The 68,610-nt window shown below is 55.7% G+C and overlaps 3 protein-coding genes across 5 annotated transcripts; 1 reads left to right on the top strand and 2 right to left on the bottom strand.

The window, feature by feature from the left end:
• Positions 1-7,445: 7,445 nt before the first annotated feature.
• Positions 7,446-9,815, bottom strand: LOC124527865 (collagen alpha-2(I) chain-like). The gene is made up of 3 exons (XM_047101129.1): positions 9,524-9,815; positions 8,433-8,629; positions 7,446-7,602 (listed from the first exon to the last, which is right to left on the bottom strand). Exons 1-3 carry the CDS (start codon positions 9,813-9,815, stop codon positions 7,498-7,500), a joined length of 594 nt encoding a protein of 197 aa, XP_046957085.1. The 3' UTR covers positions 7,446-7,497.
• Positions 9,816-24,999: 15,184 nt separating this feature from the next.
• Positions 25,000-38,623, top strand: DNAJA4 (DnaJ heat shock protein family (Hsp40) member A4). 3 transcript variants are annotated; one of them, XM_047101109.1, is made up of 8 exons: positions 25,000-25,161; positions 25,785-25,923; positions 31,047-31,227; positions 32,789-32,893; positions 34,278-34,505; positions 35,375-35,605; positions 38,019-38,119; positions 38,225-38,623. In XM_047101109.1, exons 1-8 carry the CDS (start codon positions 25,082-25,084, stop codon positions 38,438-38,440), a joined length of 1,281 nt encoding a protein of 426 aa, XP_046957065.1. In that variant the 5' UTR covers positions 25,000-25,081; the 3' UTR covers positions 38,441-38,623. The 3 variants fall into 3 exon arrangements, with proteins under 3 accessions (XP_046957065.1, XP_046957067.1, XP_046957066.1); XM_047101110.1 differs by lacking the exons at positions 25,000-25,161; positions 25,785-25,923 and adding an exon at positions 26,436-26,609; XM_047101111.1 differs by lacking the exons at positions 25,000-25,161; positions 31,047-31,227 and having other exon boundaries at positions 25,835-25,923.
• A 2,159-nt stretch (positions 38,624-40,782) lies between these two features.
• SKIC8 (SKI8 subunit of superkiller complex) lies at positions 40,783-60,368 on the bottom strand. Its single transcript, XM_047101112.1, has 11 exons — positions 60,326-60,368; positions 57,535-57,585; positions 56,791-56,818; positions 55,181-55,286; positions 54,634-54,806; positions 47,544-47,692; positions 47,264-47,357; positions 46,085-46,178; positions 43,489-43,581; positions 42,718-42,796; positions 40,783-41,023 (listed from the first exon to the last, which is right to left on the bottom strand). The coding sequence occupies exons 2-11, from the start codon at positions 57,544-57,546 to the stop codon at positions 40,934-40,936; spliced, it is 918 nt and encodes a 305-aa protein (XP_046957068.1). The 5' UTR covers positions 57,547-57,585; positions 60,326-60,368; the 3' UTR covers positions 40,783-40,933.
• Positions 60,369-68,610: the final 8,242 nt, after the last annotated feature.

Genomic DNA, 68,610 nt, shown 5'->3' with positions numbered 1-68,610 from the left:
AGGTACTCAGAACATTCAGCCTCCCGGCTGGGGGAGCCCTGCGGTGAACGGTCCTGTTGGGGTCCTGACTGAGGGTCCTGGGCAAAGCGTCCTCCCCTCGGGTGAGGCTTCCGACTATTCCTGCCAGGTCAACATACGCACCGCCTGTGTGTGATCTGTGGTTAGTCACGGAGTTCGTCTAAGTGCAGACCCCAGCCAGCTGGTTTTCTGTTTCTTTGTCTCTCTTATCGCATCGCAATCTTAGCGGCCTGGAATCTGTGTACTCCTCCTGGAATCTGTGTACTCCGATCCATGCCAGGGGCGCATCCCCGTCCAGCTCAAGGAGGAACTCAGGCACATTAATCCCTCTTGATGTCAGGAACAGAAGGGCCCGTTCTGACCCTGAGGTCAGATACAGAGCACAAGCCAACTAAGCCCCCCGTGGGTGTGCACGTGCAGTTCTGGGCAGGAATGCACAAGCCACACCGAGATTTTACACGGAACCGGTGGCTAGCTGCCCTTGATGGCCTGGCTCGTGCGTGTCCCACCCCCATCTCTGCTGTGCCCACGTCCCTCCTTGTCTCCTTTTACAAGGGTAGCAGTCATTAGGCCAGGGGCCACCTAATCCCAGATGGTGTCATCTTAATTAACCACATCGGCAGAGACCCTACCTCCAAGTAAGGTCACGTTCCGAGGCTCCGGTGGGCGTGAGTTCTGGGGACTGATTCAACCCAGCGGTAACTATATACAGGAGGTGTTGGTGGAGGTTCCTGTGAGGTGTCCCCGGAGGGGTCAGAGGGTTCAGCTGGGCCGCCGGGAATGCCGTCTGCACTGGTGGTGGCAGGTGGCTGAGTGCAGCTGAGAAGGAGTCTGGCTGTCTCCAGGGACATTCGGGCCTCAGCCTCAGGCCTTGGGGGGCTGCCTCCAGTGCTGCTGAAGGTATGCAGGACAGGAGGCCTGAATCTTCCCCCACGCCCGCTCCCCTGTGACCTTGGGTGAAGGCCTGAGACCGGCCGCCTGGACACGGAAGGTGACGGGGGCCTGCGTTCCTGGGTGGGGGTGCCAGCAAGACTGTGCCTGGCGTGACCTGGGAGCCCCCAGCCAAGGGGCAACGGGGTCAGAGAAGAAAGCTGTCGAATCCTTGGCTAAGACGAAGGCCTGGAAGGGTTTGGAAGGCCGTGTGAGCAGGCCTGGCAGGTGCGTCCCCCTCCTCCTCCCTCAGGTCCTTAGGGGTCCTAGGAAGGGGTGCGGGGAGGGGCCTGGGCAGCCCTCTCCTCAGAGCAGGCAGTGGACCGGGGGCCCGACTGGGGAGGGGGCAGAGTTGGGGGCTGGCAAGAGACGCTGCTGGTGCCCCACGGGGTGTCAGGACCACAGGCACATGCCATGCAGGGGATCGGTGCCGGGCTCGGCGCTGAAGGGAGGGGTGGGGAGCAGCCCAGGCTGGTTTAGCTGAATGGACAGTCAGCCTGTGCCACTGGGAAGGGCAGCGGTGATGGTATGCTGGTTATTCTGCTCTGCCCCTCAGAGTCCCTGAGCTGTGTTGTGTGCGTGTCACTGGGGTTGAGTTAGGCCGACCCCGGGGGACACAGGGTGGAGGGAGTGGCTGGGGGCTGGCTCCTGTACGTGGCCCCCAGCAGCCCAGGGTAGGGCTGCCCTGCCCTGATCCGTGGCCACAGGCCAAGTCTGGCTCTCTGCTGCCCCCTGTCCCCTGGGGTCCCATCACCTGCCCTCACCTCTCTGACCCACCCCTCACGAAAGTCTCCAGGTGCCCTTTGAGCGGCTGTATCTTACTTGCCTGATGTAGTGGGACACGTAAAACATACGAAGGGGGCAGATTGTCGAGTGGGGACAGGGTTTCCTTTAGGGGCGGTGTGGAATGTTCTGGAAGTAGATAGAGGCAGTGGTTGCACAACATTGTGAATGCACTAAACGCCGCTGGATTGTGCAGTTCAAAATGGCTCACTTTATGGGACCCTCACCTCGATGAAAGGTGCAGAGGGCTCGCGGTGAACAGTACCCCCCTCCCCCGCCCCTCCCCCCTTCCCCTCTGTCTCTTGCCTCAGGGTGCAGGTGTTCTGGACGCGGACAAGGTGGAGCACACGGCGTGCACACCGGCACCTTGCTTCCTGCACTTGACAATACTCTCTGGAGGGCTCTTTTCGGACGAATGGCGTCTGCACTGAGCCCCAGGACAAGTTCCCGCAAGCAGAGCTGCTGGGGTTTGACTTGCAGTTAAACACAACAGTTTTCGTGACACAGACCCATTGGACATTCTGCCACTAGGAGGAACTGGGGCAAAGGTTTTAAAACATTTTCACCAAGTTACAGAGAGAGAAATGTGAGTTTGTGGCCAGGGAAGCTGTGCATTCGGCACCAGCTGGAGGGCCCGCCTCGCAACGGGCACCTGGGGCGCAGGGTGGGGTGGGGAGGGCTTGCAGGACGGGGTCTCCAGGATGCTGCGGGCCCAGTGCGGGAAGACGGGGCTGCGGATGGGGTGGGTATTCTCGGTTGGAGTGTGGGAGGGAAGTCCCTGAGGTCACAGGCCACGTGTGTGTGTCCGCATTTGTCTGCAGCTTTCTAGGGAGAGGACTCCCAGCCCTTAGTAGACCCCGAGACTACCGGACAGTGAGCCCCAAGCTTTACACAGATCCGGCTTCAGCTTGTGATCTTCGGTTCAGGGGCTGGGCAACCTTGGGAAGGGACCGCACCCCCCAGCCCTGCCGCGGTGGGTGGGCTCGCAATCGCGACTCCACTCTGTGAGAGTCGTGGGTGAGGAGAGAACCACAAGTTTGGGAAGGGGCCCAGCACGGAGCCCGTTGTGCCAATAGCCTGGTCTCTGCGTCCTTAGTTCCCCGAGGAGGACGATGTCCCCGCCCCGCCCCCGCCCCAGTGGCAAAGGTTCCCAGATGCTGCTGACCTGGAACAGGAGGTGAGAAGGGGCACACAGAGCCCCTCCTCCTCCCCAGAGATTAGAGGCAGCCGGGCTTGGGGAAGGGGAGGGGAGGGGAGGGGGCGGGGCCAAGGGGATGGGGGTGTCAGTGCTGCTGGGGTGGGGGTTTTCGGGAATGGAAGTGGGGCTTCGGGAATGCGGGGCGGGGGCAGGGTTGCGGGGGGGGGGGGGAAGGGAGGAAGGGGCGGGGTTGGGGTGGGTCAGGGTTGTGAGAGGGAGGAGTCCTGGAAGGGACCCTGGGGCACGCACTGCGTGGGGAGGGGGGGGGGGTGGAGACCCTCCCTCAGCAGAGGTGGACGAGTGCACCTGAGTGAGCCTTCCTGAGCACAGAGGGGTCTCCGCCCCGCGCAGGCCCCGTTATGGCTGAAGTCTGAGGGCGCGTTGCTCCTCTGCCAGACCCACCGCAACACCTCCCTTGTCAGAATAAAATCACGGTCTTTTCCCTGGGCCAGCAGGCCCGCTGTGATCTGGCCCCCACCATCTGCCATCACCTCCTACAAGCGCTTTGCCCCACCAGCCACACGGGCCTCCTGGCTGTTCCCGCTGCCCTAGGGCCTGTGCACGGCGTTCCCGTGGCCGGGAACACACCGTCCCATACACCAGGGGGCTGTTTCACCTCCCTCAGCCTTGCTCTGGGGTCACCTTCCCAGGAGGCCTTCCCCAACCACTCCAGCTGGAAAGGCAGGCCCACCCAGCGCTCCCCACCCCCTTTCTGTGCTCCTACCATCACCTAATTCTGGGATACTGTGGTTTTTATCATTTACCTGTCCACTAGGATGCACATTCCCAGAAGGCAGAGATTTCTTTTTTCCCTCTCTACCATGGTACTCACAAACGGTGCCTGGCGGACAACAGGTGCTCAGTAAATATTTGGCAAAGGAGTGACCTGTGCCCCGTGAGTGTAAATGTGGATAGCTGTGGCCCCTGGCCACGGGGCATAATAAAGAGCTCCTTTTGGAGATAGCTCCTGGGTGTCTCCCCCTAGAAAGGGGCAGAGCCATGACTCAGCCTGAAGGCGGCTGTTTGATGATTACAGGAAACAAAACAAAAGGTGATTTGGAACACCAAGAAACAACTTGCAGAGGTAAACCTGGGGCAAGCATGAATTGGCAACATTGTAGAGAACAGCTAGTCCCTGATCCTCCCCGGGGGCTCCAGGGGTGCAGCCCGTCTGTGGGGGCTCCAGGGGTGCAGCCCGTGTGTGGGGTAAGCTGTCCCGGCGATGAAGGCCAGTTTCCCAGGCCATCCCAGAGCACTGTCACAGCGTGCACACCTCTGGCATCTGGCAGCCTTAAATACTCTCGCTTACCCCGACCCGCTTTCAAAATTTAGAAATTGCCTCTGGTTTCATCGTAAGCCAGTGAAGATCTGTGAAGTCAGAAAGCCAAGGACTCACCTTGACACACACGTTTCCCAGGGCATGTTAAAATTAATATAAGACTTGCAAAACATGTTTGTAGCCACCTGTGATATCTGCTCATGGGACACTTTTGGGATCTGCTACGGAAAAGGCTGGGGAAATTGGTTCCATCTTCAGTGAGGATTGTAATTGTTTTTCATTTTAACAACGCCAACATCAAGGAATGCCTGCCGGGAAGATTCCAGTGGGTAAGTGGGAGTGGGGTGCTTGGGACCCCCGTGTTACACTGGGGCCTTTCGGGTTCCGTGCACGTGGCTGGACTGCAAGGTGGAGGCATAATAAGCGTGTTTTTAAAGGCGCGGAAGCAGATGATCGAGCCAAAACTCAGAACACAGTGACCGAGCATTGCCAGGAGGCTGGAGGGAGCTAAGTGTTATGAGCTAAGTCACCGTGTGTAGTTTACTGCTGGAAAACCAAGACCTCGGGAGATAAACCTGTGGAACTTTATCAAGAAAGAGGTGTTGCGAGCAGAAATGGTTAAAAATAGATGAATGAAACCCACGCAGGCCTCCAGGGCTCGGTCAGCATCCGCTCCCCGCTCCCCTGGGCTACTTTTCTGTTACCAGGCGTGTGTATTACTAGGGCATGGTTTTTGTTTTCTGTTTTTCATTTCCAAATGCTGATCCCTGGGTGGAAGGCTCTGGGCCCAAGTCCAAGCAAAGCGTCAGCAAGTCAGGAGAACTAGAGTGGGGGGTCCAGCGGCTCCCACCGCCCATTTTCCAAGAACACGTCCACCCCGGCAGGATGTTCCGTCAGCCTCCCTGCTGTGCCCTGGACAGCCCAGCGTCCCGAAGCCCAGCGTCAGGGCCCTGTGCACCTAAGGGCTCTGTGGCCAGGGCTGCGTCAGTGTCCCAGGGGTCCCTCTCCGCACTGGACAGGTGGGGTCCGGGGCTCAGAGCGGGCTTTCCTCCAGCTCTGGACAGAGCCCAGGGCTCCCGAGGTTCCGACTCCTCTCCCAGGGCCTCGGCTCTCAGGACTCACCCCCAGGGCAGAGCTTTCCTGAAGCAGGGAGGCAAGAGCGAGGTGTGTTGGGGTTCCGACCAGGGGCACAGGGCTGCCAAGAGGAAGCCCTTTGAGGAAGGAAGTTGGGACGGATGGGAAGGAAGTGGGTGAAGCCAGAGGCCCGCACGGCCTCTGTGCAGGAGGAGACACCTCCTTCCCTCACCGGCAAGGCCCAGACGGAGGGCCGCACAGCCTGTGTCCTCCAGGGCCGGGCGGCCCAGGGCAGAGGCCGGACACCGGTGTGGGATTGGCTACGCGATCCGGGACGAGCCAGCCCCACCCGAGTCTGTTTCTTCATCTATAAAAGGGGGACTCTTGGTTGCCGGGGGCAGAAGCCCCAACTGAAGCCAGCCGGCGATAAAAGGACAACAAAATGTTGCACTCCAGGGCAGGGCTGACAGGGCACGAGGCAGGCTGAGGGGGGCAGCCTGGGCCTCACGCCTCCCAGCCGGTTGTCTGTCCCTGACGCCTCGTCTCTGGCTCTGCACCGGCTCCCTCGTGTGGACACATAGGGCCCCGGAAGGAGCCGGCGGTGTGCTCCCGCCCGGGGCCTCTCAGCAGAAAGGTTCCAAGTGCGAGCACGGGGCCTGTCTGGATGTCACACGGGGTGTGACAAAGAGCTGTTTTCTTGTGCAACGGTGGGCGGCTCACTGCCTTGTATTCGCTTTCGTGCCTCATTCCCCACCCCACCCCCGAGCTGTGCCCTAGGAATACAGAACTAACAAAGTCTTACAGCAGAAGCTTTGCCTTGGGGTCTGTTTCCTGGAGAACCTGGGAGGATGAGATAGCTGCTCATAAGCTGTGTGACCTTGGATACTTGCTTAATCTGTCTGCGCTTCAATTCTCTCATCTGAAAAATGGAGTCATGGGTTACACTGACTTACGGAGTCATAGGAACTCCTATCTCATGGGTTACACTGAGTTAAACATGCAGAAGGCACCGGGAGCTGGGGAAGCTTTCTTTTTTTATTTCTATGTTTTTAAGTTTGTTTTTATTTATTTTGAGAGAGAACAAGAGTGAGCAGGGGCGGGGCAGAGAGAGAGAGAGAGAGAGAGAGAGAGAGAAGGAGAGAGAGAGAATCCCAAGTAGGCTCCACACTGACAGCACAGAGCCCAATGTGGGGCTTGAACTCACAATCCTTCAGATCATGACCTGAGCGGAAGTCAAGAGTCTGACGCTTAACCGACTGAGCCATCCAAGTGCCCATGCCTCTAATTTTACAATTGAGGAAACTCAGGCCCAGAGAAAGGAAGTAACCTGGCCAACTCGAGGCAACGGGCAGAGACAAGGAGTATATTGGGGGAGGAGGCACACAGGTCCCATCCCCAGCCTAGCACAGAGCCCTCTGGAACAGACCCCCCCCCCCCAACATCAGGGAGCCAGGGGGCCGGGCCTGGGGACCCTGTGGCTTTTGCCTGGGTCGGTTGTGTCTGTGGCCTCTCCAGGGGATGGCCGGGAACAGGGAGCATGGGCACCCCCGCCAAGGCCTCAGAGTCCTGGTGAGTGGCCCAGACAGCCAGGAGCCAGGGCTGAGGCAGCGGTAGGCCAGCACCGGTCACCATGGGGGCTGAGCATCTAGGCGTGGAGTTTGCTCTCTGCCCAAACCCTGTGTCCTACTTAATGGCAAACCTCTAAGACCAGGCAGTGGGGTGAAACAGAGGAGTGTCTTTAGCAGAGTCAGGCTGGGGTCCCCTCAGGTTCTAGCTGACCCTTTCCTATGCCAGGCCTGCTCCTTGATGTCCGGGTGGCACTAGCTGGGACCAAATGACATGCCCAGGTAAGCTCACACTCAGATGTGAGTGCCAGCAGCCTGGCCTCCTAAAACAGGAGAGGGGAGCAGGGTTACACTGGGGCCCCTCGTGCCCAGAACATCCATATCCAAGGCTGATGTGTGTCAGGACGGCCCCATCATCGTACGGATGGGGACACTTTGGGAGGATGCGACATGCCAGCGTCACAGCCGGCCAAACAGACCCGGGTGTCCAACCCAGGCCGGGGTATGCAGAGCGGATGTGACCGAACTCAAGGGCTTTATCCCCCAGCAATACACAACCCGAGGGTGTGTTGCAAGCAAAGAACTTTGTATTGCTTGTTCCAAGTGAGGAGACAGGGAGATCGCTCTCAAAGCACCGGCTCCCCGTGGGGTCAGCGCAGGAAGCTCTCACCGGGGGGCTGGGGGCAGGAGCAGGGAGCTTGAGTAAGCAGGTCGACTGTGGACACACGTCGGTGTGCATGCACACGGTGGGTACCCTGTAGGTCCGAAAAATGGTAGAAAACTCCACCCACAGCAGGGACACTTCAGGTTGTAATGAGCTAAAGGTTACGTCCACCCGGGGGGCTGTTGTGCCGGCCCTTAGCTCGTGCTCACGCTGGGGGCCTGGCCCCGGCCTGGAGCTGTTGTTCTGCAAAACCAAACCCACTCCTCCCTTGCCTCTGTCACTTCCCTTCCCCGCTTCGCCTGCTGGCTTTCAGCCCTCTGGTTCCAGTGACTTCCAGACGCGCCTCAGCTGGCACCCAGGGCTCCGCGAACGGTGGGTGGGGGCTCAGAGGAGGCCCGCGGACCCAGGGGATGGGTCTTCCCTTCTCGAGCTCCAGGCGCCTGTGGAGCTCAGCACAGGGCACAGTCGCAGTGGAATGAATGCTGCCCAGGCGTCTAAAAACCTTTTTTTTCTTTTTCCAACTGAGAATCTGATTGCCTCAATAGACTGGTCGGACTTCAAGAACTTCACTCTTTACAGAGGCCGTCCTGGGGGGGCAGGACTGAGACAGACCTTGAACCCCCAGCCCTCAACACGGCGGAGTGGAGCCCCAGGGGGAGACAGCCCCCATCCTAGCCTACTGGGGCCTCTGGAGCCACCTTCAGTCAGCCCTTTCTGAGGACCTGCATTACCGAGGAGGCCCATCACCCCTGGGACCGTCTCAGCATTCGGAATCGAGTCCTCTCGGGCTTTGCCACGGTTTGGAAAGAGCATTCGCTCCACAGGGCCGTGGGGGCCTGAAGAGTTGAGGTAAAGTTGCAGAAAGTGGGGAGAGCCCAGGTAGAGAGCCTGTCTCCCTCACTCCAGGCTTCCCACACTCACCTCCTCTGGGAAGCCTTCCCGGATGCCCCTGTATTCTCCCAACTTTCCTGGCATCTTCCATGGAGACTTCCTCCCTGCCCCCTCTGCTCGTCTGGGGCCCGCTCTTCCTGGTGGCCCTGAGGCCTGACCACACACAGTGCAGGGATGAGGAACACTGGTCTGCTTCTGTGGGGTTCCGGCCCCGCTGGGAAGGGAGCCTTGGACGTCAGGAACAGCGGACAAAGGACCAATGTGTAAATCAAGCTGCTGTTTTCCAGGCTCTACGCTAAAGCATGTTACGCACATTCTCCAATTTAACCCTCGTGTAACCTTCTAAAACTGCCATGATTATCATTATGTTATAGATGAGGACACTAAGACACACAGACGTTAAGCTGCTGAGGTCACACGGGCAGCACATGCCAGAGCCCTACTTTGAGCCCCAAAGGGTCACCTGTCAGAGCCATCATCCACGTGTGTGGCTCAGGGGTGGAGGCAGGTGAGGGGTGGCTTCCTGGAGAAGGGGGGGGCATGCGGGCGGGGACAGGAGGGTGGGTGTGGACTGACCCCTAGTTCCCGCGTTTGAGGGTGTGATTGCAGGCTAAGGGTTTGGGGTAGAATTATGGCCCCCCAAATGTCCATGTCCTGACCCAACCTGTGAATACGTTAACTCCCACGTCAAAAGGGACTTGGCCAATTTGGTCAAGTTAAGGATCTCAAGATCATCCCGGATTATCCGGGTGGTCCCATGTGGTCCCAAGGGTCCTTATAGGAGGGAGGCAGGAGGGTCCGAGTGAGGGGAGATGTGACAAGAGACAAAAGTCAGAGAGAGAGAGCGGAAGCCGTCACACCACCGATGGAGGAGAGGCCACGCGCCGAGGAACCCAAGTGGCTTCCAGGGAAGCTGGGAAAGGCAAGGAAAGGGGTTTCCTCTGGAGCCTCCAGGCGGAACGCAGCCCGGCCAACGCCTTGACTTTCGCCCCACAGGGCCCGCTCTGGACTGCTGGCCTCCAGCGCTGGGAGAGAACACGTGTGTGTTCCAACGGCAGCGGCTGGAGCAGACACGGGGCTTGGGACAGCACCGCCCTTCAGAAAGCCAGATTCAGTCCTACCTTCCGTCTTCCGGGCCCTGTGATGGGTCTCGGGGACACAGTGGCCAGGGGGACACCGCCCCGGGCCCGCTGAGCTAGGGGCCCCTCGAGCCGAGCAGGTTATCAGTAAGTGGCAGCCGACAGAGCCCGCTCCCAGGCTGCACGCAGGGCCTCTGTTTATCGGAAAGAGGCTTATCTGGACGGTGGGGCCGGGCTCTGCAGGGGCGAGGCGGTGCCCACTGCTGCCCACACGCCCCGCGGGGGGGTCCTCACCGCGCCGAGCGGGGGTCTCCACGGGCCTGTGGGGAGGCATGAGGGGTCAGCACCGGCGCCGACACCCAAGTGCCCGAACACTGCCCAGCACGTCCGCGGCTACACTGGCCCCGAACTGGAAACGACCCGCAGGCCATCTGCAGGGCGGTTCGGGGGCCGCCTTCTCGCTCGGTGGGGCACTAGAATGGCCCCGAAAACATCTGCTAGTTCTCATCAGGCTCACACGGAGCCAGAGAGCACCTCTTGCACGACCCCGCTCATGCAGTGTTCACAAGGAGGAAACACCAATCTGCGTGTTGGACGTCAGGTGGGGCTGCCCGGCCGGGCATGACTGGGGGCGCTGGGCTTCGGGAGAACTGGTGACAGTCCGCTGAGTGGTGTACTCACGGACAGTGTCTTTTCTGAGTGCGCGTTATATTGCGGTAAGAAGTTCATTTTTATTTTATTTTATTTTTTGTTTAATTTTGTTTTTTAAATATGGTCATTTTTAAAAAACATTTATTTATTTTTGAGAGAGAGAGAGAGAGAGAAGGAGACAGAGGATCTGAAGCAGGCTCTGTGCTATGAGCACAGAGCCTGATGTGGGGCTCGAACTCACAAACTGTGAGATCATGACCTGAGTTGACATCAAGTGTTGGCCGCTTAACTGACTGAGCCACCCAGGTGCCCCAGAAGTTCATTTTTATTTTTATTTTTTGAATTTTAATTTTATTTTTTATTTTATTTTTTTAATTTACATCCAAATTAGCATATAGTGCAACAATGATTACAGGAGTAGATTCCTTAACGCCCCTTCCCCATTTAGCCCATCCCCCCTCCCACACCCTCTCCAGGAACCCTCAAGTTTGTTCTCCATATTTAATGAGTCTCTTATGTTTTGTCCCCTTCCCTGTTTTTATATTATTTTTGTTTCCCTTCCCTTATGTTCATCTGTTTTGTCTCATAAAGTCCTCATATGAGTGAAGTCATATGATGTTTGTCTTTCTCTGACTAATTTCACTTGGCATAATACCCTCCAGTTCCATCCGTGTAGTTGCAAATGGCAAGATTTCATTCTTTTTGATTGCCAAGTAATACTCCATGGTGTGTATATATATATATATATATATATATATATATATATACACACCACATCTTCTTTATCCATTCATCCCTAGATGGACATCTGGGCTCTTTCCATACTTTGGCTATTGTCAATAGTGCTGCTATAAACATGGGGGTGCATGTGTCCCTTCGAAACAGCACACCTGTATCCCATGGATAAATGCCTAGTAGTGCGACTGCTGGGTCATAGGGTAGTTCTATTTTTAGTTTTTGGAGGAACCTCCATACTGTTTTCCAGAGTGGCTGCACCAACTTGCATTCCCACCAACAATGCAAAAGGAATCCTTTTTCTCCGCACCCTCGCCAACATCTGTTGTTGCCTGAGTTGTTCATGTGAGCCATTCTGACAAGTGTGAGGTGGTATCTCAGTGTGGTTTTGATTTGTATTTCCCTGACGATGAGTGATGTGGAGCATTTTTTCATGAGTCAGTTGGCCATCTGGATGTCTTCTTTGGCGAAGTGTCTGTTCATGTATTTTGCCCATTTCTTCACTGGATTATTTGTTTTTTGGGTGTTGGGTTTGATAAGTTCTTTGTAAATTTTGGATACTAACCCTTTATCTGATATGTCATTTGCAAATATCTTCTCCCATTCTGTCGGTTGCCTTTTAGTTTTGCTGATTGTTTCCTTCGCTGTGCAGAAGCTTTTTATTTTGATGAGGTCCCAGGAGCTCCTTTTTGCTTTTGTTTCCCTTGCCTCTGGAGACATGTTGAGTAAGAAGTTGCTGTGGGCAAGATCAAAGAGGTTTTTGCCTGTTTTCTCCTGGAGGATTTTGATCGTTTCCAGTCTTACATTTAGGTCTTTCATCCATTTTGAGTTTATTTTTGTGTATGGTGTAAGAAAGTGGTCCAGGTTCATTTTTCTGCCTGTCGCTGTCCAGTTTTCCCAGCACCATTTGCTGAGGAGACTATCTTTATTCCATTGGATATTCTTTCCTGCTTTGTCAAAGATTAGGTGGCCATATGTCTGTGGGTCCATTTCTGGGTTCTCTATTCTGTTCCATTGATCTGAGTGTCTGTTCTTGTGCCAGTACCATACGGTCTTGATGATTACAGCTTTGTACTACAGCTTGAAGTCTGGGATTGTGATGCCTCCTGCTTTGGTTTTCTTTTTCAAGATCGCTTTGGCTATTTGGGGTCTTTTCTGTTTCCATACAAATTTTAGGATTATTTGTTCTAGCTCTGTGAAGAATTCTGGTGTTATTAAGTTCATCTTTATTTTTATTTAAAGATTTATTTATTTTTGAGAGAGCGAGCAAGCCCAAGGCAGGGAGGGGCAGAGAGAGGGGGAGAGAGAGAATCCCCAGCAGGTTTCGTACTGTCAGCACAGAGCCTGACACGGGCTCGAACTCACAAACCCCAAGATCATGACCTAAGCCAAGGTCCAACGCTTAACTAAGACACCCAGGCGCCCCAAGAAGTTTATTTTTAAAATCACTGAGCATACACTTTGTGATAAGCACCGGATGAAACTAATATAATGCTGTATGTTAACCACACTAGAATTTACAATAAAATAAAGTAAAATGAAACAAAGTAAAATAAAATAAAAAATAACTGAGCATATGCCAGTGATTAGGGTACTTTGCTGGCTCTGCGAAACAAAGGTCGTTGTCTGGGACTGAGGACGCGCAGGCTCTGACACGAACCTGCCTGCACTGAGATGCTATGTGACCCTGGGCAAACTGTGGCCCATTTTTGGGTCTCAACTTCATCCAAAAATTGGAAGGGTGTGCATGTGAGTTCTAGGACTTTTGTAGAAACTGAGCAAAATGTTCGAACTGCAGCTAATCCGTATCCTCCCGGCCTTGGTTGGGGCTGGACGTGTTTTCCCGTGTCCTGTTGGTGGTCATGTGAAGATTTGGCTCCACTGCCAACCTCGGCCACAGAGACAGGTGTGTGGGCGGCTGGAGAGAACGTGGTGGGCGTTGGGATCCTTCAGACGGGCTGGAGTTTTGTGTGACCTTGGGTTAGCTACTTAACCTCTGTTTGTTTCCTCACTGGTGGAGTGAGTGTGATGGCATCCACTCCACTGGGCAGGTGCAAAGCTCAGGTAGATGCCATGCTTTCCCTACAGCTGGGGAGGACCCTCAGCCGGGTGGGGAGGACTCTCAGCGGGGTGGGGAGGATCCTAAGGGTGACATCTGATCAGTCTGACAGTTTGTTGATCCAAACCAGACAAAGAGAGTAGAAGTGGCCGGGGGCCCCTTGTAGGGCAGAGGCCGTGGCACGAGGGTCTCCCCTTGCCAGCCCACGAGCCCTGGGAAGAGCAGAGGAGACGGAGAGGTAGATGCTGGTGTCCTAGGGGCCTGCCTTCGCTCCCTGCGGGACGCTCCCAGGGCCTTGTGGACATGCCAGTAACCGCAGGGCTGGAGACGCCTCCCTGAATTCTGCTCGGGTGGGGGCCGCACTCTGTGGAGCAAACAGGACTCGGCGGGGGGGCGGGGGTCCTGACACACGAGGGACAGCCATGAAGACTGCTGGCTGGGCGCTGCAGCACAGAGAATTTTCTACGGGCCTAGGGTTCCCAGTGCTGCAAGCCAGGGGGCTCTGAACTTCTGGCCTTCTGTGTGGAGGCTGGTGCTTCTCCCAGCCTGTGTCAGAGAATCCAAATCTGCTTATTTTTAATGATGTTTTCCTAATTATATTCTATATAGATGCTCATGCAAGAAAAAGGAAAGGAAAAGAAACACGTAGAAAAGCAAAGTAAGAAAATAAAAATCACCCATAATTTCATCCTCTGGAGACAGGAGCTGTGCACGCCCTTCAGATTTAGGTGCCTCGTGACCGGATATGTTTTATTAGTTAGACTCTTTGGTGGCCGGTGGCAGAAGCTGACTCTGGCTATCTGTATTAATTAAAGCACACTTTGCTGGATCGGGAAAATTCCCAGACTGCCACAGCGTCACACAGTGCACATTTGTTTCCTGCTGAGAGGCCCCACACAGCTGTTCCAGCGGGTGGAGGGTGTGGGGGCCGCCTGGTTTCACTCAGCCACCCAGACGCCCAGGCCGAAGGTGGTTCTGGGTCTCGGGTCCCCCGTCCTCACGCAGCCACGGGCAGAGGAAGACAGCTGGTGCAGGAGGGGTCTCCGGGCGTGGCGTCCAGACCATCCCTTTGCTCTCCGTTAGCCAAATTGGGACCCGTGGCCACCTGCCAGGAGGCTGAGGCTCCAGCTTTGAGGGCCAGCGTCCCTCAAGGTGCCCTGGGAGCCACGGAGCGGGAGGCAGTAAAAGGGCAGCCGTCTGTAGCCAGGGAGACCGGCCACTGCAGCTGCCAGGGACCCTTCCCAGGCTCTGGGCCCCTCCCGCAGGGTTCATTGTCTCAGACAAGAGCACTGACGGTCAAGCCCGAATCCGATCACGTCCCTGGCCTTCCAGTAACCCCGGTGCAGGGGGGAAGGCTCTGCCCTCTGCCGGGGTCGCCCCACTCTCTCTCCAGGGAGAGACCACTCTCTGAAGGGCAACTGGGACAGGAGATGGGTGCTGGACACTCAAATAACCGTCTTTCATATTGTGCACTTCCCTGTGCTGTGTTGCTGGGCCTGGACCCTGTCCTTTGGCCGGTCCCACTCCCTGGGCCTCCCCCCACCATCCCAGAGGCCACAGCCGCCCCAGGGTTTCTACAGGATGGAGGGACGTCAAGGCCAATCCGGTCAGTGGAACTGCCCAGAGGCCTCATGGAAAGCAGCCACGTGGAGTCCAAGGTGACTCAGCTTGGGCCACGTGTCACCAAAGTTTCCGTGTTACGCCCCCACGTAAAAAAGAAGACGTCCTCAGTCCTCCCGTTGCCACAACGGTGACCAGCCCACAGAAAGCAGCGGGAGGGGAAGGGAAGGAGGGCCACAAAGGCAGAATTCACCTCTCGTTCCCAGTCTGGAAGTGAGTTGTCTTTGGGGGACCTCCCTCTGTGAGTTCCTGGGTCCCTGACATACCCCAGTTGGCATTTGAAAAAATAAGTACATAACGAGATGCTCGACACGGTTGGTCCTCAGGGAAATGCCAACTGAAGCCTTGAGCCGTGACTCCCTTCACGAGATGTGACTCCAGTGGACAAGACCGGTGACAGCTGGTGTCGGGGAGGCCGCAGAGCCGCTGGAACTCCCGCACGCTCATGGCGGGGCTGCGCGATGGCCGCTGAACAATTATCCCGGGAGTGGCTGGTGTGAGCTCTTCTGTGACCCTGCGGCGCCCTCGCAGGCATTTGCTGATGAGCAGAGAAGCCCTGTGTTCACACGAAGATTGCACGTGGCTTTGTTCTGACAGGCGGGAGCCGGGAACAATGGCACGTCCCTCATCAGGATCAGGGACGAACAAACTGCCGTCTGCTCGCACGACAGAACACCTCTCATCAACGCAAAGGAACCACTGCCCCCCACACAGCCACGGACAGACCTCAGAAACACGGTGAGCAAAAGCAGCCGGGCTGAAGGGACGCATTCACCAGGGGTCCACCAGACGTGGGTTCAAGGCAGGCAGACCCTCCCCGTGGGGTCGGAGCTCAGGAGGAGCAAACTCGTGGGCGATGGAAATGCGCTCCGTCTTGACGTGGGTGGTGGTCACCTGGGTACATGTGCCAGGGGTCATCGAGCCGTCCGCTTGTGCTGTGCCTTTGACCGCATGTGATTTATATTCTAATAAAGTACCGTGAAAATCTGTGATCCCTTTCTGGTGAATGCTGGGCCTTTCTGACTGTGGTCCCACCTCGGCTGCTGGGCGGGTCGGGGATCCACGGGCCCGGAGGCGGGTGGAGAGGGACCTCGGACCCAAGCTCAGGATGCGGGTCACCCGGTCTCACTGGTCCTGCCTCCTCCTCGAGCCCTCGGCAGGTGAGCACGGGGCGGTCTCTGCTGCACGGTGACCTGTGGCCTCCCCGGTGGCCTCGCCACGCCCAACCCCCCACCCCCCCACCCCCGTCCTCACTGGCAAAGAGTAACAGGGCGCTGCTGTTTTAACCTGCATTGCTCTGGTCCGTAGTGACGGGGAACTTCTAAAGCGTGATCGCTGACCATTTTCATTTCTCTGTTCAGGGCCTGACGTCTTCTAGGGCCCGTTCCGCAAACCGCTTGTCCGCTACCCAGAAAGGAAAGACAAACGTCTGCCAAGCAAGGGTTTCCGAAGGGATTTTTACTTTTCCCTGCGAGACTGTGCTCCTCTCTTCTGTGCTTCTCCTGGGAGGGGTCCCTTCTGCGGGTGTTTCTTTTGTAACGACGGTGACAACGGAATCAGATGATCGTCAGAGTAGGTAAAATCGAGTCAAATCCCTCAAATCCGACAGCCTCAAATCCAAGCTCCCCCACGGCTTCTATGCCTTTCCAGAGGCGGGGCATCCCGTGGCTTCCTCTGAGTGTTCTCAGGGTCCCCTTCCGGACCCACCCTGCCCTGCACACACCCGCGAGTGCACACACTCACTCACACCCGTGTCCCTGCCCTGCACACACCCACGAGTGCACACACTCACCCACACCCTACCCTGCCCTGCACACACCCGTGCCTGTACACACTCACCCACACCCGTGTCCCTGTGTTCAGCCAACACAGGCTGGCAGGTGGAGGTGAGGAGACGGACAGCTGCCAGTCGCCTCGCCCGGCTCTCGTGTGTCCGCTCTCCCCTTCCCTTGGCCTCCACTCTCCTTTCTCCTCTGGGGCCTGCCAGGCCACATAGGTGTCGTCTGCAAAGAACCCTGTCCTTAGAGTCACAAACTCCTCTCTAAACTACTGATCGATGTGTTTTTCCGACCGTGAGAACAACTCAAAGCTAGCTACCGCACATTTTAGACGCTCCTTCGCCAGCACCCTAACGAAGTGCGGTGTCTCTGCTCCTGAACCGACGCCAGACTCGTTCCCTGGCCCTCCCGGGCTGGCCAGCCACACTGCGCTGTTCGGACAGAGCACACAAGGGTCCTGGCTGGACCCGGAGCCAAGCGGGGTGAGCCGGGTCCAGACCGTGGGGCAGCTTCAATGCCAAGGGAGGGTATGGATTTTTCTATTCCGGGGCCCCCCAAAGCTTTCAGAGCAGGGCTGTGATTTGGACAGAACCAGGAATCTTCTGGAAATCTTGTCGTCTGGCTGTTGCACAGGCAGCTGGCGGGAGAGGGACTCTAGGGTCTGGGCGACATTTCTGAGGGACAGCCGTCGGTGATGGGGAGGACTGACAGAGGAGGGGATGACAGCCCGGCTGTCTAGGGGGAAGCCAACTCCTCTCTCCTGGTCCGGAACAGTCTGTCATTTGCTTGGGACCATACTTGACACAGGCCATTACTGCTGAGATGGGGCCGGCCAAGGCCACGGGAAGGTCCGAGGAAACTTGAAACCAGCATAGCATTAAGCAGACACACAGGCTACCCTCCAGCAGGGCTCCCAGCCGGGCCGGGGTCTCGCTCAGGACCGCTGGAGAAGGGAGGGGCACGGGCTTTTTGTATTTCCGGACGTGGTACTCGCAGCAAACACATTCATGCATGGGGTTTTTTGCATCGAGCGACGACGGTCAGCATTTACTGCATGTTGTGGGAAGCCCAGTCCTGAGGATTTTCTATCGTATAACTTACATATTCGTGTACATGCACGTGTGTGTGTGTGATCACACATATGCTCTTGTGTACTCCCCACAGCCCCGTGAGGTGGGTACTTTTACAGAGAGACTGAGGCAGAGAAGCAAAGTAGCTCGCCCAAGGTCGCCCAGCTGGGAAGGGGCAGAACCAGCAGCATACCCGGTGGGACTGAGGGGTCTACTTCCCGGAAAGAACGAAACGAGGACACAGTGGGATAGCCCTCTGGCCCCAGCCCCACTGCTGACCCTGACGAGCATGTCTAGGTCATCTTTTAAAGGCACACCCCTCACGGGACACTCTGGGGAGCCACGGGTTTGCGCACTACCTTGCTCGAGGTGATGGTTTCCCATGTTTGTACGTGGGTCAAGTCTTACCAAATGGCACACTTTCATTTTTTTAATGTCCATTTATTTATTTTGAATTTTTAATGTTTATTGTTTTTGAGACAGAGAGAGACAGGGAGACACAGAATCCGAAGCAGGCTCCAGGCTCCGAGCTGTCAGCACAGAGCCCGACGTGGGGCTCGAGCTCACGGACTGCGAGATCATGACCTGAGCTGAAGTCAGACGCTTAACCTACTGAGCCCCCCAGGTGCCCCCAAAAGACACGCTTTAAACATGGGCACCGCGCCGTATGTCAATGATATATCAATAAAGCTGTTTAAAAAAACTGATAGTACTTATAGGAGATTTAAATCTTTGTAATATTTCTACAGTAACTCGTATTTACCCTATGTGACCCCATTACAATGTTTGAGCGTGCTGCATAAAATTCATGATTCATTTCTGAATCTTAGCACTGCTTCGAGAACTTGGCTGTTGCCTCACAAGAGCAGAGTGCCTCCAGATTAAAGCTAAGAGCTGCAGTGGCTCAAGACACATTTTATAATCTGGCATTCCTGAAAATAGAAAAGTATGCAAAAGCGCTGTCTATAACAAGATAGTGGTTCTTCTGAAATAAAGCAGAAAACAAACGTCTATGTAAACGTGTACCAATTTTTTGTAAAGCGCACTGCGTAGAGCCTGTTTGGCCTGCCCGCCCACCCAGAGCTCAACAGGACGCAGGCAAGCCCGGGAGACGGCTTGGGTCTAGTTCCACGCCACCGCAGCGACGCGGGTTTCGCAATGACGCGCGTCAGAGTGTTTGGTTTGCACTACACTATAGCCTATGAAGTGTGCGAGGGCACTGTGTATAAAAAGCAACGTACACCCCTTGGGGCGCCTGGTGGCTCGGTCGGTTGAGCGTCTCTGACTCTCGATTTCGGCTCAGGTCATGATCTCACGGTTTGTGAGTTCGAGCCCCGCTTCAGGCTCCGCGCTGACAGCAAGGAGCCTGCCTGGGATTCTCCCTCTCTCCCTCTCTTTCTCTCTCTGCCCCTCCCCAGATCGTTTTCTCTCTCTCTCAAAATAAAGAAACGTTAAAAAACCCCAGAATGTACATACCTTCATCTAAAAACGCTTTGTTGCTAAGAGAAATGCTAGTCAGGGGCGCCCAGGTCGCTCAGTCAGTTGAGCGTCCGACTTCAGCTCAGGTCATGATCTCATGGTCCGTGAGTTCGAGCCCCGCGTCGGGCTCTGTGCTGACGGCTCGGAGCCCGGAGCCTGTTGGCTTAAAGTACCACCACTGAGGTTTGCTGCGTGAACCGTTTCTCTGTAGCAGGAGATGCTGACAGAATTTTACCCCCCAAACTTCTCTGGAAACGAGTTAGTCCTCTGAGGCCGCTTTCTCAACTCCGTTCCTGTGATATTCTCCTTTCTTCGCTGTCATTTCAACAACGGTCCTCAAGGCAACCTCACCGGGACTGGATTCCAGCTCAAGAAACCACGTTCCATGCTCATCCGTAAGAAGCTACGTGCCTGGGGGCGCCTGAGTGGCTCAGTCGGTTAAGCATCCGACTTCCACTCAGGTCACGATCTCGCGGTTGGTGGGTTCGAGCCCCGTGTTGGGCTCTGTGCTGGACGCTCGGAGCCTGGAACCTGCTTCAGATTCTGTGTCTCCCTCTCTCTCTGCCCCTCCCCCGCTCATGCTCTCTCTCTCTCTCTCTCTGTCTCTCAATAATAAATAAACGCTAAAAAAATTTTTTAATAAAAAAAATACAAAGCAGCTAGGTGCCTGTCCGAGTTTCATCCTGAGGTGCAGCAAGTCAGGCGCGTCCTCGGGCCCCACTTCTGCCCCTGGGTCCCTGGCCGCTTCCAGCACATCCGCACGGACTTCCTCCCCAAAGTGCTGAACCCCTCAGAGCCCTCCGTGAGGGCTGCGATCAGCTTCTGCCAAGCTCGTTTGTGTTATTTTGTCTTCTTCCCGTGCACCAGCAATGGCATCTGGGAGGTGAGCCCTTTCCAGAAGTTTTCCACTTGGTGTGCCCACGTCCTCAGAGGAACCACTGTCGCGGGCGGCTACAGCCTTGCGAAGTGCCTTTCTCGAGTAACGGGACTGGAAAGTCGAAGCGACTGCTTCAGCCACGGGTGTTAGCAGCACGACAACCACATCGGTCTCATCGCTCGCCTCCGGCAGAGCCCCTGGGCGCCCCACGTCAGCAGTGAGCAGCCACATTCGGAAAGGGCTCCTTTCCTTCCGAGCAGGAGGTCTCAGCGGTGGGATTAAGACATTCAGTAGACCATGTTGTAAACGGACGTGCGGTCACCCAGCTTTCGTTGTTCCGTTACAGAGCTCAGGCCGGGCGGGCGAAGCATCGTCTCCCGGGCCCCAGGGGAGCCTCCATTTCAAGCCACCAGCTGCGTTAGCCCCTAGCAAGAGAGCCAGCCTGTCCTTTGAGGCTCTGGAGCTGGGCACTGGCTTCTCGTCTCCAGCTACGACAGCTAGACGGCACCGTCTTCTGACAGAAGGCTGTTTCATCTACGCTGGAAATGTGACAGCGGAGCCACCTTCGGTCGCGATCTTGGCCGGATCCCCCGGATCACTGCTTCACCTGTCGTGGGGACGGTGTCCGTCCTTGCACCTCAGGAACCAGCCTCTGCCAGCTTCAGACTGGTCCTCCCGTAGCTCCCGCCCTCTCTCGGCCTTCGCAGAGTCGGAGAGCCTCAGGCCTTGCTCCGGACGAGGCTTCAGCTGAAGGGAACATCGTGGCCGGCTGGACCTTCTGTCCAGACCACTCGAACTCTCTCTGCATCGGCAATAAGGCCGTTTCCCTTTCTTACCATCCATGGCCACCGGTGGAGCCCTTTCATTTCCGTCGAGAACTTTGCCTTTGCTGTCACGACGTGGTTCGCTGGCACGAAAGGCCCTTCCTCGCTAAACTTAACCTTTTCCAGATTTGATTTAAAGTGAGGGACGTGTGATGCTTGCCCTTTATTTGGACACTTAGAGGCCATTGTAGGGTTACTAACTGGCCCGATTTCAACACTGTTGCGTCTCAGGGAAGAGAGAGGTCTGCGGAGGGGGAGAGGGCTGGGCAGCCGGCGGTGGGAGCAGTCAGCACACCCAACATTTGTCACTAAGTTTGCCGTCTCGCACGGGCCCCGTTCCGGTGCCCCTAAGACGATGACAATACTAACATCAAAGATCACCGGTCACACCTCACCGTCGCAAATGGAACAGTAATGGAAATGTCTGAAATACTGGGAGAATTACCAGACTGTGGCACAGAGACACCGAGGGAGGTGCGGTTGGAGCAGTGGAGACGCGCTCAGCGCGGGGCCACCCCAGACCTTCGGTGTGAAAGGCGGCGGTATCTGCAGGGCGCAGCAGGGCGGGTGCAGGGTGTGCCCACACGTCTCCTTCGCGGTTGTCACCACACCGGGTGGCTAGGGGCTGGTCTCCCTGCTGGCTGATGTGAGCCCCACGCAGGCTAGAGTGGGGCTGTTCCCCGTGGGCCTCCCTCGGTGCCGGACAGACAGGCAGAGATGGTCGGTGGCCGCCTTCTCTGCAGCCGTGCGGCCTCACGGGACGCCGGTCTGATGAGAGGACCTCAGGACATCATCTGCAAAGCACAACAATACGCCAGGGAGACCGTTCCCTTACTTTCTTAGTTTTTTCTCCTGAAACAGACCCCCCCACCCCCACCCCGTTACTGGTGGCAGCAGCTGTGGGTGAGGCCGGAGTCCCAGGAGTACGTGGGCTCTTGGAAACTGTAACCCACAGAAACATCAGAAGCTTGGGTTTGGTCCGTTAAAGCAAGGCAGCGGTGGTTATTTCGATACGAATCCCCGGGGCTGGCACGCTGGCAAAATGGCCCACGCCGGGGGTTACCCAGAGGGTCAGGCCCGGGTGCTCAGGCGTGGCCGGTCCGTGGGCTCCTCCGGGGCAGGCACTCCCTTCATGCAGCCGGGTGCCGCTGCTGCCCCACGCGGCTCTGGCACACGGAGTGCACGCCGCCCATCCCTTTACCGGTGGGAATCAATAAATCCCATCCCATGAGCCCGGCCGTCTGCTGGGCACACACTCAGCACTTGACGTGTGCCCCCCCCATCAATCTTTACAAGAACCCCACGAGGTTGGCGTTCTCGCCCCCCGTGCAGAAGGGGAAACCGAGGCTTGGAGAGAGGGGATCTGCCCGAAGTCACACAGCCAGAGAGAGGTAGGGAAGCAGACACTGAAACAGGGGCCTGGAGAACACCTGCTATTTTGGGGCCAACAAATTAACATCCTGCCGTTGGAGAGACGCTGTGGCCGCCCCTCGGGGCCCTGGCCCTGCAACCCCCGGGCCCCTGCCGCCTGGCCCCTCTGGCCTTCCGTGGTCTTGGCTCCTGTCCACACTCCTGCTTCTCTTCCCGCTCTCGCTCTCCAACAGTTGCTCTTCCTCCCCCCACCTCCTCGAGAGGTTTCTGCACCCTTCCCTCCCTCCGCACCCTTTCTCTGGGCCAGCCCGCCAACCCCCTGGCCTCTCAAATCGGTGCTGTCAGAGCCCTCCCAGCCACTGCTGTGTACTGCTGGTCATCCCCCCAGAACGCAGCTCCCGCTCTAAGACTTTCAACGGCTCCCAGGGCCATCGGAGGACAAGAAGACTCCCCCCACGGGCAGGCTCCGGCACCTCTGTCCCCGCTTCCCACCCAGTTCAGAGCCTCTCTCCACCGGTGGCACCGTGCTCTCTGTCTCTATTCTGCTGCCCTCCTCGGCGTGGCTCCCCCACCCATCTGCTCATTTCTGGTGTGTGGTGCTCGTCCCCCTCCACAAATTCCCTCCTGACCTCCCTCCCCGGGCACAGGTGGCTGTCCCTCTTCAGTAGACCCCGTGAAGAACCCGTTCCCGGTTGACTTGGGAAGAGCAGTTTCTGTGCCCGCTTGGACTCTTCTCCCACCTGGGCCACGAGGGGAACCCGGCACTGTGAGTCGGGGACAAGGCCCGTTCTGTGCCTCTCACTGTCGCCTCTCCACCTAAAAGTCTCCTTGGCTGTAAGATGAGGTGCGGAATTGGATCCGCGTTTCCCAAATTTCAGTCATTCAAACGCCACCTGTAATCTCATAGACCTACAACGAGTCCTTACTTTTTTTTTTTTTAAATCTAAACGTAAAGGAAACTTTAAGTTGCTTACTGCGACTGGAAAACCAACGTCACTCACAACAGATGCTGTGATAAAAGTAACCGTGAAAATAAAAGCGTAACCGATAAATAAACGTGTAAAGCCTCAAATCCTCCCATGACTAACTACGGGAAACAACCTGCTATCTCATCAGAGGCTTTGTCAAAGGTAAACAAAGACCCTGTTCAAAGGAGTACGGATTTTAACTGCGCGGCAATAGGCAGAAGTAGCTGGGGCTCCAGAGGGAGGGAGGGGGCAGGGGCAGGGGCAGGCCCTTTCAAAGGGCCAGTGTGGACGCACTCAGGCCGGCCGCATCTGCGGGCTGGCAGTTTCTGAAGTGAGGACCCTACTCGCCTCAGAGACTGGGAGACACAGACCCTGCCCTCAGGTGTTGGGGGGGGATAAACAGTAACAAGTTTGGGCAGCCTTGAGCTCTCTCACGCAGGCGCTTTGAGGGTCCGTGTCATCTCAGGGATACGGCCTTAGTGTTGACTCAAGTCTTTACAGGCCAAGGTTGAGGCCCAGCTGCAAAGAGGGCTCGGAGAGCTTGGGTAGAGTCCGTAAAGGAAAGAATCTTTGTCGGCCGATTTTGTGTAGACAAAAGGAAAAAGGAAAACAAAACGCATCAACGTGTTGAAACTACGTACCAGGTGCTTTACAAAATTATGAGGCGGATACTTTTAAAATGATCCCCACCAAAAAATCAAGGAATTTAAGGCTCGGAAAGGCTGACGCCCCTGCCCAAGATCACGCAGCCAGACGTAACAAAGCTGGGATCTGAACTTAGGCCTCACGATTTCCAGCGGCTCTGGCCTCCCACATACGGCCATCATGACGTGACCCTGGCTGGTCCAGGGTACGTGTCTGGGAGGCATGTGGCGCTGGGCAGTGGCTCTCGGCTCTGCTGGCACACTGGAGTCACCTGGGGAGCCTTAAAAGTTCTGATGGAACTGGTCCGCAGTGCAGCCTGGACGCAGGGATTTTCAGGAGCTCCCACGTGATCCCTGTGAGAGCTGCTGGGAGTGAGACCCACTGTGCTTGAAGCCTTCACGGTTATCATCCCATCTGACCCCTGGAGAGCCCCGCGAGGAAGGCAGGTGAGCAGGTGGCAACGACCGTGGCCTGCGGATGAGCAAACCAGCTCAGAGAGAGGCTAAGCTTCACATCGCAAATATCTGCTGGGGGGGCCAGGCCCCCTGACCTCCAGCTCTGCATTCTCCGTCCGAAGGTTACTGCTCTACAGGGGACTAATTGAGAGGAAAAGGCAATGTCTCCCAAACCAGAGATGACAGTTTAATTTCGCTTGGATGTTAAAGGTCATTCCACTCCCCCACCGAACACGTGGAGGAGGGCAGAGGGCCTCCCTCAGCCGCAGGACCCCACACGAGACCAGGGGACCCCAGAGAGGAGAGCCCTCCCCGCCCTGGCAGAGTGTTCCGCAGCGGGAGCCAAGGCGGCTGGAGCAGGCCTGCAGTTCTCGGGCAGCCCTCCTTCTGGGCCTGTTTCTGCCCGAGGGTAGCGATCGGGCTACCAGGCGCCTACAGAGAGCCGGGCACAGCCTGGCAGGTCAGACAGAGACTTGTTATTGTACCCTTCCACACTGGGTCCCTGAGCAGTCCGGCCTTAGTGGATGCGAGACTACTGCCCTCTCTCGGGAGACCTGGAAACGTGGTTACTCACACCTGAAGGGCGTCACTGCCCGCATCTGTGGGGTGTCACCGCTCGCCCTTGGAGGACTTCAGGAGTTCCCAGGTGTGCGCAGTGGGGAGGCCCGGTGCACAGCTGGGGCCAGCAAAGCAGCACCACACATATCCGTAAGGCCTCACGCTCGCCCCTGCCTTGCAAATGCCCCACGGAGGGGGGGGGGGGGTGTGCCGGCAGCCGTAGGGTCTCAGGAACCGCACCCCACCCCCCCACGGCGGCGGACCCCGGTCCGCGCTAACCCCCTCAAAGACGCCGCAGCCCACCTCTGGCCGCTGCGCGCCCCCCTGCCATTACCGCACAGAGGGCGGCCACACCCCTGGGCGCGGCAGGGCGCGGAGCCCGGGACGAAGCCGGCTCAGTCCCACCCCTCGGGGCACGGTTCCCGCCGGCGCGACCCCTCGGGCTGTCTGGTCTTCCGCAGGGCAAGGCGGCGGCCCCGGACGCCCAAGCCCCCTTCCCAGCCCCCAGACATGGCCCGGGGCGGCGATCAGAGCTGGCGTCCCGGGGAGTCGGACGGGCAGCCGGAGGAGCGGACCGCCCAGAACAGCAGGTGGGCCGGCGGGGTCTCGCGGGGGTGGGGTGGGGTGGGGTGGGGCGGGCGAGCCCGGGGCGGGGGGCGTCGGGAGTCAGGTGTCCAGTCCAGCTCCTGGTGAGCGGGGGATCCGCAGCCGGAGGCTGGGTGACATAGACGTCGGGGGTCAGGGGCCGAACGAGCCGGGCGCGGGCGCTGAGCACCGGGTGAGTCGGACGTCGGGGATCCGGCGTCCAGCTCCGGGCGAGCCGAGGGCTTCGGGGGCGGGGCGAGCCGGGCGCGGTGGCAGGGCACCAGTGAGTCGGCCGTCGGGGGTCGCGGTCGGGGTCGGGGGTCCCGGCCGCGCACCCGCTGCCCCGCCCGCCCGGGCGCCGCCGGAACCTCCGCGAAGGTTCTGGGCCTTTGTGGCGTCACCGTCTCCTCGCGGAACCTTCCGCCGGCGCCGAATAAAACCCGCGGCGGAGGCGCCGGAGGCCGAGTGCGGCGGCCCCGGGCGGCGGGCGGCGGGAGCCCAGGGCGGCGGCGGCGGCGGCGGCGGGAGCCGGAGCGGGAGCGGGAGCCGGAGCGGGACGCGCGCGCGGGCGGGCGGCGGGTCGTCCGGGGGGCGCTGACCGGCCTCGCCCGCCCCGCCCCGCCCGCAGAGCCAAGATGGTGAAGGAGACCCAGTACTACGACATCCTGGGGGTGAAGCCCAGCGCGTCCCCGGAGGAGATCAAGAAGGCCTACCGGAAGCTGGCGCTCAAGTACCACCCGGACAAGAACCCGGATGAGGGCGAGAAGGTGCGGCGGGCTGGGGCCGGGCACTGGCGGCGGTCGTCGGCGGGGCCGGGTCGGGGTCCGGGGGCTGGGGTTGTGGGCCGGGGCCGGGTCGGGGGCCGGGGGCTGGGGCCGCGGTCGGGGCCGGGCATAGGCGGCGGGGGCCCGAGCTGCGGCGGGCCTGGGCTTCCGTCGGGGTCGGGTCGGGTGCAGGACTAAGGCTGCAGCGAGGCTGGGGCCGGGGTCGGGGACAGGCGGTGGGGTCCCGGACTGGGGTTGGGGCCCAGGGGCTAGGGTCGGGTCGGGCATAGGTGTCTGGGGCCCGGGGTGCGGCGGGGGTGGGAGCGGGCTCGGCGACAGGCCATGGGGGCTGGGGTCCGGGACAGGTTGCTAGGGCCCTGGGCTGGGGTTGGGGACAGGCGCCTGGCCACGGGCTGCGGGCTGCTGTGGAGGCTGGAGTCGGGGTTGGGGCTCAGGGGCTGGAGCTGGGGTCCTGCCGCGCATAGGGGGCGGGGCCCAGGCTGTGGCTGGGCTGGGGTCAGGGTTGGTGGCCGGGAAGCCTGGTGGGCACACCGCTGGAGGGAAGTTCTGCAGAAGGGCAGCCAGCAACCCAGTGAACTGAGGCACACGGCACCAGAAGTTTGTGCACTCGCCAGGAGCAACTGGGTTGAACTGTTCTGTGCTCATCCCTTGACGCACAAACCCCAGGGGTGAGTTTCTCGCTAGGACCTGAGACAAACCCGGTGTCAGTCAGCTGAACCGCTGGCCAGATTTGGTCTGTGTGTCTATCTCCCGTCAGGCATTGAATAATCACATTTATTAAGCAGGAACGGAGAGATTTCTGCCCGGATACATCATTTTGCAGGAATATTCCAGGTTTTCTGTGACGAATGACCCACAGTTGATTCCAAGTATCAATAATAGGCTGGAGAATTCTGTAATAGGCACCTGAATTCAACTGTTTGCTGTTCCTGGGAACAGAGCCGGCCTCCTTGGGCTCACTATGCGCCTGACCGGGGACTGGAGGGACCCCGTGTGGATCCTTGGGACAGTCTGTTGGCCTGTCCACTCCTCCCTCCACTTTCTGCCACTTTCTTATAAAACTTGGTGTCCGATGACGTTGGGGAGGTGGACTTTTGTAGTTGCTGGCAGCACGGGCTGTCACCCTTGAGGCCGCAGGCACCCATCCAGCACTTGGACCTGTGGCAACGGGGCTAGCGTGAGTGCCCGCCTGTGTTCGCTGCCCCGTGCTGGAGGAGGCTCCTTCAGGAAGGTTGGCCGGTGGCAACAGTGATAGAATATTTATATTTAGCCACATGTGCCGAATGTGGCTGTCACAAGCTTAACATGCTTTCCTGCGAGACCGTTTTGTCTTGTCACTCACTCGAATTCTTTCCTCTATATTTAGATGGCTTACTGTAGCTTTGAAAGTCACCGGTGTTCTGCACGGCGTCGGTGTCTCATAGACGTGCTCCCAGATTCGCCGTGGCCCGTTTCTGAGACTCTCCCTTAATGAGAGCGTAGCCGGGCTTCTCACTCAGTGTTTCGGAGGCTGGCTAGAGACAGCCTGGGGGAAAGCCTCCTGACCCCAGTTTCAGGTCAGGTCTCCTGGCACTTTCCAGGAGTGAGTTCATGACCGTGTGCGCACAGCTGGACTGACTGTGCCATTGCTGTCCCGAAGCTGTTTTAAACCGGACCCGAGCTGTCCCACGTTCCCATAGGCGTTGTCCTGTAGAAACCCGTCCCACAGCTTATTTTCGGGCACCAAATGGGTGTTCCGTAAATGAGTCTCTTGATGGTGAAGTCTGGTATGTTCCCCTCTGCCTGCCTCTCTGGTATGTTCCGTGATGTCCCCCGTCCCCGCCTTCCATGAGGGGGATACGGGGATACGACCCTTCAGTTTGGTTGTTGGCTGAAGCTCTGGTGGGCTGCCTCTGAGCCAAACTCCAAGTCACCGGGCCGGTCTCCTGCGCCTGTGCTCGCCATTGCACGGTCGCGGGCCTGGTGTCTGGCTGTGGCTGGATGGGGGAGGGGGGGTGTGCATGCCCTGTAGGGGGCGGTTCCGGAGGGAAGGTTTTGCAGTGGAGGGGGCATCGGGCGCTCCGTGAAAATTGGGTCGGAGATCACAGGGGGCGAGGAGACTGGCCACAATTCATAGAAACTCTGTGCCATAGGGTTCCCTAGACTCACTCATTCTTCACCAGATGCCTCCTTCCCGGGCCTCTTGTGTGCTGGGCACACTGCGTAGACCTTGTGTTGTCTGCTCAAGTCTGTGTGCAGTTCTCACCCACTTGACGTGTCACAGGTAGAGTATTTTCTTCCCAGGTTTGTCACTGTATTATTAATGTCTCTTCAAAAATAGATGAAGCCGGTCTTTCCGCCCTGCAGGGAGACCGCTAAGATGGCCGTTGGCCTTTGTTTTGGGCCCTGTTGTCCTGTGTTGCTAAGCACCGGGCGGCCGTGTTTGTCGCCAGGTGCCCTGTGGAGTCCGCAGTCCCCTCGTCCCGCCAGCTTTCCGTGGGCCCTTCTGGCGGGACCAGTAAGCCAGTCCCTCTCGGGCAGGGCTGGGGGCATCTGGACTGCTACCCTGATCAGCTTGAGATGCATCCCGTCTTTTGGCCCGTTGCGCCGTAAATTTTAGTTTGGATCGTAGATGTTCAAGCTGAAAAATCGTAAAAGAGAGCATAACAGTACGGGAAATACCGGAATGTAGAGAAAAACCGCCTGGCACACGTCGCCCTAACTGCCGTGAGGGTGCCTCTTTGCCGGCAGCTCTTTCCGGGGGGGTCAGACGTGGTCATCCCGGCACATGTTTTTCTCGCTGCATGGTATTTTATCAAAAGTACTTTTCCAAGCCGAGACATCATTCCAGAGCCGTCTTTTCCTCGCTGCGCAGTAATCTCGTTAAGGTGGGTGGCGAATGATCGCAGACTGAAAGGTGAGCCGGTGGGAGCCCGAGTGTCCAGCAGAGAGGCGAACCTGAACTGGGGTCTAGAGTGCTGCAGCTCAGGAGGGGGGGGCGACGGGCTGGTAGAAGTGGGAGCCCCCTCCCACGTGGGACACGGCCTCCCGGACAGGCCGTCGCTGCTGCTCCCTCAGACTAACCGTGGGGTCAGTTAAGTCCAGGTGCCTTTCGGGCATCCAGGAGATTTGGCTTCCTGTGGAAATTCTCAGGGAGCGTACCTCGTCCCTGACACACAGGCCCAGGAACTCGGGTCGGGGGGGGGGGGAGCCTGGTCTCCCTGCTGTCAGAGCTAACGTCCCGGGCACCTAATCCCCACACTCTGCTGTGCAGAGCGGTGGTCGTGACTGGTGCCTGCCGCTTTCCGCTTTGCGGAAATGCGGAGAATTAACTTAGCAGAAGGTCTGGCTGCCTGAGCAGGATCCGATGTCCCTTGAAGACTTAATTTTTAAAATTACCTCGTTACTAGCTGTCGTTTGTTGATCAGGTACACGTTAGATCTCTGCCCGGCATCTGTAACGCAAGAGGAAATGTAGTACTTCTGTCAGATTTGCAGACGTGTCTATTTTAAGTTTATTTAGAGAGAGAAGGTGCACACACACTCATGTGCAAGCAGGGCGGGTGCAGAGACAGCGAGAGTCCCAGGCAGGCTGCGCGCTGTCAGCACAGAGCCCGACTCGGGGTCGAACCCACGAACCGTGAGATCGTGACCTGAGCCGAAATCGAGTCCGACACTTGACCGGCCGAGCCCCCCAGGCGCCCCCGTGTTTGTGGCTTCATAGCACGTTTTCTGTGTGTTTTACGGAGGCAGCTGCCTTACGGGATATTCACGTAGAGCCTTGTCTCAGACCGGGGAGTGCCTCTGGAGGGCCGGGACCCCGCGTCCTGTGTGCGTTTCTGAAGCCCCGCCAGAATCAAGCCGTTCATCTAACGAGTACCAAGTGCCTTCCACACGCCACGCGTCCCTCTGGGTCCCAGCAGGGGACGAAGCTGTCCCAGCTGCAGTGGGGGTTCAGTCTGAGGATACGTGCGGTCTGGCCTTGGCGCCCCGTGGCCCGGGCCGACTCACTGTGGCGCCGGCAGCTGGCATGAGCACGAGAGGCGGGACACGGGCGAGGTCGCGGCGGTCGCCTCTGCGGAGCGGGCCTGGGGTGTGGCGAGCACGGATGCGCTGGAGATACTTTATACTGTCCTAACTTTATGTTGAAAGCTTGCACACACGGACGGAAAGATGGAGGTAGGAGTGTGAACACGCGCGTTTCGTTCACCAGCTTCTCGCACTGTAAACGTGTCACTGTGTCTGCTCTACCTGTCTCTTCACGGTTACCCGAAGCTGCACCCAGCGTGAGCTCTCGGCCCAGAAAGTTGGCAGGTCTCGCCGAGGAAAACCCACATCCCCGCCCGGATCAGCCGTACGCCCCTCCCCCAAGGAACAAATTCACATGTCTCCTCTTGTCCCAGTGTCTTCTCTAGCCATTGTTCCCCAGTCCAGGGTCACATTGCATTTAGTTTTCTAGAATGTCTTTCAATTGGGGTTTTCTGACATTTTTTTTTAATAACTGGTTGCCAGTGACACAGTTTCGGCAGGAGGGCGACGCATGGGGTGTTTCGTCCACTTTGGGGCCTTGGATGTAAACATTGGGAGGCAGATGAGATGTGAGGAGAGAGGTTTTGGTGCTGGCGGGAGGCGAGATGGGGAGCCCGAGGGCAAGGTCAGGAGGACAGATGCGCGGGGACAGGTACATGTGGGGACAGCTGCGCGTGGGGACGGGTGCACGCACGGGCGTCTGTAACTGAGTTTCGTGCTAGGGAAGCAGGGGAGCTCTCCTGAGCTGGGAGACGGCCGCACCCGGGGGCGGGGGGGGGGGGGGGGGGGGGGGGCGGGGGGCCAGGGTGCCATCGGGTGGTAGGTGGAGCCCCGGGCGGCCGAGGCTGGAGGAGCTCCCCTTGCTCTCCCGAGAGGCCCTGCCACCAGCCCCTCACTCGGCTGGCCCTGTTTCCCGGAGAAGCCAGGTTCCAGAGGGCGCAGGCTGCTGGCGTCGGGGGAGTAGGTGCAGAATGTGTCTGCCGTGGCGTCTGTGATGGTGGGTGTGCCTCACAAAGTCCTCAAACCTCCTCTCTCTCATTGTAATCTCTCTCTCTCTCTCTCTCTCTCTCTCTCTCTCTCTCTCGTTTCATCTTAAAGTTTAAGCTCATATCCCAGGCATACGAAGTGCTTTCGGATCCAAAGAAAAGGGACATTTATGACCAGGGTGGTGAACAGGCGATTAAGGAAGGAGGCTCGGGCAGCCCCAGCTTCTCGTCGCCCATGGACATATTTGACATGTTCTTTGGTGGCGGGGGACGGATGGCAAGAGAGAGAAGAGGTAAATACTTGCTGAAGACGTTCGGCAAATTTTATAGTTTTCAGATCATACGTGTTATTGGAATCAAGACGGGTTATGCCTTAACAGGGCACACACGTCATGTTTGGGGGTCTCTAGCTTTAAATGGTTCACCCCTTAGCGGGTATCCAGGCACCTGGAGTGTCTCAGCACACGTGCCACTGACCTGACACCCTCCAGACACGACCTGAAAGGGAGCAAGTGCACTGGCGGCCAGGAAGGAGGTTCATCTTGCCCTCTGCTCCTCTGTCCTTGGGGTCAGGCCCCTGAGTGCCCTGAGGGACATAATGGCACCTGCTGACTCTGCCCCCTGTCTGGCCAGGGGCCCTGCGCTCTGTGTGGCTGGCACTCTGCAGTGTGGCCTTGTTTTCTCAGCCCGCTCCAGTTTTCCAGGTGACACGATTCACCCCCTTCTCTCTGGAACGTGTTGTGGGTTAGCGGCTTCATCCCCGGGGGCTGCAGGAGGGACCGGCCTTGGCTGAGTGGCCCCAGGCTGCTGTTTCTGATTCTGGGATTTGCTTTTCCGCCTCATCCTTCCCACCAGGCTGTGTCCTCTGCCGCCTCTGTTAGCCGTGGTCGCGAATTGCCCCTTCCCCCTTCTGGTTCCCTGTCGATGATCTGCTTTGGACCTTGAAACCAGATAGATAGCCAAGCTTGTTAAAATCCTGGGTAAAATCAGAAGAAGCAAGCTCTGCGTTGGGGTTTAAGAGGGGTGGTTTGGGTCGGCAAGAGGCCCTGGGCGAATAAGGGGGTTTTGTTTTTATGACAGACACTGAGCTTCAGAAGCTTGGCTGTCAAGTCTTGAACACGGGGAGCCGAAAATCACGCGGAGGTTAGGAAAGTCTCCCCCCGTGGTCTGGGTGTGTAGCCGCTCCTGTCAGTGACGTTATGGACACGATTAAAACCGTGGGTGCCCTCACTGCCCTGAGATGAACCACTTCACGCCCTGAATCAAGTTGTGTCTCAAAGTTGACGGCCAGGAAACGGCAGCTTGTCTTGGGGATTGTGAGGGTCCCACGGGCAGCAGGGGAGCGGGGGCCTTGTCTTGGGGAGCGTGAGGGTCCCACGGTGGGGGGGGGGGGTTCCGACCCTGTGGGTCACCATAGACTCCCACCCCAAAGATGCAGGGGAGAGTTCCCACTTGGCCACAGACGACAGAAGGGCTCAAAGAGTAGAGAGCATTACGCTCGGGGGAGAGTAGAATTCCAGTTAAAGTGCCTAGACTGCTGGTCCTGCCTCCCCTGTGCGGGAGAGGCCCTGTCGTGGGGAAGAGCAGCGACCCCGGGCCGGGTCCCCCAGTGATCGCTCCGTCCTCAGGGGGGTGCTGAGAAAGCAAAGACGGGAAGTCGTTTTGTCCACATCTATCAATGACTGGACAGAATTGGTTCTGGCTGGCAGAGGCCCGGAGGGTGGGCCGGTGAGATGGGAGCACCGGGACAATGAGTGATGGGTGTGGCTCTGGGCTCTGGAGGTGCCCGCATCTGGGGGTCCCGTGGGCACGTTTAATACCATATTCCCAGGTGTTCTTTCTCCCTCTCCTAAGGCAAGAATGTCGTACATCAGCTGTCTGTAACTCTCGAAGATTTATATAACGGAGTCACAAAGAAGCTGGCCCTCCAGAAAAACGTAATTTGTGAAAAATGTGAAGGTAAAAATTAACGTTTGAATGAGTCACATGGGTCTGATCCCTTAGAGGACGAAACGGTTCTGGTTTACAGTTCAGAGGAAAATACTTGGTTTTTTCGAACATGAGGGTCAAACAGATTGCAAACTGGTAGTCTAAGGGCCAAATCTGTGTTACTCTGCCCTGTACGTTTTTATATGGAGTGACTTTTTTTTTAACACGTTAATTTAAAAAATTTAAAAGTCGGGTGCCTGGGTAGTTCAGTCGGCTAAGCATTCGAAGCTTGACGTCAGCCTGGGTCTTGATCTCGGGGTTGAGTCCAAGCCCTGAGCTGGGCTCCACGCTGAGTGTGGAGGCTAATTAAAAAAAAAAAAAAAATTGGGGGCGCCTGGGTGGCGCAGTCGGTTGAGCGTCCGACTTCAGCCAGGTCACGATCTCGCGGTCCGTGAGTTCGAGCCCCGCGTCGGGCTCTGGGCTGATGGCTCGGAGCCTGGAGCCTGTTTCCGATTCTGTGTCTCCCTCTCTCTCTGCCCCTCCCCCGTTCATGCTCTGTCTCTCTCTGTCCCAAAAATAAATAAAAAAACGTTGAAAAAAAAAATAAAAAAAAAATAAAAATTTAAAGTCAAGATGATTCACCTAACTTAGGGGTCAGCAAACTTTTTCTGTAAAGGGCTAGATAGTGTTTCAGGCTTGTGGGCCGCGTGGTCTCTGGGGACCATTCAACTCTCAGTGCGCCAGCAGCCGTTGGCATAAATGAGCAGACGTGCCCGTGTTCCAGTGAAGCTTTGTAAAACCGGGCAGCTGGGCATAGTTCACCACACCTTGAGTTGTTTTTTATTTTTTTTTATTTTTTAATGTGTATTTTTGAGAGCGAGAGAGCGGGAGCAGGGGAGGGGCAGAGAGAGGAGGAGACAGAGAGTCCGAAGCAGGCTCCAGGCTCCCAGCTGTCAGCACAGAGCCCGACACGGGGCTCGAACTCACGAACCGTGAGACCATGACCTGAGCTGAAGTCGGACACTCAACCCACTGAGCCACCCAGGCGCCCCACGAACACAAGTTTTAAAAACAGGATTTTTCAAGCAAAATCGTATCTGGTGACCTCGGACGCACGTTGTCCTGAGTCGGCCGAGCGGGGGAGCCACCCCTCCAGTTCTCGCGGCCGGGCCCACTCGGCCACCTGTGGGCAGGGGAGAAGAAGACATGGCTGAGGAAGCCCGAGGGATGAACTGGCTTGGTGTGGCCGGGACCGCGAACCTTCGCGACCCCACGTTTACGTCTGGATGCTACCCGCTCCGTTAGAATCGCCCAGACTCTCCTGCGTTGCTCTCCGTGACTGTAAACAGTCCGGTCCCCCCGCGTCCCCGTGCCCCCTGTGCCCTGGTGCCCAGCTCTGCTTCCTGCCCCCCAGGTGTTGGCGGGAAGAAGGGCTCTGTGGAGAAGTGTCCCCTGTGCAAGGGCCGCGGGATGCAGGTGCACATCCAACAGGTCGGGCCGGGCGTGGTGCAGCAGATCCAGACCGTGTGCGTCGAGTGCAAGGGCCAGGGCGAGCGCATCAGCCCCAGGGACCGCTGTGAGATCTGCGGTGGCGCCAAGGTGACCCGTGAGAAGAAGATCATCGAGGTACACGTTGAAAAAGGTGAGGCCGCCCGGCGCCGCTCGCCGGCTGGAGGCGCTTCTCGGCGCCGACCGCGGGCGCGTGCTGGTGTCGGGAAGGGAGGTCTGTGACGCTGCAGATACTCGAGGGGCCCCGGAGGTGCCCGGAGCCCTCTTGCCTCCTCTCGTCCCCCCAGGTCCCCCCGCCGTCCCCTTCACCTGTGTGTTTGCTTGCTGAGGTCTGCTCCCTCGAGACCAAAACAACCCCCTCTCTAGGGCTTTCCAGCGCTCTGAGAGTCACTGGACCTTGATTTTGGTCAGTTGTCCTCCCGCCGTCCTCTAGCGATTCCGTTAGAGTCACTGGGAGGATCCTGGCGAACGTGGGCCGCAGAGCTCGTGCGCGTGGGGCCGCGTGCTCCTCCTGCACACGTCCCTCTGCCGCCTCGGATCCTCCCCGCCCCCGCCTTCCCCTGCCGTCTGTTGTGCCTGCGCCATCGTTAGAAGGCCTTTTTCATGGTTAGCGGTTCTCCGCAGATTATTCTGTGGGTTCCTAATCTGGTGGATATATGCTACCTGAGAGACGAGACCAAAGTGCACAACTCGATACCCAGACGGACAGGTGTTCTTAAAGGACCTCTGTTCAAGCATCCTGAACCCTGTGTCCGTGTGCCCGCAGCCCAGAGCCGCGCCCCACGCGTGCAGCGAGAAGACCGCGTGTGCGCGCTGGTGGAGGGCATCCCCGCTGCGCCATGTGGTGGGGTGGGGGGTGTGACCCCAGCCACCGCTCTGGCTCCCTCCAAGTTGGGCGGTTTGATGAGTAGAACCCCCAGAGGACTCTGTGCCACCTTCAGAGCTCTGTGGGAAGCACGGTTTTTAGGGGAAGTGCTAATCAGAGAGGATGATGTCTCACAGGTATGAAAGACGGTCAGAAGATACTGTTTCATGGAGAAGGAGATCAGGAGCCTGAGCTGGAGCCTGGCGATGTCATAATTGTGCTTGACCAGAAGGATCATAGTGTCTTTCAGAGGCGAGGCCACGACTTGATCACGAAAATGAAACTTCAGCTTTCTGAAGCCCTCTGTGGCTTCAAGAAGATGATAAAAACGCTGGACGATCGCGTGCTCGTTATCACGTCCAAGGCAGGTAATGTTTCGGAGGTGTGTCCGTCCCTGCTGTGCTGACTGCGTACGACATTGCTGGCCGCTAGCCTGGCTTCACGCTGGGGGTGGGGGACTTCCGTCACGCAAGTTAGCGTGACTTCCTCTTCCCTGAGGTCAAAATCCTCACCAACGACTTGGGAATTTTGTGAATTTTTAAAATACTCCCCTAGAAGGAAAGAGCCGGGGGGAGGAGCCTCAAACAGGAATCTTGAGGTCCAGCACTGTAACTGGGACCTGCCAGCTTAAGCTTTTAAAAATTAGTTTGGTAATTGGGGCGCCTGGGTGGCGCAGTTAAGCGTCCGACTTCAGCCAGGTCACGATCTCGCGGTCTGGGAGTTCGAGCCCCGCGTCGGGCTCTGGGCTGATGGCTTGGAGCCTGGAGCCTGTTTCCGATTCTGTGTCTCCCTCTCTCTCTGCCCCTCCCCCGTTCATGCTCTGTCTCTCTCTGTCGCAAAAATAAATAAACGTTGGAAAAAAAAAAATAAAAAAAAATACTTTATAAAAAAAAAAAATTAGTTTGGTAAGAAAACAGCCGATAACAGGCTGTGGCTGGCTCATCACGTGTCCCCGCAGCCGCTGCACTGTCAACTACAAGTGGGAGACGTTTTAAAGTAGAAATTTCCTGAGAAAAAGACGTTGCCTGTCAGCTTAGCCACGGACGCTCCCACAGACCTGCCCGTCTGCACACACGGGGGGCCCTCCCAGGACCACGGGACCACGAGGGTCCTGCAGGGCCCGGGCGCCCAGCTCGCATACGGACAGCAGGCTCCTCTGGGCCACATCCGTGTGGGCAGCAGGGCGCCTCGCAGGAAGGGCTGTGGGAGGACGGCAGGGGAGGGGCTGGGCCGGGGACCATCCGTGTCAGAGCACGTGTGCACAGGTGTGGCCAACACACCCAGGCTCCCTCCACCCCGTCGGGCCGTGAGCAGAGCGGCATCTGGGGTTTAGGGCTGCAGGGCCAGGCTGGGGCTGGGCTGGGACCCGCCCGTCCAAGGGCGGTGGCAGCCGGCACTGAGACCCCAAGGTGCGGCATAGAGAGGGGACCCCAGAGCTCCCTGCCGGTCTCCCCTCTGCCGGCTCTCGCTCGCTTCCCTCTGTGGCCTTGTTCTGTTTCTGTCGCTTTCCTCCCCCTGCTCTGCGCCCCCCTGCTGTCACAGAAGCGTATGGAATTAGATAGCCAAGGCTTTATCAGAGTTTTTTCTTTCTGAACTTTGTGTTTGGAAACAATTTCAAACCAACCAGAAGTCGTAAAAGTAAAAACAGTACAAGGACCCCCTACGTGATTTGCCCATTGTTAACATTTGACCGTTTGATCGTTTGTTGTGTGTGCGTCTGCACGTAATCAAGCCCCACGGCGTAAGGTGACACTTGCGACTCCTCCCCAGGTCCCGTTCCCCCTGGCTTGGCTTGGCGGGAAAGGCTGAGGCTCCCAGGGCCCCCGGCTAGCAGCGGTGAGCAGGTGCGGGTTCATGACCTGCTCACAGGGCCCCAGCTGATGGCGGTGCTGCTGGGCTGGTGGCTGTGTCAGCTCCGGGAAAGCTCGCCCTGGGCCACAGGGTCGGGGGTGGGTGACATGGGACCAGGCCCAGGGAAGACTACCCCCACCCCCCACCCCCGCCACCTCCCTTAGTTACAAGGAAGGGCCGGGGCCCCGGAGAGCCATCTGCTGGAGACTTCTCTTATTTCTTTCTGCATGTTTCTTCTTTTCTGCGTCCTGTCCTTTTTTCTTTTACCGTCTCTCGTTGCTCGGGCTTATTTCTTGTGGCTTCGCTGCTTTCTCATCCTGTTGCCGGAGTGCGGACGCTAGGATCCGCGAGGAAGGTGCCCCGGGAGCGGCCCACTTGTCCTCTGTCTGCCTCCTCCCGCGTGTGGCTTCCCGGCCCCCAGTTAGAGGCGGAAGCGAGAGGGGAGGAGTGGAGACAGAAGAACTTGCCACCAGACAAGCCCACGGGAGGCCCCGGGCGGGAGGGCCCAGAGGGGTCCGCGACACGCTGCGCGCGGCCTCCTCGGGCTGCTGACGGCGTTCGGCGTCTCCTCCGCCCGTTACTCCTTGTTTGTGCATTTGCGTTACTGAGCCGAGGAGCTCGCTTCTGTGGGGACCCGGCTCCTTCCTTCCTTCGCGTCAGGCGGGAGATGGCGTGTGAGGCTCGGGGGGCCTCAACGCCCGTGGTGCCTTCTGGAAAAGTAGCTGCGAGACCCCAGAGGCGGGCGGGTCGGGCTGCAGACACAGGCGCCCCCTCAGACTCCGGTGTCCTGGCTCCCGCTTCGCTTTTAAACCGGCCCCTTATGACGGGGGGGGGGGGGGGCCGCGAGGCTGTAGTGCCGCCAGGGTGCTAGCCCCCCCCCCCAGGCCACCCCCGTCTTCCTGCTTCCTAATGGAGCCTTTTGTGTGGCAGGGGAGGTGATAAAGCACGGGGACCTGAAGTGTGTGCACGACGAGGGGATGCCGATCTACAAAGCGCCCCTGGAGAAGGGGACTCTGATTATCCAGTTCTTGGTAAGTTCCCGCCCGTCCTCCGGGCCTGTCCTGGAGGTGGTGGGGGGCGGGGGGGGGGGAGCTGGGCGGGAACCAGCGCCTCTCCCTCCGGCCTCCCCTCTACAGGTCACCTTCCCCGAGAAACACTGGCTGCCTCCCGACAAGCTCCCCCAGCTGGAGGCCCTCCTGCCCCCTCGACACAAGGTGAGGGTCACGGACGACATGGACCAGGTGGAGCTGAAGGAGTTTGACCCCAGCGAGCAGGGCTGGCGCCAGCACAGGGAGGCCTACGAGGACGACGACGACGGGCCGCGGGCCGGGGTGCAGTGCCAGACGGCGTGAGCGGCGCCCTGGGTGTAAAGTTGGCACGATGAAAACGGCATCACCTCCCGGCCCCGTGTGTGGCGTGTCCGTGTGTGTGTCCAGCATCCTCAGCTGCCGAGTGTCGTCTTGGTTCTGTTGTTCTTTTGGTTGTAACTTAAGTTATAGCTTAATTTATATTTAAATGTTCCGAGTGTGAATTACCTCTGGTCTGCATACGGGATCTGTTCATTTCCATCTTCAGGAGACTTTTGAGATGCCGGTTGGCCTCACTGACACTTTGTGCTTCTGGTCGCAGGGCAGGGACCAGGGGCCTCGCCTGGGGCTGCCCCTGTGACATCCCCAGATCTAGATTCTTGAGGGCCCTCAAGAACAAAGGCACGTCTGTGGGCTGGACTGGGCTCTCGGGCCGGGCTCTCGGGCCAGGCTCACGCCGCGTGGGCTGTGGGGCCAGCGTGGTGGCTACTGTCCTGTTGGCTGGAATGGGGTGCGAGTATGGCCGTCTCTCCTGGAAGCTTCCTGGCCTTGTGGGGTCCGTGTTCCAAATGAAGCACCACCATAGCTGTTTGCGTGTGACCCCACACCTTGTTCTCTGTGGTTTTAATGATTTTTTGTTGACCGTCTTTGCTATGCTCCCACCAAAGTGCTTTCTGTAAAGAGAAGGAAGCCCTCCCGAGGGCCCCACATCCTCTGGCAGCAGCGGTGGGGGAAGCCTGGTGGGCCGGCCTGGGCGCCACGGCCCGGTCGCCCCTTCCCAGACCCAGCTCCCTGCTCTTGTCGGCTGCATGGCGGAGGGCTTCCTGCTCCCGTGATGCTGCTTTGGCGAGAAGCGCGCGGACGGGCTCTGCCGTGCCTGCGGCGTGGGCCACCGCTGTAAATGCTGGCCTGCTCCGAGGGACGACAGCTATCGCTTCACTCCCAGCAGGCCGACCGCAGCTCATGTTTAGGGTTGCCTCAGGCTCTAGCTGTTCCTGGCCCGGTCCTTCCGTGGCGGTCAGGAGAAACTGCCCCCTAAGCCGCTGGGCGGGCTAAAGCCGAGGCCGCTCGTGTGTTCCACCCTCCTTGGTTCGGCAGAAGCGGAGTTCGCCGCAGACCCGGGGCCGCCCCCAGCAGGGTCGAAGGGCACAGGAGGCCTGCGGCAGTCAGGGCGAGCGGCTGGGGGGACCAGGCATTGCTGGCTGGGGGGGGGGGGGGGCGGGGGGGGGGTAGCGGCGGGGGTGTTGGGCGTAACTTGCTCAAAATAAGGAGAGAGCGAGCCCCCCTCACCCCAGGCCTGCTTTGACCACTGGTCAGGACAGACCTAAAGCCTCCTTTTCCAACTCAGCCTGTGTGGAAATCCATTCACAAATGGACCACGGTTCCAGGGTGTTGTTTCTGTGCTGTGACTCTCCCTGCCATTGAGAACTGCTGTTGATGGGGCACAACTACGTCCAGCCCCTTCCTTGGCGCGTCAGTGGGATCTGGAAGGTGTTGCTTAAAACGTACTCCACCTGTACACTTGTCACTTTACAATTAAAACTGAGTTGGTATGAGAGATGCTTCTGGTTTTTTAAACGATCTCGAGCTCAAACGAGGGGTGTTAAGTGCCTCACATGGAGATCTGATGGGTCGGCCTCCACTGTCCTGAAGCTTGTAATTGGAGTGAGAAGGGCAAGCGTCAGCTATGGGCGACGGCTGTGGAAAGGAGGGGGCAGCCATCAAAGCCCCCCCTGTGGGTGTGGGGGGTGGGGGCGCTACAGGCAGAGGAAACGTCAAGGGCTCTGTGGTTACAGGAGGGCGACCAAGGTCGAGAGGCAGGAGAGGGAGGTGATGGGGGTTTGGGGAAAAGCCACGACCAGACTTACAGGCACACGAGGTTCTTAATAAACAGCAGCAAGCTTCAGAGTGCTAGCCATTTCCATGCCAACCAAGTTCAAGTGGCTGCTGAGAGAACCGAAGTACTGGTCCTCCGGGGAAACCGAGGCAGGGCTGGAGCCCATAGACGCTGTCAAGGCAGCCTCTCTAAAGCTAACAGAGTGCACAGTGCAGCAGCGGACGTTTTCAAAACACCAAGTAGATGCCCAGGAAGGTAGGACTCTGAACATTCTCACCCGGCCAAATATCCTAACCCTTCAGGACCCTGTTCTGAAACCGATCAGCTTTATCAAACCGCTTCTGTGTGACTCGGCACCCTCGAGGAGGGAGCCTGTGCCTCTAAACTGCAAGTTCATTAAGTGCCTGGGTCCCTTCATCTCTGGGGCAGTTACCTGCTTTCGCACGATGCTGACTTCCCCCGCTCTCCTGCCGGCCACAGGGTGCACGGAAGAAGTATGTTCAAGAACACCGGTGTCTGGGTCACGAACACTGTTAAAGTATGAACAGCATTTCCAATAAAACATGAAAAGATTTATATTGTATCTACAAAATTTAAGTTTCTGCTACAATAAATGCTCTGTTTTGTTAAGCTAGGAAGGTAAGGAATGTCACGATCAATGTATACATTCTCTTTGCAGCATTAGTCTGGGAGACCGGTGTTCACACTGGGCAATCATAGATGTGAATTTCCTGGTCGTCGCCGACAGACACAATTTTTGAGCCATTTCCATTGTATTTTACTCCCCAGACCTGTAAATCCAATAAAAAGAAAAAACAAAGTTGTCATGTCTTTATTCTTTATGAACAAACATCCTCCTCTATTCTCATCGTACCAAATCTAGAAAAACACCAAAAGGACAGTGTTCCGTGTTTTCTGAACCAGCAAGAATGGGGCCTTTTCTTTAACGGGATTATCTGGTATTGCTCCTGTCATCATTCCCTCACCTCCCATACTCCGTCAGATCTCATTTCTAAACACAAATCTGTGTACCTACAAACCTTTCGAGATTCAGAACCCGAGGAAGGACCTAATGCCGTGAAGACGGAACCCGCAGGGGACGGGCATGGGCTTGCGTTTGAAAGAAAAAGGCCCCAGGACCATCCCCAGGGCATGACCTCAGGGGCCCCTCACCTAACGCCGTGCCCCCCGCCCCCCAGCCAACGATTCTCCCCTGTGACTAGAGGCCTCAAGCTGGATAACTAGACGTCACGGGGCACTGACTTTACTTGCTGCGCGTTCAAGTGCACAGTCACACTGCCTTCCTGACAAAACACGCGGCTGGAGTTCCCTCAGGTCAGCCTGTCCCTCTGACCCCAAGTGGGGCGGGGGGGGCGGGGGGGGGAGGGTCCAGCCGCGATCTCAGCGTTGCCACCAGGTGGGCCGATGGCCTCAGTGCCACCCAAACACCACCTCCGAGACCACCACACTCAGCCTCTCGCACGGGGAAACGCGGCCAGCCAGGGGGGGTTACTCCCACAGCAGAGCGTTTAAATCCAGAAGTGAAGTATCAAGACTAAATTCCCTCAACTCTGTTAGCACTGATTTAAGATCAAACGGAAAAAAGCATGAACAATTATGCTAACTTTAAGCTGCATTCCAAAGGGGACACGGGGCACCCGGCTGGCTCAGCTGGTGGAGCCTGTAACTCTTGATCTTGGGGTTGTGAGTTCAAGCCTCAATGTTGGGCCTATATACAGATTATTTAAACAAATATAAAATTTAAAAAAAGAAAGCATCATCATAAAAACAACTACGTATTGAAAGTCAACTTTTTTACTGTCTGGGGCATTTTATTTTTTACACTAACCAGTTTCCCAAGACTTGCTAGTCTAAATGGCTGGGGCCGGCAGCACTGGCCTCATGGGGAGCCGGGTAGAATGCAGAGCCCCAGGCCCCACGCCAGACCTACTGAGTGGGCCTCTGCCTTCCACCGGAGCCTCCACTCACCTCCACACTGGCAGAGACAACAAGGCCCCCAGGAAAACAGAGCCCCCTTTTCCTCATTTAAACACTAATGCAAAAGTTACATCGATAAAGCCAAACAACCCGTGAGAAATCGTGGCTTCGAGTATGTTAAAAAAAAAAAAAGAAGAAGGAAAGAACAAGAAAAGAAAAAGATCACATCACTTCTGTGGGCAGCTCCAAAAACGACAAGTGCCGACTTGTCGGGAAGGCCCTTCCCGAGCTGCACGGCAGGCCGCACCCGGAACAGCGCTCCCGGCGGGCCCCCGAACGGCAGTGTGGCTGCTGCCACGTTCTCACGCCTCTCGGCTCGCTAGGCTGCCAGCACTTCCGCAGCACCCGCAGCCCAGACAGGACACAGGATGCTGGCTGGCCGGACCCTGAGCAGGGAGCCCCGAGGCCCCGGCAGCGGGTCGGGGAAGGGGGAGGGCGGGTGCAGCGCTCAGACAACGCCAGCGGACACGAAGGAACCGAGCCATACCTGATCCTGGTGATCAAAGAAGGTGTGAACGCAAGTCCTCGTTCCAACATCCCAAACTTTCACACTTTTGTCAGATGAACTGTTTTAAAAAAGGGAACATTAGTATCAGAACGGTTTTCATCCCGGTTTTAAAGTCGGAAGGAATGTGACCGGAAATCCCACCCTCCTGTCACCTACACTCTGCCTACCTGTACTCAGTGGCCAGCCTGGGCCCCGGTGGGGGGGGGGGGGGTCCCAGGGCCGGCATCTCCGTGGCTTCCCCCACGCACGGAGCAGCCATTTATTTCCCTGAAGTTCTCGTCTGCCCCGCCCTCGTGCAAGTGCCCTCAGCGGGAGTCTCAGACACCTGTGCCTGTTTCCGGGTTGAGGGGGCCCGTCACAGCCTCCAAACGGAGGCTCGCTCCTGCAGGAAGAGGCTTCTGTAGCCTCTGAGCACTGTTATTAAACCGTCACCTGTCCTGGCCATCCCGGGCTGGAATAACACTGGGCTCTCAAAGCACAACATTCTGCAAACAGACCTACGTATTTTAAGTTACTATCGGAATACAGGCATCCACTCCTAAAGTAACTACGTGCGGAAGCCTAGACTGAAAACAGTCCACCTTCGATCCTGCCAAGGACGACTGCCTTCACAGCTTCAAACAAAACCCCAAACCAGTGAGGAAACCCGTCTACAAAAAAGGGTCAGATCATCTTCAAATTTTAAGGTGATTCCTAAAAGACCATCTACATCTTCCCAGCATTTAAGGAAGTGCCAAGAATCGAAAGTACCTGGAAACAAAGTGAGTGTCGTCAGGACAAAAGGCGACATTCAGCACCCACGACGCGTGGCCACTCAGTGTCCCAGCCAAGTTGGCGTGTTGTCTGAAATGGGGAAGTTTCAATCAAAATGGAGAGGGAACAAGTCTGTATGGCGGCATTAGCACAAAATGTGTGAATTTCCCCCAACAGCAAAGAGTACTATTTAAGCTGAGAGCTTAAAAGCTCAAAATAAAGGAACCACATTCTAGCAGCTCAGCAAGATGACTCCGGAGACAGGACCTGAGGGCCGGCAGGGGCAGGCAGGCCACCTCGGACAGCAGCAGGCTCTGACCCCGACCGCACCGTTTCCACCATATCCAAGGGAGGTGTCCACATCCACTCCACAACAGACGTGGCCTGCATATGCCATTCTCTTGTAAAGTTTATTTTTGACAGAAAAGCCCATGGGCAAGCAGAGGAGGAGGAGCAGAGAGAAAGAGAGAGAGAGAAAATCCCAAGCAGACGCCACACTGAAAGCGCCAGCCCCGAGTCCTAACAAGCCAGCACACTGGAGAGAGGCGCCCCCTGAATCTAACAAGCCAGCATACTGGATAGAGGTGCCCCCCGAGTCTAACAAGCCAGCACACTGGACAGAGGCACCCCCTGAATCTAACAAGCCAGCACACTGGACAGAGGCACCCCCTGAATCTAACAAGCCAGCATACTGGATAGAGGTGCCCCCCGAGTCCAACAAGCCAGCACACTGGACAGAGGCACCCCCTGAATCTAACAAGCCAGCACACTGGATAGAGGTGCCCCCGGAGTCTAACAAGCCAGCACACTGGACAGAGGCACCCCCTGAATCTAACAAGCCAGCACACTGGATAGAGGTGCCCCCCGAGTCTAACAAGCCAGCACACTGGACAGAGGCACCCCCCGAGTCTAACAAGCCAGCACACTGGACAGAGGCACCCCCTGAATCTAACAAGCCAGCATACTGGATAGAGGTGCCCCCCGAGTCCAACAAGCCAGCACACTGGACAGAGGCACCCCCTGAATCTAACAAGCCAGCATACTGGATAGAGGTGCCCCCCGAGTCCAACAAGCCAGCACACTGGACAGAGGCACCCCCCGAGTCTAACAAGCCAGCACACTGGACAGAGGCGCCCCCCGAGTCTAACAAGCCAGCACACTGGACAGAGGTGCCCCCCGAGTCTAACAAGCCAGCACACTGGACAGAGGTGCCCCCCGAGTCTAACAAGCCAGCACACTGGACAGAGGCACGCCCCGAGTCTAACAAGCCAGCACACTGGACAGAGGCGCCCCCCGAGTCTAACAAGCCAGCACACTGGACAGAGGCGCCCCCCGAATCTAACAAGCCAGCACACTGGACAGAGGCGCCCCCCGAGTCCAACAAGCCAGCACACTGGACAGAGGCGCCCCCCGAGTCCAACAAGCCAGCACACTGGACAGAGGCGCCCCCCGAGTCTAACAAGCCAGCACACTGGACAGAGGCGCCCCCCGAGTCCAACAAGCCAGCACACTGGACAGAGGCGCCCCCCGAGTCTAACAAGCCAGCACACTGGACAGAGGCGCCCCCCGAGTCTAACAAGCCAGCACACTGGACAGAGGCGCCCCCCGAGTCTAACAAGCCAGCACACTGGACAGAGGCGCCCCCCGAGTCTAACAAGCCAGCACACTGGACAGAGGCGCCCCCCGAGTCTAACAAGCCAGCACACTGGACAGAGGTGCCCCCCGAGTCTAACAAGCCAGCACACTGGAGAGAGGCGCCCCCTGAATCTAACAAGCCAGCATACTGGATAGAGGCGCCCCCCGAGTCTAACAAGCCAGCACACTGGACAGAGGCACGCCCCGCGCCCTAACACCCCCAGTCAGCTCGTCAGAAGCCACAGCCCCAAGACCAGCCTTGCTGACAATTTTTTGTCTTCCAAAAGCTGCCAGAAGTACTCCTACTGCCCAGCAGCTCCCGAAAAACCCTCACAGGCCCAGGTGTGGGCTCGCACACAGACGGTCAGGATTGTGGAACAGACAGATGGCAGCAATCTTAGCACCCATTCATCGCTGGGGCACGGAGAAGTGTGACGTGTGCCCCCAGGGGATCAGGACACCACATTCGGAAGCCGTGAACCAGAGGCACACAGGTCTCAGTACTGAGTCAAAGTGTCAAGCACACAAACACCTCTCAGGGGAGACTTGTGGGGGGAACAGGATGGGGAAACGCCCAGGAGAAAGGGGCCTTGCACAAGCTGACGGTGACAGACGGCCACGACCTGAAGAGAGCGATCACTCTCTCTTATGCCTCCTCACCCGCACATTGCTCACATGCCAGAAGAAATTTAAAGTCAGAGAGCCCCACAAGAGGCAGGACAGCTGAGAAAAGGCAAGAAAGACCCCACCCTGGCAGGCAGATGGTGCACATCTCCCTCCCGGACATTCCCAGTTCGAGGACGGGGGTGTGATGGGGGAGGAAGGCCTGAGGCTCTGCACACAAGCCCCCGAGGGACCCGGGAGAAGGGCTGCATACTCGACAGGACTCCTCCAAGCAGTGGGAGACAAGACGGACACTGGTACTGGGCGAGAAGCCCGAGTCTCCGTGGCAACTTACACATCATAGATCTTGATGTAGCCGTCATCTGAGGCAGTGACGAGCAGCTGAGAATCCGGGGAGAAGGTCAAGGAGCGGATGGGCATAGCATGGCCTGAAATTCACAAAGGCCCCGTTAGTCTCCCCCCACGGGCTCCCCACTGACAGCGTCCCTTTTAACGACCACAAGTATTTGAGCCGCACTGCCCAGGAGCTTTTCGTCAGAGAGGGAGGGGAATGACTGGATGCACCCCTCCTCCTAATGTTCTGGAAACATCCATGCAATCCAGGCCCCACCCTCCTGGAGCCACCTCTCCTCAGTTCCCTTCCTCACCAGCTGGACCTCAGCACACATGGCTTGGGAAAAACTCCTCTACTACAAATATGGGCAATTAAGGAAACACACATTGCTTCTGATCCGTATGAACAAACAGGATGCGGTTTCCCTACCAAATCCTGTGTTGTAAACAATAAACTGAGGAGGTAACGTATGCGTGTGCCTGCCAGGATGGGGTCCTTCTTGCCTTTTCTCAGCCGTCCTGCCTCTTTTGGGGCTCTCTGACTTTAAATTTCTTCTGGCAGGTAAGTAGTGTGCGGGTGAGGAGGCACAGGAAAGAATTCTGAATTCAAACTAGTACAAAAGAGCACAGGGCGGACGCGCGTTCAGCGTCCAACTCCTGGTTTCAGCTCAGGTCACGATTTCACAGTTGGTGGGTTTGAGCCCCGTGTCGGGCTCTGTGCCGACAGCATGGAACCTGTTTTGGATTCTCTCTCTCTCAAAATAAACAAACATGTAAAACAGCACAGGCTAGAAGCCTCTGTCCCATCCACCATGCTTTACAGGGCTCGCACCCACACCCTGAGGCCAGCAGAGCAGAGGGCAGGCAGGGCGCTTTCACCCACCGTCAGATTCTTGACAAAACTGGTTTTTAATCACGACTTTCTGTAGAACCAAACAAGACAGAGACGAAATTCTCATACAGCTGAGATCTACTAACACAAAAATGGAGTAAGCCTGTTCACCAAAACAAGCACTCAACAGGGGTACAACTCCGACCACGCACTAAGACTTGGAGGCGTCTCAGACTTCCAACTGAGATAGTATAAAGCTCATTTGTCATTTAGTAGCATTTTAATAAAAGAACAATTCTTCCTCTGTGGTCGGATAACCCAGTTTGCACAAAAGAAAATGAGCCATACCTTCCAGCGTGTGCAGGAGTTTTCCAGTTGCAATATCAAAAATATTGATGATTCCGTCTATGGCGCCACTGGCCAGGTACTTCCCATCAGGACTCTGTGGAGAACACGCAGAGAGCACCTGAGACTCCGTGTTGTTAGGCCATGCCCAGCAAACGTCAGCAAATCCCCTGCTCACGACACCCCACGCCCGCCAGACAGCTGCCTGCCCCCGGCACGGCCACAGGCCGGGGGCACAGACTGCAAACAGTGGGAGACAGAGAAGAGAGCAAGGTTTCCTTACATATGCAATACTAAGAATGAATTTTCCTCTGGTGTCCAAAGAATATTCCTTTTTCCCACTTTCCACACCAAAAATGTTCACTTTTCCCACATGAGTTCCTGTGGCCAGATACTGGGAATCAGGGGAAAAGGCCAAAGTCCAGGCATCCACTGAACAGAAAAAAAGAAAGAAAAAAAAAAAAAAACACAATGAGAAAAGATGTGACCTTAATTTTAACAACTTTTTTTTTTAAATGTTATTTCTGAGACAGAGACAGAGCATGAGCAGGGCAGGGGCAGAGAGAGGGGGACACACAGAATCTGAAACGGGCTCCAGGCTCTGAGCTGTCAGCACAGAGCCCGACGTGGGGCTCGAACTCATGGACCATGAGATCATGACCTGAGCTGAAGTCGGATGCTCAAGCGACTGAGCCACCCAGGTGCCCCAATTTTAAAAACTTTTAAAGTTTTACCAAAAGATACATTTTTAAAAGATGAGAAATCATGTCCTGATTCAAAAACCTATGTGTAAAGGTGTTAATTCTTTACCAACTTAGTACAGATCTACTTAAATTTTAATAAAAACAGGACGGACAAGTGTTAACAAGGATATCGAGAAACCCAAATCCTCATACACTGGTGTGACCACTCTGAAAAACATTTCGAGTTTTTGTTTTTAATTTTAATCACTGGGGGCTCATCATGAGTGCACCCCTTCATCCCATCACCTATTTAACCCACCCTCCACCTCCCTCCCCTCTGGTGACCAGCAGTGTGTTCTCTGTAGTTAAGAGTCTGTTTCTTGGCTTGTCTGTTCCCCCCCCCCCCCCCGCCCATCTGATCTGCTCATTTGTTTCTTAAATTCCACATACAAGTGAGATCACATGGTATTTATCCTCCTGTGACTCATTTCACTGAACATAATACTCTTCCTAGATCCATCCATGTCATTGCAATGGCAAGATCTCATTCCTATGACTAATATTCCACTGTATATGTATCACATCATCTGTATCTATTCATCAGTCAGTGGACACTGGGGCTGCTTCCAGATCTTGGCTATTGTACATAATGCTGCTGTAAACATATGGGTACATCTATGCCTTGGAATCAGTGCTTTGTATCCTTCAGGTGAACACTCAGTAGTGCAACTGCTGGATCACAGGATAGTTCTATTTTTAACTTTCTGAGGAACCGCCACACTCTTCTCCACAGCGGCTGCACCAGCAACCCCACCAACAATGCAAGAGGTTCCCCTTTCTCCGTATCCTCGCCAACACTTGTTACTTATGTTGTTGATTTTAGCCGTTCTGACAGGTGTGCGGTAGTATCCACTGTGGTTCTGATTTACGTTTGCCTGATGACGAGTGACACTGAGGATCTTTCATGTGTCTGTTGGCGTCTGGATGTCTTCTTTGGAAAAGTGTTCATGTCTTCTGCTCATTTTTATTTTTAAATTTTTAAAAAAATCTTTATTTATTTCTGAGAGACAGAGAGAGACACAGTGTGAGCGAGGGAGGGGCAGAGACAGAGAGAAAGACACAGAATCTGAAGACAGGCTCCAGGTTCTGAGCTGTCAGTACAGAGCCCGACACGGGGCTCGAACTCACAAGCCGTGAGATCATGACCTGAGCTGAAGTCGGATGCTCAACCGACTGAGCCACCCAGGCGCCCCCATGTCTTCTGCTCATTTTTTTTTTTTAATTTTTTTTTTCAACGTTTATTTATTTTTGGGACAGAGAGAGACAGAGCACGAATGGGGGAGGGGCAGAGAGAGAGGGAGACACAGAACCGGAAACAGGCTCCAGGCTCTGAGCCTTCAGCCCAGAGCCCGACGCGGGGCTCGAACTCACGGACCGCGAGATCGTGACCTGGCTGAAGTCGGACGCTTAACCGACTGCGCCACCCAGGCGCCCCTTCTGCTCATTTTTAAACTGGATTATTTTTGGGGAGTGTTGGGTTGTATAAGTTCTTTATATATTTTGGATACTAACCCTTTATCTGATACGTCATTTGCAAATTTGTTCTCCCATTCCGGTGGCTGCCTTTTAGTTTTGTTGATTGTTTCCTTCACTGTGCAGAAGCTTTATCTTGAGAAAGTCCCAGTAGTCTATTTTTGCTTTTGTTCCCCTTGCCTCAGGAGACGTATCTAGAAGGAAGCTGCTGCAGCCAATGGCAAAGAGGTTACTGCCTGTATTCTCCTCTAGAATTACTATGGTTTCAGGCCTCACATCTAGGTCTTTAATCCATTTTCAATTTATTCTTGTGTATGGCGTAAGAGAGTGGCCCAATTTTCCCAACACCATTTGTGGAAGAGATTGCTTCCCATTGGACATTCTCTCCTGCTTTGTTGAAGATTAGTTGACCATACAGTTGTGTCCATTTCTGGGTTTTCTATTGTGTTCTACTGATCTATGTGCCTATTTTTGTGCCAGAATCATACTGTCTTGGTGATTACAGCTTTGTAGTATAGCTTGAAATCTGGAATCGTGATGCCTCCAGCTTTGCTTTGCTTTTTCAAGATTACTTTGGCTGTTTGGGGTCTTCGGTGGTACCACACACATTTTAGGATTGTTCTAGCTCTGTGAAGAATGCTGGTGGTATTTTGATAGAGAGTGCATTAAATGTGTAGACTGCTTTGGGTAGCATAGACATCTTAACAATGTTTGTTCTCTCAGTCAAGGAGCATGGAATGTTTCTCCATTTCTTTGTTTCCTCTTCAATTTCTTTCATCAGTGTTTTATAGTTTTCAAAGTACAGGCCTTTTACCTTTTTGGGTGGGTTTACTCACAGGTATCTTATTGTTTTTAGTGCAATTGTAAATGGGATTGTTCTCTTAACAGTCTGACAATTATTTTTATTTTTTAAAAATGTTTATTTATTTTTGAGAGCGACAGAGCACAAGCAGGGAAGGGGCAGAGCGAGACGGAGACACAGAATTTGAAGCAGGCTCCAGGCTCTGAGCTGTCAGCACAGAGCCCGACCTGGGGCTCGAACTCACGAGCCGTGAGATTACAATCTGAGCTGAAGTCGGCCGCTTAACCTACTGAGCCACTGAGGTGCCCCCAGTTTGACGATTTCTTAAATGCAAACAAGTACCACAACATCTGGCAGTTCCACTCCTGGATATCCACCCGAGAGAAATGAAAACACGTGTCCACACAGACTTGGGCAGTGGTGTTCACAGCACCGCCCATAACGGTAAAAACCTGGAGAGAATCCAAATGTCCATCAAGTGCTGGGTGGGAGAACAAAATATTCTGCAACGTGGTAAGGGAACACTGTCCAGAAACAAAAAGGAGCTGCCGGCACACCCTACAACACGAATGAGCCCTGAAAACCTTACGCCGCAGAAAGACGGTGTAGAAGACAACACCCCCCCCCCCACCTACATGGAAATTCTCCAAAGGCAAAACTGCAGACACAGTGGGTCTGAGGCTGCCTGAGGCTGAGGCGCACACGGACTGCACGTGGACCTGAGGGGACGTTCTGAGGCGCGCGAGTGTTTGAAAACTGAACTGCAGAGCTGGCTGACCGGCCCCAGAGATTTACAAAAACTCGGTGAACCGCACGCTCACCGTGGGTTAACCTGATGCTGCAATCACAGCAGTGAAAGCCTGCCTCAAGAAAGCTGTGAATAAAGGAACACGTCCTGCCGTAAACACTCTTCTGTTGTGCCATGATAGGACAAAGTGTTTGCCAAAATTAACAAGGAATAAGGACTGGAAAGATACACTGTGGTTTTTTTTTTTAATTTTTTTTCAACGTTTATTTATTTTTGCGACAGAGAGAGACAGAGCATGAACGGGGGAGGGGCAGAGAGAGAGGGAGACACAGAATCGGAAGCAGGCTCCAGGCTCTGAGCCATCAGCCCAGAGCCTGACGCGGGGCTCGAACTCCCGGACCGCGAGATCGTGACCTGGCTGAAGTCGGACGCTTACCCGACTGCGCCACCCAGGCGCCCCTACACTGTGTTTCTTAAAGATCGCCTGTTTTTTCAGTCACACCAGACAACGGAGTTAATTTCAAGAGCTCCGTTCAAATGTGACGCGTCACGGTGCTCCTCCCGCCGGACACAAGGGTCTGCAGACTCACGCGCAGTCGGGGTGAACAACTTGCTTCACATCTCTCTCTGGGGACACACCATTGGTGGCATTTCAGCATTTCCTTTCTGGGCTCTCTGGGAACCTCTTCCGAGGCAATCCCACAGAGCTCCAGGGGCCTCGGGGTCCGGGCCTGGAGGCCAGGGAGTCATCTAGTTGCCCGGCTCCTGTCTGTCCCCCGGCCCACGTGCACTCTTGTACAGGAACGTGCCCTAAGTCTGGCCACCCTCCCCTGACAGGACACAGCTTGTTAAAAGCACAGACAGACTCCCTCCCGAGTCGCTCTCCTCACGCCTGGGCTGGGCTCGAGAGGGCAGGCCCTTCCCAGCCCATGGGACGGAGGAGAGGCCGCTGAGCTGGACTCCTGGCAGACAGGGGTCCCAGCACAGATGGGTCAACAGTGTCTTCCAAGGGGTTTTAAAACAAAAATCCCTTGCAAATTTTAACATATTCAAAGGAGTGATCAATAATTTAGCCCTATCACTTTTCTTATGACACGTTTTAAAAAGGAAATTAACTTCAGGGCACCTGGGTGGCTCAGTCAGTTAAGAGTCCGACTTCGGCTCAGGTCATGGTCTCACGGTCTGTGGCTTCGGCCCCGTGTCAGGCTGTGTGCTGGCAGCTCAGAGCCTGGAACCTGCTTCAGATTCTGTGTCTCCCTCCCTCTCTGCCCCACCCACCCACTCACACTCTCTCTCTCTCTCTCTCAAAAATAAACATTAAAAAAATTTTTTTTAAAAAAGAATGCTCAATCAAGATCTGAAAAAGCTTTTGTAATCAACAGCTACTTTTTAATCTTTAAATGACTAGCATTTACTCTAGTAAGATTATGCTTTCTGGTTCCTATTATAGTTAGCTGTTTACTGGAATAACAGTTTTTAGAGAATCTGATTTGTATTCCTTGCAGTTTAATAGAATAACATTTCTGAATTATTTTTACAAGTCCCTATTAACTGGCTTACAATATGGAATTGTTACCACGAAATATCCTTCTGCTCAGAACTGAAGGAATTCTTATTCCTTATTCCTGCACCCTAAGATTTATGTCTGCATAACACACATTTACTCTCGTAAGCCCCACCCCCCCAATGGGAGGGCAGCCCCCTGCCGTGGGGGCGGGAGGGAGGTGAGGCCCTGGCTGCTCCCACTGGTCTTCCCAAGCGCCAGTGTGCCGGGGGCAGCGTCTGCGTCTTCAGCCTCACTTCCTTCCTCAGGATCAGTGATTTTCTTTCTTTCTTTTTCCGTGGTGGTCGGTCCACATCCCCCAGGCATATTTCCCAGACAGGTGCAGCTTCGGGGCCCACGTCCCCGTATTCATTGTCCGGACGACTCAGCTGCTCCTCTGTCACCCAAGGAACTGCCATTTGGTGGCCGGGTCCGGTTCTGTGCAGATTCCTGACCCAAGAGAAATCCAGCCCTTTGACGAGTCTCTGCACCGTTTCTTTCCTAACAGTAACCTCCCAACGGGCACGTGCCTCACACACGGACGAGGCGCCCGGCTGTCCACGGCACTGCTGGTCAGGCAAGGCCGGCTGCGTGCAGACCCACCCTCTTCCCTGGAACCAATCCAGCACTCGTTTCTTCAACTGCAGCGTGCCCGTGACCACGACAGCCATGCAGTGACCTCAGCGTCCAGGTCTGGGGAAGGCCTGGGTGCCCAAGGTGAAAAGGCAGCAAGAGATCTGCCTCTTTCTCCTCTCCCTGGCTCTGTAACGGTCTTCGTAGATTTGGGGGCCGGTCTGGGACCCCAAGTCCTCCGTGAGTGACGTCGGCAGATAAGGACAGGGGCAAGACAACCACCTGGGGTTGTCACAGCGTCCCCCATACGTAGCCTTTTCCAAATGCATATCCAGCCCACACACCCTGATAAGTGTGCTTCAGTGGAAACAAAATAGGGTCTGGGCACGCGTATCCTTTAAAAAGCTCCAGGGGTGAGCCTCACAGACCGGGGAGCCTTGCTTCTGAGGCAAAATACACGCGGTTTCCAGACAACCTAGCCTCCTTACAAACCCTGGGACTACTATTCTTTCCAATATAAAGACAGCCGGTCGTGGTTACTGAGCACAGCCAGTAGGGGGGCAAACCGCCCCGGGGCTCCAACCAAGGGAGGTGTGCCAGGGAAACAGCTAAGCGGCTTCTCTGGGATCAAGGCAGGTGGCTCTCTGTGCTCTCTAGCGGCCATCAGCCATTCTGGCGAACAGCCCCTGGTCACGAAGGCCATGCAGACATTTATAAGTAAAGTCGAGGGGACAAGGGATCCTGAGATGTCGCGCTGCTTGTGCCGCATGACCCGGCCCACCGAAATCATTGATCAAGGCTGGTGGACAAGACCGAGCTGTCCTACGATGCTTTAGATAAAATGAATGTTATTCCAGAAGTTTCCCGTCCCTCAAATACAGATCGTAGGAGAGACTGCCGTGATACAGACCTAGGAGGACACACTACTGTGCACAAGAGACTCCTGTCAGGCAGGACACATGTCAGGTTAGAGCACGGCAAACAGAACCCCTGGACCATCCGGATACAGGTCCACACCCCCAAATCTAAAGCTTCTAAAAAACTGCTTTTGAAACAGGGTTAATACCAAAATTTAGCTGGCAGTGAAATCTCACCTGCACAGACACACACACTCATGTTTCGTCGCTAAGATATTAATGCTCCCTCCAACGCCCACACACCCGCATTATCCTCTCCAAGCCAAAAAATTCTGAACCTGGGTGGCTCAGTCGGTTAATTCTTGATTTCGGCTCAGGTCATGATCTCACGGTAAGTTCAAGCCCTGCGTCAGGGTCTACGCTGACAGCTCAGACCCTGCTTGTGATCCTCTCTCTCTCTCTCTCTCTCTCTCTCTCTCTCTCTGCTCCTCCCACACCCCCTCTCTCAAAATAAATACACTGAAGAAAAAAAAGACAAATTAAAAAATCCTGAACTGTAAAACATACCTATCCCTAGAGGTTTTGAGAAGGAAGTGTGAATGTCTATTATCTTCCCTAAAAGCACAACTCTTACCAGGTCCTGCATCCATGGACTTTATCTGTTTGCCGTTTTCCAAGTCCCAGAGACGAATGTGAGCATCGAGAGAACTGGATGCAGCAATGGGCAGCGTGTGGCTGATGTCCACGGACACCACACCCAGTTGGTGGCCCTCCAGACTCCACTGTAGGTCCAGCCTCTCATCACACCTTCAGCGGGGGACAGAGAAATGGGTTTCTTCACACACGACACGCTGTACCTGGCCTCGGAAATTCTGGCCCCCGTGACTGTGCACTACCAGCGGTCTGTGAAATGCAGAATCAGAGGGGACCTGAAGAGCCACGGGACACCAAATGTGGCCAAGTTTTAACTGTGGGACTTTTTTTTTTTTTTTTAACTATAGGGCCTTAACGTTGAAGAGGAAAACAAGTGAGGAAAAAATCAGCTGCCTTTTTATACCACCAACTGCTACCGCTTTGTAGCTCAGAAAACAGTTAATACTTTCCTGATTGCAACTTGGGGGAGTCCACAAGCAAAACCCTAAACCTCACTTTCCAAGGCTGTCAGGGGAAAGAGCGCTCACCATTTCCAGACCTTCACCAGGTCATCCAGGGATCCCGTGACCACTGTCTCAGAGTTTTCTTTCTTGTTTGTCCCCCAGGCGACTGACCAAATGGCATCATCATGGGCTACAATGGAAAGCAGTTCGTTTCAAAGTTTTCATGCAACTTCTAAACTGTTCCGAACTGAAGCGGAAATACCGCTCCAACGATTCTGAGGTCCATCCACCTGCCCCTACAGGCAAAGTGCCCTCCCACCAGCTCCCATCAGAACCGCAAAGGCACACATGAGCAGCCGAGGTTCTGAAGAAGCCGCTTACCCCTAATCACAGGTTCACCGGGCGGGAGGGAGCACTGGAATGATCCGGCGCGGCCCATGTGCATCAGTCCGGAGCGGCTATCACTTGGTTAAAACTAGCGAAACCGGTGGGAAACCTTCACCCCCAACCAAAGACCTACACTTGATTAAGCCTTATCTCTTAGAGATCTTTAGAAACCAGTAGGCAGTTCAACTGCAAACAGTACAGGTCTGGAAATAAACACCTCCATACTTGAGTTGCCTCTTGCCATCAATTGTCTATTGTGCTTAACGAGTCAGTTACCACATTAATCTTTTTATAAGTATTACCTCAATCACAACAGCCCTATCAAGTAGCTGCTCATTTTACAGACAAGGAATCGGAGGCTGAGAGAAGCCAAGGAAGTCACCCAAAGTCAAAAGCCAAGAAGGAGTGAAACTGGGACCCCAACCCAATCTAGTAACTAACAACTCAAGTGCAGCTTGAACCTGAAGTCCGCCAGCTGCATATCCGGGGGGCCTGCCTGTCAAGTCTGCAGACCGAGCCTTTATTCGTCCCGGGAGCAGTGGTCAAGGAACACCTTCCCAAGACATGAAGGTAAGGGCCCCGAACAGCTGTGACTCACGTACAGCCCCGTGGCTCCAACGACTTGCCCACCCGAAGCCAGGCTGCTGCCCGGACGGCAGGAGCTGCACACCAGGTAGCCGACTGGCATGCCTCATTAGCTGGTTGTTCATCAGAGCTAACTTGGAAGGATGCTTTGGGCTTAAACTTCAGACTCCCTAAACGTCCCTACTTAGAGCGGAAGAGCCTTTATTAGGCATTCCCACAAACTCCTCCAGGCGCCACCTGACCCGTCCAGGTGTGCTTAACAGGTGCGCAAAGCCCAATATCCCTGGCAAGCTGCACTCCCGGACTGGACTCTGGCCTCCACCCCCCCCAGCCCCCCCCCCCACTTTCATTAGGGTCAAAGCCTCTGCGAGAGTCCCCGCGCTTGTCTGAAATGGAAGAACCAGAGTAAAGACTCCCAAGGTAAGTTCTGAGGCTCAAATGTTTCCTCTTTCACCCTGGGAGCTGGGAAGCTCAGAGCTGCACCTTCCTCAGGTGGGAAAGTTTCCCTCAGTCTATCATGTGACCCCTGCTTTGTCTTTTCTTTTCAGTTAGTTGTCTGGGGGCTTTTGCTGCAGTCTGTTTTTAAGTGTATTTGTTTTCAGCTGCTTCTGCCAGTTCTTCTGCAGAGAGCACGTCTGGGGACTGCACGTCTGGTCAGCCCAGAGACTCGGGGACGACACAGTTGTCACAGGTGAGTGTGCCTGAACAGGCAGGCCCCTTACCTTGCTCCTGTTTGAAGAGAATACTGTACTGAAAAAGAACAGACGCCACGTTAGACCAACGGTCAGACTTCAGATGTATCCCGTTCCCTCCCCTAAAACGCCCCGGCGCCCAAGTCACCAGCCATCCCCCCGGTAGATGTGGTTCCCCGTGTGAGCTACGTCCCCTGCCCCCACCCTGACCATCCTGCAGGCTCCCTGATTCCTGCTCACGTAAGACTTGCACAGTCGACTACACCAGAAAAAATCAGCTCTTACAGAAGCTGGGGTCTCTCCTCCCCCCACCCTTAGGACACTGATAAATTCCGTGCATTCCCTGCTCTAGTCACCAGGAGGCTCTGGGTCCAGTTTCCAGCCTAACTTCTGCAGTTGCATAAAACCACACAGCCCGCTTAACCTGTTACTGCTGTCCCTTTCCAATACTTTCTTCTTTCTGGTTTTTAAGTACCAATTCTTTTAATTTTCATTTTTCTATTAAGTAAACTCTATGCCCAACGTGGAGCTTGAACTCACAACCGTGAGATCAAGAGTCACATGCTGTACGCACTGAGCCAGCCGGGCACCCGCTGAGTACAAATTCTTTCAACATGTCCGTGAACTAAGGTACAGGCTTAGTGCATTTTGCGTCACGCACTTCAGGAGCAGAGCAGGAATCAGAGGCTAGTTTCCTGACCACACACCCAGACAACATTCTGGGCCCCAACCTGCCAGAGACCAGCTGATTCTACTCCCCACCATAGGCCTTACCTGGTTGGTCATCTCCTCGACCAAGGATGAAGGGCTAACGGCCAGACAGTTCTGTGGAAACATCAGGGCTTCAGTAAGGGGGTGTCATCAGGACAGAGGGGGATACACGAGGTTGCCCTTATCAAGAAAAAAAGGCAACCCTCTGCCACAGCGCTGCCCTGACCTTTTCTATGGATTGGCCCCAGGGGCCCCTTCACCAGCCCTGCCGGGTGGTGTGAGCTCCCCTGGAGCCCAGGGACCCCAGTAACACCCACCCCATGCCAGGTGTTCCTCTCCCCAAGTCTGACTACAGACAGGGACCAGCCTCCCTCCCTTGTTGCTCTTCAGGGAGACAAAACCACAGGCCCTTTTATTTTTCAATATTATTTATTCAAAACTCAACAAGCAAATATGTGGGAACAAAGCTGTTACAGCCTCTGAAGGGGTCACGAGCACATGAATGAGGTCAGCAGATGCAGACACGCGTCTCCCAAAAGGCAGCAGAGTCTTCAAGGACTTGGCTCAGCTAACACAAACTTACTTTAAGAACAAATTGAATTTCTCGGGCTATAATTGTCCTTGTTATTACGTGTGTGTGCCACAGGCCCCTCCAGCAGCCCTGCAAAACCTATAAACCCCTTCTCAGGACTTTTTAAATACACGGGACTAGAAAGGAAACCGAGCACTGTCAATTCTTGGTATTCAAGGCTGTCATGTTGTATGAAGTCACCAGGAATACCCAATTAGCGAAGACTGACCCCACTGCTCCCAGGAGAAATGGGCAAGGGCCCTGCAAGCCGCCTGTAACATTTTTGTCAACCGACCAACACATAACTCGTGCTATGTGTGATTCTGGTTAAAGGCCGCTTCCGTGATACGTATTGCTAATTCCTTAGTTTTGAACTCACTGCCGACGGCAGCATCACTCGAGCCCAACTGAAACGTATCCAACACATGCGTTTTCTCCATAAGGCACCTCGCGGCCTTCTTGCGCTGAGAACACTAACATGCCACTTTAGCATAGTGCTCGGGGGCCATTTTAAACAGTGATGTCACCGGCAAAAAGCATAAAAATGCAAAAGCCATGACACTAAACAGCCTGGAAACGAGAACCCTTGTTAACACAGGAGGGCTGAGACAAGAAGGCAGTGTCGCCTCAGTCAGCTGTAGCTGAGAATGTGTCAGGCGACCCAAACTTTTTGCCACCGTGCACTTGTCTGTGACAGACCACGAAAGCACTGCAAGTACTGACTTTGGGGCCACAAATAATTTCAGTGTGCAGGCAAATTTGCAGGTACAGAATCTGGAATAACAAGCATGGATCAAACTAAATAAAATGTTATCAAAATACAAATATTAAATTGTTGATAGCATACCATACGTGACTATTAACACAGAGCATGACTTAGCATCAAGTCTAATAACTATTACAATTCTGAAGTTGTGACGAACATATCCAGGGGATATGTGACGAACATATCGTAAGATATGGAAACATCTGTGATTTCTATTGGTGACAAAGTCACCCTGTCAATACTGTGGTTTGCTGCCTACATTCATAACTGGAGGAAAGGCTAAATTTCAGTTAGAGATTAGAGAACATAAAAATGTGGCTTTTCTTATCCACTTTCATGCCCCCCTCAATTCTACCCAGGGACAGCAGAAACCACACAACGAAGGCATTCAGGTTACTCGCTTTAAATGTGCAAATCCCAAAAGGCCACCGTGAAGGTTTTCCAAGGATAAGAGGAAAAACAAACAACTTCTAAATAACCCTTGTCTATGAAGATCTCAATCAGGTTGGTAGCGTTTCACTCATCTGTGGCCCAAGAACGGGGTCCTGCCCAGGGTAGGAATGACGGTACGGAGCTCAAGCGAGGGCTGCTGCCCCATGAAGCCCAGGCCTGCCCTCCTCCCTTCCCACCCGGATCTCATGCTTGGCAACAGGGGAACAAGAAGGATTAGGAACACCTGCAGGACGCCAACTTCCAAGGAGCCCCCCTCCTGCCCCAGGACAAAGGGGAGCTTCTGTGGAGGAGTGACATTTGAGGGCTGGCCATGAGTCAGGCCCTGCTTCAGGTTCCACCCGGGGACTGGCCCGCTGAACCCTCGCACCCCAGTGAGTAGGTATTCGTGGTCCCACTTGCGCCTTCCTGGTAACCTTGCAGAGCTTAAGGAAGCCTCGGAAGATTGTTCTGAGGGCAAACGGGGGACACAAGCTACATCACCTCCTCCTTCATGCTCTCCTAACAGGTCATTTGAGAGCGGAGAGGCCCCAGAACCTCTTTTGCCACCTCCTCTGCTTAGGGAACTTCCCCCCCATTTCCCAGGCGGAATTCGTTGCTGTTTCCAAAGCACACTGCACGTGCAGTTTGTACAGTCTGCCTGCCAATTTGTGCAGCTTGTACAGGCAGGTTCGTAACCCACGAAGCTAGGTGGCACGCGAAGGGACGAGAACCCAGGGACCCAGCCTGTGCTCGCACCTATCCGCTCCCCAAGAGGACAGCGTGGCCCAAGGCCTGGAAAACTTCCGTTTACGGTCACAGAGACGTCTCCCGAGAAACCAGCCCTAACCTCGAGGCTGCACAGAACAGTCTCAGGATGCAAGACGAGGCCACCTACGGCCCTCCTCTCGGGCCCCGCACGCCGAGAGGCAGCCAGGACGCAAACAGTCACAGAAGCCACCTTCGGGCCCCGCGGCCTGCAGTACCCCGGAGCAAACCAGATCGGAGGCTGCCTCCGGCCCCCCCTCGCTCCTCCGGCCCGCGGCCCCCGCCACTGCCATCCCCAACCGGCGAGCACGTCAACTCACCGCCGCCCCACCGGCTGCGCTGCCCGCCGCACTTGTGACGCGAGCTCGGAGCGACGGCGTCGCGCACCGATGTGCTTTGGGGGGCGTGGCAGCATGTCGCCCCGCCCCCGCCCCAGGGCGCAGGCGCGCGACACGGCACGGCCTACCGGCGCGGCTTCTCGCTCCCGGCCCCGCCCCTGAAGGTTTCTGCCACCTGCGGGTGGGGGCGGCGGGCTTCCGCTCCTCAGGGTTGGACTCCCGCGGGAGCCCCCCTACCCAGGTGGAGGCTGGAGTCCCTCCCCCCCATTCCGATGGAGAAGAGGCGGGGGTCGCCGGTCCCACAAGAGTGCCCCCTCCGGATGGAGGAAGGTGCGAAAGCAGTGTGTGTCTGGGGGCGGCCCCTGAAAGCCCAGCCCTGAGACAGATGCAGTCTCTCCTGATTAAAACTGGGGTTGTAGCCAAAAAAGATTCTAGTAGGTGATGATAGTGAAGTGCGGTCACAGTGAATGCATGCCTCTGAAGTCTCCCTGGAAGTTAGAGCTTCACAGGATCTAGTTTATCAGGACTGCAATTCTATGATTGATGTCAGAAAACTGTTAGACTGCACAATTGTTTATTCTTACAATGGCATGAAGTTCATCTTTGGGGACTTTTGGAGGAGGCTGTGTTGCCCTGAAATTGCTTAATAGACACACAAGTCTCCCAGGGCCCATTGTCTGATCCTGAGTAATTCCTTCAGTGACACCTCCGCCATGGAAACCATCCAGCCCCAGTGGATCCCCTGCATGTCACTGGTTTGGAAAGCTTGGGTCAAAGCCAGCAGGCTTCCAGACATCCTGGATTGTTAAAATTCTTATTCGGTGCCTCTTAAAAACCAAGCTATTCCTGTAACCATTCTGGATATGTTTGATCACAGGACATTTGCCCCTAAGGCTAAGAGAGAATGTACAAATTACATCTTCAGGCCAGCGGAGTGTGTCTTTGAATTGGAGGCAATTCCCATGACCTCGACCAAATGCTGAGTGGACCCTGTTCAGACACATCCCACAAAGCCAAATACACAGAAACTGGCCCTGCAATGGCTGGGACCCAGGCTCTGAAAGTGCAGAGAGGACTTAACATCAGTCCCCCAAAGCACTGGTGGTTAGCAGTGAAATGAATAATCCTCTGGCCTTCTGGACAACCAGTTGCCTTAGTTTTGGCCAATCTGCGCGTTTGTTTTTGTCGGCAAAATTTGTGGGTTTCTCTGGTTTTTGATAATAGACTGATTATTACGGGACCACTCCCAAACCAGGATAATGGGATCACCTTTACTTTGACTTTTAGCTTTTAAATATAAAGAAGTATCTTTGAAGACTTCCACTTTAAGAATGGTAAAACTGTGGCTATCAAAAGTGCCTCTAACTATATAAGTAAGTGAACTTTAATCTGTATGGTTTGGGCTTAGGTGGATATTTCTTCTTTTTCTGTGCATTGACTATAAATCCCCCACTTCAAGATTATCCTAAAAGTACACTGATCACTTTTGTGCCTCTTAATTTTATCTGTTGTCAGATTCCTAAGGCTTTCACTCATCTATTTGCTTGCTTCCAAATCTGCCAGTCTTCAGTTCCAATTGAAGTAAATTGGGTATCAACTCAAATTTTGTCAGGCATTATAGTTGTTCTAAATAAAAATTCAATTAATCATCTTCTAAAAATGAAATAGAATAGATTAAAAAGAAATAACATAGAAGATATAAGAGTGCATCATGCATAGTAAAGTTACGTCATGTAAAAAAGAACCAAAACGTGTTTCATATATTCAGATAATGGAAAGGAAATATGCAAAGGAAATGCAAAGGAAATGTAAAGGAAAATACTTCTTGCTGTGAGTTGTGCTAAGAAGTTTGAAAACGATTGCAGTAAAGGCTTTCTAAAGACCTTCCAGCTCTATAATTCTATAATTGTGTTGGAATTCCACATCATTCATTTAAAAAAGATATATTGTGTACCAGCTTTCACCCCTGTGACCCCAGAGCACCTCCATGGGTCATTGGCATGGCCTTAGCATTGGGATGGTCAGACAGGGATAACTGGCCTTTATGGCATCAGGGATACCTTTGGCATCTCATGAAGTCCAAGAATCCTGTCTTACTATGATGTATTTAAGTGCATAAGGGACGCCTGAGTGGCTCAGTCGGTTGAGCATCCGACTTCGGCTCAGGTCATGATCTCATGGTTCGTGGGTTTGAGCCCCATGTCAGGCTCTGTGCTGACAGCTCAGAGCCTGGAGCCTGCTTCAGATTTTGTGTCTCCCTCTCTCTCTCTGTCCCTCCCCTACTTGTGCTCTGTCTCTCTCTCAAAAATAAACATTAATAAAAAAATTTTTTAAGTGAAATGCATTGGTTTACAAAAGAAACCAATTATATAAAAAAAGAGTTCTCAAAAATTTGTAGGGGCGCCTGGGTGGCTCAGTCGGTTGAGCGTCCAACTTCGGCTCAGGTCACGATCTCGCAGTCCATGGGTTCGGGCCCCGCATCGGGTTCTGTGCTGACAGCTCGGAGCCTGGAGCCTGCTTCGGATTCTGTGTCTCCCTCTCTCTCTCTGCCCCTCCCCTACTCGCACTGTCTCTCTCTATCTCCCTGAAAAATAAATAAAAATTTAAAAATTTTTTAAAAAATTGTGAAATAGTAATGTAGGTGCTGCTTTATTAATGCAGCAGGTCTGAGAACTTCTGTAATTTCAAAGTAGCAATGAACCTAAGTAATATTTCAAATTATCTACAACAGCTACAACGTGATAGGAAAACATCTGTGATTTATATTGGTGACAAAGTCACTGGTACTGCTAATACTGCTGGGGTTTATTGCTTTCACATTCATAATTAAAGGAAGTATTAAATTCTAGTTAGAGGTTAAGGAAAATAAAGATGTAATTATTTTCCACCAATTTTCACAGATCCCCTGATGCCCGTTGCACAGCAAATCTGGAGAGAATTGCCACTGTGACTGCATGCCATTTAAATACCTATTACAAGTTGTGGTCTTGCAGTCTGGAGGGAATGAAGGGATTTCAGCATAAAATCAAGCGAGAACTCCAAGCTACTTGGGAAATAACTCAGGTGTATGGCCTACTCTGAAAAGCTCTGTAGATCATACGGAGGCCAAGGTTGGGAGGCCAGTCCCGTAGGGCTGCGGCTGGAATACAGCCGTCCCCAGAGAGTGGCTGCCTGCCTCCCTACCCAGCCCTGGACCCAGAGAGAGGCTGAGGCAGGAAGAATGATACACGGCCACAGTGTCCCAGGACGTATGCTCTATACCTCTCCTCTCCACTCAGAGCCACACGTCTGAGCATTTCGGAAGGGGAAGGAAGAGACTTATAGATCTATCCCGCGTCTATCTCCCTCTGCACAACACCATCACAGGATCATCCAGCTTTTGCTTGCATACCTCCAAAGACAGGAAGCTCACCACCTCATTAGGAGGAAGAGCTGTCTCTGTTCCAGTTCCAAAAAGCCTTAGTTGACTTCCTAGAAAACAAGTGCATCAGTGGGTGTAGAGTGCGGCACAGGTGAAGGTCCTACTTTCCGCTTCGAACAGGCAGAGGGAGAGGGGCTCCACGGGCTGTGTGTCTGCCCTTCCTGGGGCTCTCAGGGACTCCAGATGGGCTCTCTGCGGTCCTCCCCAGAGCCCTATCTGGCAAAGTCTGATGTCAGGAACCCCACCTCCCTTTCTAATGTTCGTCCCAGGCTCCCCCTGGCCCACAGCTGATCTCCTGCCCTCCCCTCCCCGGGCTGCAGGATCTCTCTGGGGCTCCTCCTTCCTCGCTCTGCCCGAGGACTCCCACTCTTGGATGGGCCTGTGCTTCCTTCTGTCCTCCTTGCCCCCACGGACAGGCACCAGGCCCTTCTGGTTTTCGGGGTGGGCGCATAGGGGTTAAACAACCTGGGCTCCAGTGCCAGGGCTCCTGGGTTCAGTCCTGGCTGCTGCACTCTGCAGCCTAACCTCACCGGGCCTCATTTCCTCATCCCTAAAATGGGGATAATGTCACATAGTACCTTCCTTGTAGGGCCGATGTGGGGAAATAAATGTCTGTTCTTGTTTTTCTTACTAAACACACAGCCTACCTTTGGGGAAGGCCCTGAAAGCCCAGGGTCCCCCTCTTTCACTGGCTCCCTGAACACCTACAGGTATTTGCATCAGAAGCTAATAACCAGGGAGACTCCGGGGCATTAGCTGGAAATGACCTACTCTGGGCATTTCCTCACAAGGAAACTTCTAGAAAGTTATGGAGACTCTCTCTCCTTTAAAGTACTTAGCCCCATGTACCTATCATTAAAAATTCTTTACCATGCGCCCTGATATGTGTATATCATTTATGAATGATGTGTAGGTACTATTCTGCTAATATACTCATGTGTGTTATAAAACAAATACAAAAATAGGATTTAAAAAGGATGAGATAAAAGTAAAAGTTATCTGAGGGTCTAGTATTTTCTTCCCGACCACGGTGGATGGTCTTGCTGACCATTGGGGTATACGAATCCTACTTTGGAGACCCCAGCACCTCCAAAATTTTGTTTTGGTTTTAAACATTCGGAGAGCTACGGTGGCGGTGATATGGACTGAGTGAGCCCAGCGCTGAGAAGCAATACTGTGCAGAGTACTTGTGATGATTAACCCTAAGCCTGAAACCACAGGGATTAATCCCTACAGGGATGGGCAGAGGAGGAGACAGACCAAGGCCCGGGGTCATGCGGCCAGCACAGTGAGGCTGAAACCCAGGCCACTGGGGATGGCTCCTTCCTGGTTCGCTCCCAACCCCACAGTGTCTGGAGAGGCGAAGGAGGGGAACAGGAGGTCACAGGAAGGGGGGGCATGACCGGGGAGGAGCAGGACTACTATGGCGCCAATGGCAGGAGCCTGGGTTCGTATCCCAACTCACGGGGGCCCCGGTCACTCCTTCTCCAGCTGGTCCCTGGAGGCTGAGCCAGGAGACCCTCTGGGACTGGCTTCCCACCTGCAGCCAGGTTCTTGGGCAGGCCCCAGTCTGGGGGATGCGGGCCCAGGCGGCTGAGCCAGCAGCCCGAGGCTTTCCTGCTGCTGCTGCTGCTGCTGCTGCTGCTGCTGCTGCTGACCAGAGGGTGGCAGTCGCTGTCCACCCACGGCCGCTTGGCGTCCCTGCCCTCCTCCGCTCCTCCAGACGCCGGAGGCAGCCGTTGCTACTCTGAGTCATTATGGGACCCCGAGCAGGGGCCTCTCAGGGCTGACATTCCTCAGAACACAAACATGGCCTCGCGTTTGTACGCCCCCTAACAAACGGGGTGGGGGTGGGGGTCAAAATACCATGACTTCCGGTTCCCAGCATCACCTGGAAACTCGTTCAGACGGAAGACTTCTCGGGCTCCACCCCAGACCTGGGGTGTTTCAACCAGCCCTGCAGGGTGACTGTGATGCAGGCCAGCGGGCGAGAGCCACTGCTCTCCACCGAGTGAGAGGACAGGGAAGGAAAGCCAGGCGCCAGCACCCTGGAGTGGCGCGGCAGTTCCCACAAAGCCCGGGGTGCGGAGCGTGCGGACCCCACATCAGTTGGGCCCCCGGAGACCCAGCTGTGGGACTCCCAACTGCGAGCCCTGCAAGTGCCGGCAGGGAGATCCCCCAAGAGTTGGGTCGGGGTGGGGGGCGGCTGAGGCCCTCCCATCCCCTCCGCACACCTGGCCAAAGGTCGGTGGCCTGCGGCACGGCCTGGGCGTCTGGCTTTCCTGCACTTAACTATTCACGGTGGTTCCCTGGTGGTTCCTTGACTTGATTCCTCAGCTGCTGGCCACGGTTTGCTGTCACCTCCTGCCTCAGCGTCCACCGCTCGTTCCGAATGGAGCCGGGCTGGGGCTCACAAAGGGTCCCGTGGAATCCCTGCCCCCAGGAGCCAGGGCTCCAGACCCTCCTCAGCAGGGCTCAGCCTTCTAGTCCGAGGTCTAGAAATTTTGTCCCCATTTTGTGGAAGAGAGACGTTGGCCCTGAGAAAGCGCAGGGTGAATCCGGAGCACCCAATAAAGCCGTGGCAGAGTGGGGACCGGAACCCAGGCCCCGGAGGACACGTGCAGCCTGCCTCCCTGACCTGAGGACAAGGACGAGGACAGAGCCCTGCCTCCAGCAGCCTCCAAGAGCAGAGGGAGGAGGAGCGGGGTCCTTGCTTCATGCTGGTAAGTGTTTAATAACAGGGTCCGGGGTGGTGGGGGAGTCAAAGCCGGTTTACAGCAGACGCGGATTCCTGTGGTGGGTGGTTTCCAGTTCCTGCCCTGGTATCGCTGAGCACACGTCCGCACGTTGGAGTGAGGACACGAGGACTGGCTGCGTGCCGGTCCGGAGCCCCCAGCTCTGAAGCACTCCGGGGCTGTCGCCCTTCCCCGCCCCCCGCCCCGGTGCTTGGGGTGAACGCGCCCTGCGGTGTCCCCCTCGGAGGCTCTGCCGGGAGGGGTGTCCTCTAGGGACAGCTGGGAGGGTGTCACGGACTGCGAAGGAGCTGGGGGATACAGGCTCTTCATCAGGTTGGGGGAGTCAGGGGGCTGACAGCGGGCTGGGCTGTGGGGAAAACCCGGGGCTCCAAGAGGAGCACTCGCTGCCTTGCGCTTTCCGGGGGATGCCGCACACCCTTCCCTGCGGGTCTGGGAGGCCCTTGCAGCCCAAGCAGGTGCTAGCTCCAAGCCAGAGGCGCTGGGGGTCCTGTCCCAGATGCACGCATGAAGCACCGTGGGGACAGCCTGGCGGCCTGAAGCCCATCCCTCCCACACCCCGAAATCAGTGGGGTCGCCGAGGTCCAGGCCACGTGCTGGACGTGAGCCTGAACTGCACGCTGGTGACTGAGCTAGGGTCTGCTTTCCTCCTCTCTTGCCCCTGAGCCAGGAGAGACAGAGACAGAGACAGAGACAGAGACAGAGACAGAGAGAGGGAAGAGAGCAGAAGAGTTAAAGCTCATGGAGAACTTCCTGCGTGGTTACAGGTGACAGGTGACAGGTGACAGGTCGGTCTGTTGGCAGCTTCCCCACTGAGTGGAGCCCCGCCCCAGGGTCCCATTCAGCCAGGGCTTCAGCCGGCTTGGCCCAGTGACAGCCCCCCCCACCCCAAATCTCTGCCTCTGTCTTCCCTCCTGGGGAGCCACTGCACGCTCACCCTGAAGGGTGGCAGACTAGGGCCTGTTTGGGGGGGGGGGTGGACAAGGGAGGATGGGAGCCATGGGAAGTGGCTTTTGTCCCTGAGGGACAGTCCTGAGACACCCATCACCAGGCTCTACAGAAGGTCCCTCAGTGCTGGGCCCTGCTCAGCCCTGGGGACCGGGTGCTGGAAGAAGGTCTGGGGCCAGGGTGCCTGCCGGGAGTTGGGGGGTCTATAAGGAGGCAGTGCTCGGTGAGCGGGGGTGCCCGTGAACACTCATCGTGTGGGTGTTAGGGGCTGGTTGCTACTGGGGGTGTCCTGTGCCAGCAGAACCGGGTTCTTCTCCAGACACAGGTGTAGGTGGAAAGCAACTCACCCAGGCCCTCCAACTGGAGAATCAGGGAGGGCAGGTCAAGGGGGAGCTATGCACCCCGAGCACTCAGTCATGAGGTGGGGCCTGCCCAACGAAGACCTCCAGAGGACAAGGGTGAGGGGGCTGTGCCCACGGAGCAGCTCAAGGGTGACAGCATCTTTGAGCGGGGGTGGGGGGGGGGAGTCAGGGCTGGGGTCGGGGAGGTGCTGAGCAGTGCTGGCCCGAGGGCTGGATGTGGGCTCTGACTTGGGGATGGGTCACAGGTGTCTGGACATACGGGGGGGGGGGGGTCTGTCTCACAGTCAGGACTGTTCTGCAGGACAGGGGCTGCTTCAGTGGGGTGAGCCCCTCCCAGGTGACGCACAAGCCAAGGCTGAGCAGCGGGATGCAGGGGCAGAGTGCACCCCCTACCGCAGTGCTGCCTCCCAGGCCCTCCCCCACCCTGCCTCCCCCACCCTTCCCTTCCGGTCCCGATGCCCCCGTTGCCGAGCCCCCAGCAAACAGATCCTGGGGACTTTGCTGGCAGAATCCTAAGACCCAGGCAAAGTGACCCCCTTCCCAGCGTGCATTCAGGGCCCGGCATCTGGGTGCGGCCCTGCATCTCTGGCCTGCAGGCAGTCCCTACAACCAGGCGCATCTCCCTTCAGCACTGTCTGCTAATCCCTGTGCAGCACGGGGGCCCTCCGGGGCCCAGAAGGTTCCTTCGCACCTTTCCTGCAGGTCCTGGAGTAGAGAGACAAAGCCGTTCCACAGGGAAGGAGGAAGGGGGTGCAGTGCTAGGGTTAGACGTGTCCAGTGGTG

The sequence above is a fragment of the Lynx rufus genome, unplaced genomic scaffold, assembly GCF_022079265.1.
Source record: "Lynx rufus isolate CCGP_SWC_20201006 ecotype Redwood Valley unplaced genomic scaffold, mLynRuf1.p SCAF_57, whole genome shotgun sequence".
Taxonomy (NCBI): domain Eukaryota; kingdom Metazoa; phylum Chordata; class Mammalia; order Carnivora; family Felidae; genus Lynx; species Lynx rufus.
The sequence above is the reverse complement of the archived record's forward strand: the minus strand, read 5'-3'. Positions and strand labels throughout refer to the sequence as shown.

Coding starts and splice junctions, on each gene's coding strand:
- LOC124527865 (XM_047101129.1), bottom strand. CDS start 9,815: ATGCCTCCCCACAGGCCCGTGGAGACCCCCGCTCGGCGCGGTGAGGAC. Junction 8,630..9,523: donor CAGGGCCCGGAAGACGGAAG/GTAGGACTGAAT, acceptor CTGACGTCCAAG/GCTCCCTTCCCAGCGGGGCC. Junction 7,603..8,432: donor GGGAAGGCTTCCCAGAGGAG/GTGAGTGTGGGA, acceptor TCGGACCTACAG/GGTACCCACCGTGTGCATGC.
- SKIC8 (XM_047101112.1), bottom strand. Junction 47,358..47,543: donor TCATTCTTAGTATTGCATAT/GTAAGGAAACCT, acceptor TGTTCTCCACAG/AGTCCTGATGGGAAGTACCT. Junction 43,582..46,084: donor TACATCAAGATCTATGATGT/GTAAGTTGCCAC, acceptor TCCCCATTTCAG/ACAACACGCCAACTTGGCTG.
- DNAJA4 (XM_047101109.1), top strand. CDS start 25,082: ATGGCCCGGGGCGGCGATCAGAGCTGGCGTCCCGGGGAGTCGGACGGG. Junction 31,228..32,788: donor GATGGCAAGAGAGAGAAGAG/GTAAATACTTGC, acceptor CCCTCTCCTAAG/GCAAGAATGTCGTACATCAG. Junction 32,894..34,277: donor AATTTGTGAAAAATGTGAAG/GTAAAAATTAAC, acceptor CCTGCCCCCCAG/GTGTTGGCGGGAAGAAGGGC.